Source organism: Rutidosis leptorrhynchoides, unplaced genomic scaffold, assembly GCF_046630445.1.
Source record: "Rutidosis leptorrhynchoides isolate AG116_Rl617_1_P2 unplaced genomic scaffold, CSIRO_AGI_Rlap_v1 contig311, whole genome shotgun sequence".
Lineage (NCBI taxonomy): Eukaryota > Viridiplantae > Streptophyta > Magnoliopsida > Asterales > Asteraceae > Rutidosis > Rutidosis leptorrhynchoides.
This window is the reverse complement of record NW_027266554.1, coordinates 19-72,107: the sequence shown is the minus strand read 5'-3', so window position 1 is coordinate 72,107 and position 72,089 is coordinate 19. Positions and strand designations below refer to the sequence as shown.

The window sequence follows — 72,089 nt, the reverse complement described above, 5'->3', positions numbered from 1 at the left end:
ATCAGAATTTAGAAGGTAAGAGATTCACGGAGAACTTACTAATTGTTCTAAATATATATATATATGTGTGTGTGTGTGTGTGTATAGGTTTTTCATGAATTTTCTTTGTAAAACTATGAGGTTGAATTGGTCATTGGTTTTTGTTAATCGACTGTAATGATTAACATTCCACAGCACACTTTTGTAACAACACCAAATTTAAACTATAGTCAGCATAGGTCATTGAGCTATATTTTTACAAACCTTAGTTAATCTTTCAAACAATATCTCATGCTGTTTTCATTCGTACCGTAGTAATAGTGAATGTCCTACAATCTAAATTTTAATTCAAAACAATTGTCAAATATACCATAAATCTCTCATTTTGAGGTAGTAAATATTTCTTATTTTAACATTTGTCTATATAAATTATTAATAATATTGATATATAAAAAAGAATATTAACAAATAATCATGATACAACAAATACAAAATTGTGAATAATTAACTTAAAGCCATAACAAAGGCAAAATCTATTATAAAATAACATTTAAAATAATATATGAAAAAATTATAGTCTTAGGAGTGAGTATGCTTGGGATATGTCACCAACATACAAGTTAACTAGCTCTTTCAAAAGCTGCGAGTGGCCTTGGGACTCTCAAATAGTTAACAAACTATGGTTCCATTGCTAATGTGAATGAATATGTGGAGCCCATTGATACTGCTCTTCACATGATTCCTTTTACCGTGAATTGCGGATTGTTATAGGCCAAAAATCGAAATAGAAAAAGACTAGTCGTCTTGATCAAGTCAAGACCACAATGTGGAATTATAAACCGTGAAACGCGGAATCTTCTTCCTTAGTAGCATAAGTCGTCACTAGCCAAATATTAAAATAAAAAATAAAAGACCAGTCACCTCAATCACGACCACAAAGTAGAATTATAAACCGTGAAACGCCGAATCTTCTTCCTTGGTAGCACAAGTCGTCACTAGCCAAATATTTAGAAAAAAAAAAGATCAGTCACCTCAATCACGACCTAAACAATCCAAAAATATTGCCAGCGCATCAAGTGGCTTAAAATATGGAAAACGGATGCCTACAAGCTGTCAAAGGTGCCAAAATGATTCGACTCTAATCATTGCTCGTTCAATAAGTACTTTATACAATCTATTATGATCAATACAACAAAATGAAATTATTGAAAGAGAACATATAGATAAGGACGGGCCACACTCACGTGACACGTACTTTATACAGCATGACATCAACTCAATTTTGATGTGGCTTGATATTTCATGCAGGTGTTATCAAACCCATGTTCAAGTCATCTCGATTACTAGCTCAAGCCCCAAATGTAACAGCTCAAATAATGTTTCATCAACTATTGGCTCAACTTGACAAACTAAAGTAATCTTCTTCTTCTTCTTCTTCTTTGGTTCAGATATCTGATTAATATGACAAAATACAACAGTGTCTCTTATTTGATAATAAATTTATTAGCCATTAGATCTACAACGAATTTTCAGAATAATAGCTAGCCAACCCCTCATCTTTAAGGTTTTTCCCTTTAGTTATGGAGGCAGCGACATTCTTTGCAATTTGCTTGTTCACATCATCGTAGGCTTCTGGTGTGATTTCCATATATATTCTACTTTGATGACATTGATTGACTTTGTCAAATTTCTCTCTATAATTTGCTTGGATTATAATTCTTAAGACTTGCCTTTGTATTGCCTTTCCAGCAATTCGAGACCTTATCTTTTTGGATCACCGACCAGCAGCCTGTAAACAATCAAGTAATATCTACGTACATTATATACAAGCTCTTTGCTTGATATCTCTGCTTTTTTTAAATTGTAAAGACATCAAGTGACTTAAAGTGAAAATAGAAAACAGATGATTACCAGCTGTAAAAGTACCAAATTGGTCTGACTTTAATGTTAACTGTTAGCTGAAATAAGTCTTCCCTTTCATGTATTTTCTTTCAAATTTTTGCAGGTTTGTTGGCAAAAAGCCCCTCAAGTTATCCCTTTAAGTAAAAAGAAACTTAATTATAAGGAAAAAAAATGTAAAACTAATCCTAAAACTTGTTTATTTACTAAGACCAATTTCTAGCAGAAAAAATTCATGATTTATTAAATAACATGAAGGGCGTTCACTTTGCAAGTATGTTGCTAAGGATCTTTTGTGTGATAGCTAGCTAGTTTATGAGGAATAATTGTATATCATGCAAATCAAACAGGCTAAGTAAGCACAACTGTTTACCGTAAAGTATAAGTTAATTTTTTACATATCCTTTCTTAAGAAAATGGCAGCATTAACACAAAATTGTCACATTATTCATGTTGAGTAATTGCAAGATGGAATGCCAAGTATAATTTACATATTGTGGAGAAGAAGCGTCATTTGCATTCTTTAAAATTTCTTAGAAAAAATGAGGATTAATGGAATATTTGACGATTATTTTGAATCATAATTTAGAAGGTAAGAGATTCACGGAGTACTTACGAATTGTTCTAAATGTGTGTGTGTGTGTGTGTGTGTGTGTGTGTGTGTAGGTTTTTCATGAATTTTCTTTGTAAAACTGTGAGGTTGAATTGGTCATTAGTTTTACCTAATCGACTATACAAATTAACATTCTGAAGCACACTTTTACAACAACACCAAGTTTAAACTATAGGCAGCATCAGTCTTTGAGTTATATTTTCCAAAACCTTAGTTTATCTTCTAAACAATATATCATACTATTTTCATTCTTACCATGGTAATTGTGAATGTCTTACAATCTAAATTTTAATTCAAAAAATGTCAAATATATCATAAATCTCGCATTTTGAGGTCATAAATATTTCTCATTTTAACGTTTGTCTATGTAACTTATTAATTATATTTATATTTATAAAAAAAATGAATATTAACAAAGAATCATGATACAACAAAATTAATATTTACAAAATTGTGAAAAATAATTAACTTAAAGTAGTAATAAAGGCAAAATCGATTATAAAATAACATTTAAAATAATACATGAAAAAATTATAGTTCTAGAAGTAAGTGTGCTTGGGATATGTCACTGACATACAAGTTAACCAGCTCTTTCAAGAGCTGAGTGGCCTTGGGACTCTCAAATAGATGATGAACTATGGTTCCATTGCTAATGTAAATGTGTGTGGTACCCATTGATGCTGCTCTCCGCGTGATTTCAATTACCATGAATTGTGGATTGCTATAGGCTAAAAATTAAATAGAAAAAGACCAGTCGCCTTGATCAACAGTACGTCGTGGAATTATAAACAATCGGAGTACTAATGCAGGTGGGTTGTTTGCGGGATGCATTTTAAAATTGAAAGTATGTTTCCACTACCAAGTAAACCTTCTTTTTTTTTTTCAGATATCTAATGATTCTACAGCTCAAGTAATGTTTCATCAAGCTATTGGTTCAACTTGACAAACTAAAGTAATCTTTTTTTTTCTTTTTTTTGGTTCAGATATCTAATTAATATGACAAAATACAACAGTGTCTCATATTTGATACTAAATTTATTAGCCATTAGATCTACAATGAATTTTCAGAATAATAGCTAGCCATCCCCCTCGTCTTTAAGGCTTTCCCTTTAATTATGGAGGCAGCGACATTCTTTGCAATTTGCTTGTTCGTATCAACATAGGCTCCTTGTGTGATTTCCATATATATTCTACTTTGTGTGATTTCCATATATATTCTACTTTGACGGAATTGAATGACTTTGTCAAATTTCTCTATATAATTTGCTTGGATTATAATTCTTAAGACTTAACTCAGCATTTGCTTTTCCAGCAATTCAAGACATTATCTTTTTGAATCGCCGACCAGCAGCTTATAAACAATCAAGTAATGTCTACATACATGGTATACAAGCTCCTTGCTTGATATCTCTGCTTTTTTTAAATTGCACACACATTAAGTGGCTTAAAGAGAAAATAGAAAACAGATGATTGCTAGCATTGTAAGAACCAAAATGTAATCATCGCCTGTGTGATAAGTAGTGTATATCGTCTGTCATCATCGAAATGAGACTACAATTTTAAACTCAATTTTAGTTTGTTCTAATCATCGCTTGCGTAATAATTGTCTTAATTCTTTTTTATCACTATTGTCTTAATACTTGTTAGAAACCCATTTTTAAACTTAATTTTAGTATGACAGATTATACATAAGACACTTAAAATTTTAAAACCCGTCGAAATAAGATTATATAATCAAAGCCAACTCCATATCGGTCTATGATGATTTGCAGCAGAATTATTTTCAATTCATTGTATGCAGCAGAATTATTTTCAATTCATTGTAAGTCTAGTAAAATGAGCAAATAATCTATTACTACTATCATGGGGGAGTTATCATTTCAGTGTCTCCAATACTTTTCTCCGCCGCTAATAGACAAAGATTGATCAGATACTAGTCCTAAGCCCACACGTTGTGCAAGTCAGCGAAATCATATAAAAAATATTGAAGTGACATTATAATTAAACTCATTGAACGGAAAAAAAAAATGAAATTTAATTTTCGAAATGATATATAGATAGAAACAGTCTGAAACGTAAAATGGAATAGCAATATCTTATTATGTTCTACTTATTGACATCAAGAATTTGGCTAACTTAGACTCATATATCTAATCAATGTTGGCCACTAGTTAAAATAAGTCTTACCTTTCATGCATCATATTTCAATTTTTCATAGGTTTGTTGATAGAAAGCCCTTCAATCACCCCTTCAAGTGGAAAAGAAAACTCAGTTTATAAGGGAAAAATATCAAATCTCCTATATCTGTCTATTTATAGTGACTATTTGAAAAGGTAGGGACCAATATCTAAAAGAAATGTTATGACTAATTAAGTATCAACTGGGACGTTCTTCATTATTAAGTTAATTAGGATCTTTTGTATAATAAGTAACTGGTTTATGAGGATTTTGTACATATAATCTTGCAAGCCTCATAAATTGATGAAGTTTAGAGCTTTGTCCTGTGTAGGCAGCTCTATCCCAATTCGCACGCAATTTATGTGTTTCGAAGAGGCGACTCCCAATGCCCCAATTATGGGGTTAAGTAAGCATAATTTTTGTTTGTAACAGATAAGTTAGTTTTGCATTATGTATCCTTTCTTAAGAAAATTGCATTTTGAAGAATTAGTGTATTATGCATTATGCACAGTTTGCTTTAAGAAAAGATAGGAATTGACGGAATACTTGATCCTTATTTTAAATCAGAGTTTAGAATGTAAGAGATTCATAGATACTTCCGATTTTATTTTTAAATATATGCACGGGTGTTTTCATGGAATTTTCTTTGTACAAAGGTGATGTTAAAGTGGTCATTCATTTTCTTAATTAATAGTGTAGATTAAAATTCCAAAGCATATTTTTATGGCCACGTCAGTTTCAAAGTATTATCTACATTATATTTCATCCACACTTTATTTTAACTTATAAACAATATCTCATACTTTTTTTTAATTTTATACCAAGTTTCCTCGTAGGGATGTTAAAAGTATGGGCCATCAAATATTTCTATTTTGACATGAATGTTTATGTAGGTTGATAAATGTTAGTATGTCCAAAGATATCAACAAATCATAATCATGACACAACAAACTTAAAATTTTAAAAGTTGTGAAAATAACTAATTTGAAGTGGGAACAAACGCAAAATAGATTAAAAATAACATTTAAAATAATATTAAAAAAATAACCTTAGACCCGTACGAATCTTGCTAGTTTTATAGAAATTCTTCTACACTTACCATCAACTATTTTGTTCAAAATGAATAGAGAAATATGATGGCCCCATGGCCAACAAATAAGTTCACCAGCATTTTCAAGAGTAGTGAAACGCCTAGGAACTCTCACATTGCGAACAATTTGTGTGTGTGTGTGTGTGTGTGTGTGTTTTTTTTTTTTTTTTTTGTCGAACAATTTGTGGTTTAGATAGTGGACTTTTTCTAGTCGGTTTTGATAACATTAGTTTAGGTGGAGACTAGGTGGCTACTTTTTTCTTTTTTTTTTCAATGGAGAATGTAGCAAATCCAATCCTTGGAAGAAGGAAAAATCCTTTCTGATTGTCTAGAGTGCTATGTATCAACCTTAAAGGCAGCTCTTAAGTTAAAGATTGTTCTCATGTAATTCTATAGACATAGATCTTCACGGGTGAAGTGAGTGCATAATTTTGAAGTATAATTTGGCAAAAAGAAAATTTATACCAACAAACAGATTGATAAGCAAGTTAAATTCAGAGCTTTTTCCACACAAAGAATTATGTAGGTATTAATAAAAAAAAAATACAGAAGACAAGAAAGGTAATGTGCAACGTAGGAAGACAACTACATAGATATTTTAGCATTTTGTCCTTTTTGTTCACTTAAGCAAGAAACAATTTAAAATTGAAGATAGTAACCGTTAAAGAACGGTTATCTGTAAATTTGGCTATAGATAGCTAAAGAAACGCAGTTGTAAAGCACTCCTTTTTCGACAATTAACAATCACAAAAAACACGTGTCTTTTGGCTATCTTTTTTACATTGCAAATTTACGTTATATCACACCTTTTTTATCTCCTGTTTATCCTTTATTTTATTGCCTATAGAGAAGAATTAGTCGCTTTCTTTCCGAAACGACACAAAACCAGTCCATATAACAAAAAAAGCTGAAGATTTGTCTCTTCGGTGAAAGATATTCACAAGGGAATACTTTTCCGGCAAACAACAACCGATCATAAGAGATCCAAAAATCAAAGCCAATTCTATGTGGGTTTAAGGTTTGCACTAGACTCATATCCCACGGGATTATGAGCGTAGTAAAATGATCAGATAATCTATTACTAATATCATTAGGAGTTCTTCTACTGGACAAGTGTTGATTAGGTGGTAGTCCTAAGCCCGCTCTTATGCGGGACATGAAACCATATTAAAAATGTAGAAGTAACATCATAATTAACCTAATTAATTGAGAAAAAAGATTGAAGTTCGATTTTCAAAATGGTGCATAGATCCAAACATCTTTAAAACATAAAATGGTTCTATTATTGATATATATATATATATATATATATATATATATATATATATATAACAATTGTTGATAATGTTCTATTTATTGACGCCCAATATTTACTTTAAGAGATCCAACCACAGTCACTAGAAAGAAGGAGGATATGTGTATCGACTATGGAGATCCGTAATGTAACCTTTAACTAAGCACCATCAAATTCTAGGAAAGTTTGCTCTAACAAGGAGGCATTGGAACAAGAAAGCTCTACGTTTCAATGTTTAATAAAGATATAGTATTACTTTTTCCTATTTGTTAGAATGAACCATGTTACATTTTTCTTGAACTTTCTTGCTTTCTATTTTAATTCTTCATTTTTATTATTATTTTAAAGCAATGCTTAATCTGTCAATAAAAATTCAGGTTCCAACAACCCTTCTTATTTTCAAGAATTTCTTTGAATGTATTCCCATACTGTTAAAAGTTAGAAATTAACCATTTGATCAACAAAGTTTTTTAGGATACTTTTGCGTTGCTCTAAAATATAGAGGAGAAATTTTGGAGAAATTTCCTTGGACTCCACACCATGCTACCAAAGTCATCAGATCAATGTTTCTTTATAACTCAGTATCTGTATGATAAACTTCGGTTTGAAATCGTCCCCGTAAACCTAATCAATTTCTAACTTAATGAAGTAAACTAGCCTTCACTCCTAACTTGATGCCTCCTCCAATAAAAAAAATCATGCATCCACGTTAACAGGAAAGCGACGGAATGACTATATAACTAAGCATGTTGACCGACTTTCTTATTTTCTAATTCTCGATTGTCTAAAAGTCGCCATTCTTATCTTGATCGAGGCAGCCGACAGAAGTGATTTGAAAACTTGGCAGCACGCTATTCCAAAAATAAGAATAAAAAATGACCGTTTTTGGTCTTCTCAATCAAGACAAAAATTGTGAACTTTGTTTAATTTATTCGCATTATATAATTTAAATTTCAGTTTCATCAAGTGGCCTGAAAAGGTTTTAAAAAAAAAATTGATTAGTAGCTATTGACATATAAAATGATACCACTTGGACAATCGCTTGTTTAGGAAGTAATTTTTATAGTCCCTCATTATCGACATAACAAAATGTAATCAATAAAGAGAACAAATGGACGAGGACTAGCCACGCCCCCCACAAGCACGTGATAAGTAGCACCCTTAATTTTTTTCACCATATAAATATTTTCATCGATATGTGCATGCGGGTGCTTGTGGGAGTCAACACAAGGTGACGATCAAGATTTCAATCTTATTAAACACCTTCAATAAAAAAAATGTAATAATTAACTCAAAGTATGAGCAAAAGCAAAATAGAATTAAAACTCACATTTAGGATAATATATATGCCACTTGCTAGTTCTATGTAATCTTCATATGCAATTACCGCTGACATAATACAAATAGTCCATAAACTTTGCTCAATATGCAATGTTATCTCTAAAGTTTAAATTTGTTTAACGTGCTCTCCAAACCTTAGCTCAATGCGCCATATGTGTTCTATGAACTTTTGGTAACTATATGAAAATATAGTCTATGGACTTTTATTTATATTCCCAAACGGTGTACGCGAGACCTCTCCTTCAGAACTTGCATACGGTGATTTTCTTCAAGAATTGCCCTTTTTGCAAGATAAAAAGTTGATTTTCTTTTGATTGACAGCTTTGATCTCTCTCCATATAGATATGAAATGGTCCTCCTGTTGAATAATATTTTTATAAAGCCAAAGTCTGGTAATGGCAAGTGACGATAGACACATTGATGCGAAGTATAATTTGGCCCCGAGTGTCAGACGCCATTTGTATCAACAGTGACTTGGAAGTCTTTTTCACACTCTTCCTATGCAGTGAATATTAATGACGGGGATAGTATCATGATATGTTTTCTGAACACCAAGCCTGAACCAAGGGGTCTCATTTCGATTTACTGGAATAAAGGGGCTACAATAATGTTGCTATTTTTCAATCGAGGGCGGTAGAAAGAGCTATGTAATGAGTCTTAAAACCTAGCATTACTGTTGCTTTCTCCATAAAGTCAGATTTTGGTCTTTGACAGCTCGACAATTTGGTGATAGAAACACAGCAACTTTTTGCTTGCACATGGGATCATCAGCGGCAGAGATTCGGTACTAGAGATTCAACAATTCAAAACCTTAACGAGACCCAAACCACGAGAAAGAAAGAGGGGATGGGGATGGGCCATGCAAACACGGTATTCTCACTTTTGTTAAGCACCAGTCAAATCCTTGGGAAGGTGTAAGCTTGCGAGCACGTTGCTCTAAGTACTTACCGACCTAAAATAGAAAAAATAACGTTTAACGTCACAAAAATCTTTAAACTGTGGATCATAAAGAACCACAATCAGTATACATGTGACAAATTTATCCTCTATTAGTTTCTATTAAATTTTAGTATTTTGTTCTTTTTGTTCACTTAAGCAAGAAACAATTTAAAATTGAAGATAGTAACTGTTAAAGAACGGTTATCTGTAAATTTGGCTATAGATAGCTAAAGAAACGCAGTTGTAAAGCACTCCTTTTTCAACAATTAATAATCACAAAAACACGTGTCTTTTAGCTATCTTTTTTACATTGCAAATTTACGTTATATCACACATTTTTTATCTCCTGTTTATCCTTTATTTTATTGCTTGTAGAGTAGAATTAGTCGATTTCTTTCCCAAACGACACAAAACCAGTCCACATAACAAAAAAAGCTGAAGATGTGTCTCTTCGGTGAAAGATATTCACAAGGGAATACTTTCCCGGCAAACAACAACCGATCAAAAAGAGATCCAAAAATCAAAGCCAATTCTATGTGGGTTTAAGGTTTGCACTAGACTCATATCCCAACAGATTATGAGCGTAGTAAAATGATCAAATAATCTATTAATAATATCATTAGGAGTTCTTCTACTGGACAAGTGTTGATTAGGTGGTAGTCCTAAGCCCACTCTTATGCGGGACATTGAAACCATATTAAAAATGTAGAAGTAACATCATAATTAACCTAATTAATTGAGAAAAAAGATTGAAGTTCGATTTTCAAAATGGTGCATAGATCCAAACATCTTTAAAACATAAAATGGTTCTATTATATATATATATATATATATATATATATATATATATTAAATAACAATTGTTGATAATGTTCTATTTATTGACGCCCAATATTTACTTTAAGAGATCCAACCACAATCACTAGAAAGAAGGAGGATATGTGTATCGATTATGGAGATCCGTAATGTAACCTTTAACTAAGCACCATCAAATTCTAGGGAAGTTTGCTCTAACAAGGAGGCATTGGAACAAGAAAGCTCTACGTTTCAATGCTTGATAAAGATATAGTATTACTTTTTCCTATTTGTTAGAATGAACCATGTTACATTTTTCTTGAACTTTCTTGCTTTCTATTTTAATTCTTCATTTTTATTATTATTTTAAAGCAATGCTTAATCTGTCGATAAAATTTCAGGTTCCAACGACCCTTCTTATTTTCAAGAATTTCTTTGAATGTATTCCCATACTGTTTAAAGTTAGAAATTAATCATTTGATCAACAAAGTTTTTTAGGATACTTTTGCGTTGCCCTAAAATATAGAGGAGAAATTTCGGAGAAATTTCCTAGGACTCCGCACCATGCTACCAAGTCATCATATCAATGTTTCTTTATAACTCAGTATATGTATGATAAACTTTGGTTTGAAATCGTCCCCATAAACCTAATCAATTTCTAACTTAATGAAGTAAACTAGCCTTCACTCCTAACTTGATGCCTCCTCCAATAAAAAAATCATGCATCCACGTTAACAGGAAAGCGACAGAATGACTATATATAACTAAGCATGTTGGCCGACTTTTTTATTTTCTAATTCTCGATTGTCTAAAAGTCGCCATTCTTATCTTGATTGAGGCAGCCGGCAGAAGTGGCTTGAAAACTTGGCAGCATGCTATTCCAAAAATAAGAATAAAAAATGACCATTTTTGGTCTTCTCAATCAAGACAAAAATTGTGAACTTTGTTTAATTTATTCGCATTATATAATTTAAATTTCAGTTTAATCAAGTGGCCTGAAAAGGTTTAAAAAAAATTGATTAGTAGCTATTGACATATAAAATGATACCACTTGGACAATCGCTTGTTTAGGAAGTAATTTTTATAGTCCCTCATTATCGACATAACAAAATGTAATCAATAAAGAGAACAAATGGACAAGGACTAGCCACGCCCCCCACAAGCACGTGATAAGTAGCACCCTTAATTCTTTTCACCATATTAATATTTTCATTGATATGTGCATGTGGGTGCTTGTGGGAGTCAACACAAGGTGACGATTAAGATTTCAATCTTATTAAACACCTTCAATAAAAAAAAAATGTAATAATTAACTCGAAGTATGAGCAAAGGCAAAATAGAATTAAAACTCACATTTAGGATAATATATATACCACTTGCTAGTTCTATGTAATATTCATATGCAATTACCGCTGACATAATACAAATATTCCATAAACTTTGTCCAATATGCAATGTTATCTCTAAAGTTTAAATCTGTTTAACATGCTCCCTAAACCTTAGCTCAATGCGTCATATGTATGAACTTTTGGTAATTATATGAAAATATAGTCTATGGACTTTTATTTATATTCCCGAACGGTGTACACAAGAACTCTCCTTCAGAACTTTTTTTCTTTCTTTGGTCGATAAAGCATTTACCATTACTAATTTGTTGCTGAACGGCAACTCCCAACTTCTTTTTTAGGGCTTTTGAAATGTTTGTTGGCCCACAATTTGTAACTTAACTGGAAAAGCACTACCCATGTTAATTTTGATACCTTTCTAGGTTTTTATTAAGTCCCCGGTCAAACAGATCGAAACATCACTAAACATAAAATGGCTGTGTCATTGATTATATATTGAATAGTAATTGTTGATAACATTCTATTAATAACGCCCGAGAATTAGTATAAGAGATCTAACGATCCAGAATCTTAATGAAGATCCAAATCACTAAAAAGAAGAAAGAGATAGATATTGATTATATTGACTATAGAGATCTGAAACGTAACCTTAATTAAGTTAACTAAGCACTTTCAAATCCTTTGGATGCTGAAAATTAGGAAAAGTGTTAAAAAAGTTCTAAACTTTTTGCATTTGTGTCAATTTAGTCCTAAACCTTTTTTTGGTACCAATTAAGTCCTAAGCCTTTTTTTGGTACCAATTAAGTTCTAAACATTTTTACGTTATGCCAATTTAGTCATTTCCAGCCAATTTTGGCTGGATTTTGCTGACTAGACACTAGATGGCTGGCGTGGCCTGATTAGTGCTGACGTGGACAACTTTTAATAATATTTTTGAATTTTTTCTTTTTTCTTTTTATTTTTATTTTTTCTATTTTCTATTTTCTATTTCTTTTTCTTTTCCTTCTCCTCCTCCTTCCTCCAACCGATCGCCATACCTTAGCGACCGGCTAGAGGCGATAGCCGACAAGGTCGAGACCTCGCTGGCCACCTCGTTAGTGGCCGCCAGGGCGACAAGGCTCGCCCTCACCGGATCTAGCGAGGGTTAAGCCTCGCCCATGGCCGACAAGGGCAAGCCTCGCCTGCCCGGCGAGAGGCCACCCTCGAGGCCTAGGTAGTGAGGCTCTCCCTTGCCGGATCTGGCAAGGGTCGAGCCTCGCCCATGGCCAACGAGGGCGAAGTAACCCTTGTCCTTGAGGCGATCGATGAAGCTCACCCACTCGGGCCACGGGTGGTGGTCGTGGTGGAGGAGGAACGGCACCTCTTAGGTTGCGAGGGCAACCTCGCGCCCAGCTGGCAGGGCTCGCCCTCGCCAGCCATGGCCAAGGCTCGACCCTTGCCGAATCCGGCAAGGTTGAGCCTCGCCACCCAATGCGAGGCTACCCTCATGGCCACTAGTGAGGTGGTCAGTGAGGTCGAGAGGTCGACCTCGACCTCGACCTCGCCGACTGTCGCCTCTGGTCGGTCACCGAGGTCCAACGACCAATTGGAGGAAGAATGAGGAGAAGGAAAAATCAAAAGAAAAAATCAAAATAAAAAATATCAAAAATATTAAAATATTATTAAAAATTGTCAACATCAACGTCAATCATGCCACGTTAGCCGACCGACATCCAATCAGCAAAATCTAGCCAAAATTGGGCGGAAATGACTGAATTGACACAACGTAAAAATGTTTAGAACTTAATTGGCACCAAAAAAATGTTTATGACTAAATTGGCACAAATCAAAATATTTGTGACTTTTTTAGCACTTTAAACATTTTTGTGTCTAAAATTATTTTCGTTCTGAACATCTAATTTTAAACACTCGTGAGTTTGAAAATATTTTGAATCATTGATGAAAGACATCAAAATCAGGAAAATCTCAATTCAATAACTTTGAAACTTGACTATCATAAAATATAAAATTCAGAGTATATCAATCCCTTCTACAATTACTAGAATTATAATGGTAACAAAAAAATCATGTCAAATACTATTGTTAAACATGGAAAATTTAGGATGTCATAGCTTACAACCCTAGTATTAGACGCAAGTTCTCCCAAACCCATACCTTATACAACATTCAGGTGTTAATGAAAATTTTCGAATGAGGAGTCGCCATCAACCAATTAAGGTAAGTTAGAAACCAAGTGAAGATGGAAGTATACTTTACTTCCTATGTAACCAGAGAATCTACGGTCAAGTAGCCTGGATTAATTTCAAACTTATTCACTAACATACAAATTATCATACGAGTGTGCAATCATTAAAATAGCAATCAGTAACCAAGGAAAGCGTTAAGAGCAAGGATCTAACATGAAATAAACACCAATCCTAACAAAGCTAAAGGTAAATGACAATCATCATTATGGAAATGTGCAATCAAGGGCATTTGTCTTTAAGGACAATTGAAACCCTAAAGTAAAACCTTAAGGGCTTGTTCAATTTTGAGCATGATTCTAGGTTAAAAAGCTTTCACTTTTTAAAACAAAGTTACTTATTAAAAAAAAAAAAAGCTATTTAAAAATGTTTGAGGAATTTTAATTTTTCTAGATTTTTTTTTTTGGAATTTCTAGGAATTTTAGAGATTTTACTAATTTTCTTATATTTTTATTTTTCCAAATTCTCCACAATTTTAATTTTTTTAATTTTTTAATACTTCTTTAACTTTTTAATAGTTAATAATTCCAAAAAATGGGAAATCGAACTGGGTCCTTGAGCCCAGTCAGAATAAAGGCGGTATTCCGGCTTCGCCGAGATGGGCTAAAGGGTGTAATTGAGTCCATCCTCAAACCCTCTCCAATTCCGACCTTCCTAGACTCCCTAGTTAAGCCCCATGTTTGCTTAACTTAAACCAGGCCCAAATTGAGAAGATCCACGACTAGCCTGCTCTTCTAATAAAGCAAGGCCAAACCCATACTAAAGCCTCCTTCAAAAAGGGATGGATTAAACCCAAGTCCATACCCTAATTTTCTATACTTCTCGCTCACTTTTTCTTCACATTCAACTCATCCACAGAAACATTTCCAAAACGTAAAACTTCCCTTCTTTTGGCTCCTTCCCTCAGCCTCCATAATGATTACTAAAACTTTCTGTATCCATCATTTTCAGTTAGTGGATTGAAAGCTCATTCGATTTTCTCTGCTAACTCATGAACCTCGAGACTCACAATTTAAGATCAACGCACCAAAATCTCAAGCCACAAACACATGGCCTTCACCGTTGACTACCCGTCATCGTATCGATTCATCCTATACATTCCAGCCGTTCGTACACTCCATCTGCTTCATTCTAGCAAGTATCCCAAAGGCAACACCGAAACGTGCAAAACAAGGAGCCAAAAAAAAAAAAAAAGAGGGGGGGCGTACGGTCATGTACTCGAGCCACAGAAAAATGAACTCAAAATGAATGACTCGATGATAAATATTGCGATTTAAAAAAAGAAGAAAGAAATGATCATCAAAGTGTTTTTGATTCAGGGGATGTTCCCCATACAATAACAAAGGTTCATTTGGACATTTTTGCAAACGAATAGCATGCAGCGCATTGAGGAGAAGCAAATGACCATTCTAGGGCTCAGACTCGTGTCTAGACCCGTGCCCACCAGAGAAATCAACTCAGTCGAACACAAAAGACTCAAGAACCGCATCGTGCTGTCCCCGAGCTGAGATCCTCGGGGCAAGAGAGGTTCGGCCCGAAAAGGCACTTACCGGAGATGTGGGTACCTAGAAAACGAGGTCGGGATGACAAGGATAACGACCGATGGTCGTCAAACGGAACTCAAGCATGGTCGAGTGATCGGAGAACTCCTTCTCACCCTCAATCGCTCTCTCTACCAATCCCTCGAGCGTACATTCTCCGGCCAGTCGCTCCTTCAGTGAGCGTCTTCCCCCTCTAATCGCTCTCTTTCTGCTTGCACACTTTCTCTCTCCACCCCAGTGAGCCAACTCACTCTCTCTGGCGCGGCTTTTCTTTCTTGGAGTTCCAGAACCACCACGTTCTCTTCCCCTTTTCCTCGATTCTCTTTCTCGGCCCCCTCTCCCCGTTTTCTCAGCCAAAGAAGAACTTCTCCCTGAGCTCTCTCTCTCTCCCTTTCTTTCCATCCTCGTCCATCTCCCTCTCTCCCAGGACGACGCCAACTACCCTCGCCGATCATCCTAGCCAAGCGTCGTGCGTGCAACATTCTCCTCGCTCGTCCTTCCTCTCGTACCGTCCTCGTATGGTCCTCCTGTCCTTTGTCGTGGGCCTCGCGTCCAAATGCGCAAATAAGGAGATAAAAAGAAGAGTAAGGGGGCCGTGGTTGGCGAAAGGAAACGATGGGCCCGCCTGCTCGGGGGGGGGGGGGGGGGGGGGGAAGAAAAAGAAGGAGAAAATGAAGAAGGGGCCAACCCGGCCCGACTTCGTTTCTTCTTCTCTCTTTTATTCAAAAATATATATATATATATATATATATATATATATATATATATATATATTATTTTTTATCAACCAACTTTATTTTTATTTTTATTTTTATTTTTTAAAAATTAATAATAATCAATACTAGTAATGCAAATAATCCTAATGTCTATATACAATGCAATTTAATGGAAATTATTTTTGCTAGAGATTATAAATTAATCTCTAATTTTCTAAACAATTAAGCCATAAATAAATAAGAAAAATTAGGTATTAACAACTACTTATCTTTGAATGGGAGCTCGAACAAGTATCATATTCACAAGAAAATTGAGGATATCAATCCCGCTGTTGGAAAGTCGTTCAAGAATGAATCACTAGAACATGCTAAACCATCCCAACAAGAATACAATGATTTGATCCAGTAATGGAGTGACTGAACTTTTTGATTCACAATGGGATTGTCAAGTATTCTATGTTAACAACTAGTAGAGTAAACTAGAGACAAGATAAGGCTTGTCATCAACTATTAGTCACTCAATTATTTTTTGCAAGATGGTAAGCTCCCGCCCCCCAATCGAATTAGAACTCGTCTTTCTAACCTTTCTTGTGCAAGAATACATTCCAAGTTTGGTCTCAAATGGAGAATCTGGCTACTTAAAATTGGGAAAAGTGACAAAAAAGTCCTAAACATTTTGCATTTATGTCAATTTAGCTCTAAGCATTTTCACTTAGTATCAATTTAGTCTTAAATCTTTTTACTTGGTGCCAATTTAGTCCTTTCAGATTAATTTTAATTATATTTTGCTTACTGAGCATTAGTTGAGTAACATGGCACAATCGACACTAACATGAATAACTTTTTAATAATATTTTAAGATTTTTTTATTTTGATTTTTCCTTTTTCTTTTTCTTCTCCAGCCTCTTCCTCCAGCCGATTGCCAATCCTTGGCGACCAGCCAAAGGCAACACCTAGAGAGGTCAAGGTCAACCTCATTAGTCACTGGCGAGGCTTGAGCCCTTGCTAGAGGCCACGAGGGCTACTTGCGCTAGGCAACAAGGCTCCCCCTCGCTGGATTTGGTAAGGGTCAAGCCTCACTAGCCACAGTCAAGGCTTGACCTCGGCAAATCAAATGAGATCGACCTTGCCTAGCCTCTGATGGCTAGCTCGAGGCTGCCAGGCCGTGAGGACAACCTCATGTTGAGCTGGTGAGGGCTCGTACCTCACGTAATGGCTAATGAGGCTTGCTGGAGACTGGTGAGGTCGACATTGACCTCCCAAAGGTTGTCTCTAGTCTGCCACCGAGGTCCAACAACTGGGGGGGAAGAAGGAGGAGAAGAAAAGAATAAAATAAAATATAAAAAATCGAAAAAAAAAAAAATATATATATTAAAATATTATTAAAAGTTGTCAACATCAATATCGATCATGCCATGTCAATGGACCAGTGCCCAGTCCAATCAAAATTAGTTGAAAGGACTAAACTAACATCAAATGAAAGCGTTTAGGACTAAATTAACACTGATAAAAAAATTTATGATTAAATTGGCAATCATGTCACTTGGTCTTTAAAGGGCCTCATTCTTATTCCAAAAGGTCATATGGAAGATTTTTATAGTCCTATACAAATCCTTTGGATGCAATTTCAAAGAAATTTATGAAGAATATTGAGAACTTCAGGGATCCTATACGAAGAGAATCAAATTATTTTGAGATTTTTATGGCCATGTACTTGTCAAGAGAAAATGCCTATTGGATTATTCCCACGCATATCATGCCGCCATAGGATGTCTCAACCATATTAGACGAGTACAAGCAGAGCTAACCAGAACCAATGGATTTTTCCCAATACCCATGGAATTTTAGTGAGTCTGATCTTGAAGACACGTGACAACCAAATTTAAGCTCAAATGAAGATCCTAATCTCGACCCATACCATGAACCTATAAATAGAGAGGGAATCTTTCAAAATTCATGTGACTAATTAATAAAATTAAATTGTAAGATTTGTTGTATTATTGAGTTTATAACAAATCTTTCCAAATTTTGTTACTTTGATAACTCTGTGATATTTCTTGCCATTGTGTAATATATTTTGTCAGTTATACTATCTTATGGATTGTCCCTATTAATCTAATCTCATCTTTATAAGGCGATATGCTACTTGAATAGAAGGCAAAGTCGGGAGAGTTGTAAAATTCCCAAAGTTCTGATACATTCTTTCAACTGTTCTTCTAAACTTTTCTCCTCTGGGCACGGTGATATTTGAAGGATAGTATTACAATATTGATCCCATAAGATGAACCGGTTCAACAAGTACGATTTTCGCTTCCCACTTTAAGCGGATCTTACGGATCACAAAATTTTCCCTGAGGCCAGAGAGTCTTAATATGAAGATTAATGGTATTGAGAGACTAACGTGTAGTCTTTAACAGCCGAGAGGAAGGGCTCGTGTGTTAGGAAAGCATACAGCTCTCGAATTTCGATTAGCCCATCCTCTTGATCCTCTCATGACAGAAGGAGGATCAAGTTGGCGTCCATTGGAAACTCTCAAAGGGCCCATCTCTCAGACACCACTGAGCGTAATATCTATAGTCTAAACAGGCCGAGATGGGCTCAATTTGATGTCCTAGTTTCTCATTGCAAATTCTCAACTACACCCATGGGCCTGGGAAGGGAACGAGGACTTACCTCTTCGTCTCGAGCAAGGATTCCATTGACTGTAGCATTTGTCATTTCGCCTAAATTTGCAAATTATTTTCGCTATGGTCTTTGCAAAAAATCGTACAAAATCCAGCAGCAGGCATTCTAAAGTAGGAAAAGTCAGCTAGAATTCATGATTTAGCATGGAACTTGACTGAGTCTTTGACCTTGGAGTTCAAAGCCATTTGAAAAGTTTCAACGTAGTCTTTCTTTCATACTTAAAAGACTGCAGATCTTTTTTTCTCGAGGAAGTGAATTGTGCCGGTTTCTTTTGCTCCTCGAAGCACGTTGCACGGCCTGGACACTGTCCATTGGGCCAGATAAGATATGTTAAGGTTGAAGCTTTTCCGACCCAACGCAGCTTTCAAATTTCGTGACTACTTATTAGATGACCGAAATGCGATCATCTCATCTTAATCTCCACACTGAAAAAAAAAGAGAGTAAAGAGAGGGCATTATATATCATCAAGGATAAATATTCAACATCTCCGTACCTTCTATGGAGCATGTATTCTCATCTTTGAAATTTATTCCATATTTTCTGGCATAAAATCATCTCAATACATTTCGAATCAGTCATTGCACATAATGCGTGCGTGAAAGTTAGTACACAGAAAAGTAAAACCTTAAAGCTAAGGTCTCGACTTTTTACTTAATTCCTAACAAGTACTCCAAACTTCATAATTGAACAATGACCTAAAGTTTTGATGCATTGGGATTATTCCCAGTTAAATAGAGATGTGATGGAACAATTTACTATCGAAGCACAACAATAGAAAATTTTCACGTCTTCATTGGTAAATTGAATCAATTTACTCCTAGTTCAAGAGGATTCTTATGCATCTTAATAGTAAAGTGTAGTTTGGTGATGCAATAATGAGTGTTTGTTTTCTTGAGATAAATCTTTTCGTGGAAAAATAAATGATTTGGATAATATGTTTTTCGTATAAAATTGATTGCTCGTATCACTTGCAAAAATGAAGAATGAAATGTCTGTAAAAAATTTTAGAGATAAATTTTTGCGAAAAAAAGTTATTTATTTATTTTTCACGAAAGAAATAGAATCCAAATATTGTTTGAATTAATATGATTGCTTCACTCACAGAAGAGAAGAGAAGTCTGTCCTCTCTTCAGTTGATCTGGATTCCTAATGTAGATTGAAGAGACTTTTGTTTTCATTACTGACTTGTCGCGACATTCTTTGATATGTTGATTGTACAGCTTGAGATGTCTCAATATTACTTAGCCAGTTTTAGTAGTTCTGATTCCTTCCCACGTGTTGAAGCTTTGAGGCTAACCAAAGTTGCTTGCTTATTTAAAGGATTGCTTGTGGTTTGTGAACGTAGGTTGACTATTTTTGAGAATTTTGGAGGGATTTTATTTGGGAGGATAAAAAAAATGAAAAAATCTATCAGTCCCAAATTTAGGTAGCATGTCGAATAAATTAGTAAGTGAGGTCCTCCACAGAAATTAATAAAAAAAAAGATGATGTCCACGAAAGGAGTCCAAAGCTTGGAAAGTCTAATAAAGCCAAATCAGAGTCAAAACTTGCATGCGTAATACTGTTTTGCTTTACATAAAACCATCAAGGTTATTATAGTTTCGCCCTACTTTTCATGTTCGTGCATTTGCTTTGGGTGTAAAGTATGAGGACCTTTATGATTTTTTTTTAAAAAAGTAGAAGGATCTTACTATTACGAGGTGCAGAGTGTAAAAATTTTCAAAATACAGCGGTTCAAAGTGCAAAGCCTTGCAAATAGAGGATGACAAATAAATTAAAGAGAAAAATTAAGAACGGCTCCCGTAATTAGGTGTGAAACTTGATTTTCATTCATGGGAGATACTAAATTAGTACATGTTATGTAAACTAACTCTCTTCTTATCATTCTAATTTATCGAAACAAAATACTCTTTCTTTCTAAATTTGTTTGGTCATGTCCAAAGAAGAAACGACCCATGCAAATAAAGCAACTCATACGCATGCTTTTCCTACTTTTTCTCTTTCTTTCCTTTTTTTTCCCCTTTTCTTTTTGGGTCATCGGAGCTTCAATCATTCATTAGGATAGATGGGAGAGCAAAGCTAGCAAGATACCCAGCGGATTGTGTGAAAGCAAAGGGATGTTCTCTCTCTCTTTTTCTGAATGTGTGCGCTTCTCGCTCGCTTTGAATCTCGCGGATGCTGTCATAAGTTGGTTTCTTCTGGCTTAGAAAAAGTGGAGGGGGGAATGTTCCCAAGGACTGGTCTTTGCGCTTCCCTCGATCTTGAATATTTTTCGGCATAAAGTTAAATTCAGAAGAGAACAACATTATAAAAAACAAAGGTGCAATGAAATGTGGGAGAGAAAAAAGAGAGAAGGTGCTAAAAGAGACCTCTGCATTAGATTCTCTTAACGAGGGAAAGGACCCCAAGGCAAAGGACAGAAAGCGCAGAGCCGACAAGACCACCCTTACGTCCAAATCACTTGCAATTGCGTGATTCCAAAAGCAAACTCCCCCCATCTTCCCACCTTATTTATTGATTTGTCCCAAGATGAGGAACGAGCCCCCTCTGGTAACCACGTCTCCTCGTTTGCCAGGATGCTTTCTTTTACGCGATGAATTTTCCCGTGAGATAATTTACACGCATCGGAATGACCCGATGGGTATCCCGTGTTATATATATTTATGGTGAGGTACTTGATTGAATTATATCTACCACCTCAAGCTATCCAACTCTATTTAAGGTTGCAAAATTTTCTGCAAAGTTGAGTTAGTGAATCGTTTGCTCTCCTTCGTACAAAGACCAATGGAACATGACAAAATGAAAAAGCTCACAAATGGGTAAAAGAGAAATCTAGAAGTTTGAGATCTCTACCTATAATTTTCTGTTAAGTAGTTTTAATTTGTGGAGCATATTATGTTCATAAGCATATTTTGGAGTTCAGAAATATCACATGGGAGAGTGATCTATAAACTCTTTAGGATTTATCCTAGGTACAATGGTTGAAAAATAAAATTCATGAACGTAATCAATTGCAAAGACGTATAGAGTAATTGTGATAGTTACAATAGTCTCATATGTATGCTTATATGAAATCAATTTTGATACAAATATTACAAAAAAATTACTGGTGTTTGTGTCATTTTTTTTTACCACTATAAATGTACCTACTAATAGTATGAACAACTTAGTAATCAATGGGAGAACATAGGAAGAAAATCATGGGCTCTCTATCAGAGAGGTGGATGACTGAAACCGCAAGGGAAGATTTTTGATTTGGGGCCAAAAAAAAGGGCAAAAGGGAGGGACACTGGGAGGGAGGAGTATGTACCAAGTCAGGAAGAATTATGATGGGAAATGGGAATTGGTGGAGTGGTCACAGATGATTGCCATTAAGTTCTTTTGTTGCAGAAGAGCACATTGCTCTTGAGTAGTTGCAAAACAAAGGCTCTCGAAGTCACTTCACCCTAACTGGAAATAGAAATGATGGTTCATGTCAAATGATGATGATGACGACTAACATGCACATCTGAGCACCAAACCCTAGAAAAAGCAAAGGCTTGAGGGTCCTCCCGCAAGGCTTATGCACAAATCAAAGCCGCACCCATTTTTTTCCTTTTGTTAGCAGAAACTGGAAATGATTGGCCCTCAATCTTAAGGGGAGTAGTTGAGATTTCCCCAATCTGGGAAGAGGCTTTGTTATAGTAAAGATAGGTATAATTGTCGTCTCAAAAGCAAGATCCCCATTTGACTAATGATAAATTGCTTTAAAAAATGCACAAAAAAGGCTCATTCCCTTAGGGTGGAGAATATGGAATGGTCTTTATCACCAAACCATAGAATCATAAACATCTTAGGGCGTGCCCCTTATGTTCCTTTTTAGGGAGGAAACAGTTCTCACGATTCTTGCTCACCCCTCCCCGCATCTCAAAGCATCATCATCATTATCCCACGCAAACAAGATTATAGTACGTACTAGAATACCATGCCAGATTACTTGACAATGAATCATGTATTTTTTTTTTTTATATTCATATAATCTCCTTTCACAAATTTTTAAATTTTTTTGTTAAACCTTTTAACATGACCCTAGAATTATTTCTACTCCTTTCATATACATTCGTCCACCTCCCATCAATCGAATTTCACATGATGAAGGTATTACTCATATATTCACGCGATCTCTCTCGGTTAGTTTAAGTTTTTGAATTGAATTTTTAAATAATACATGCGAAGAACTAAAGAAAAGGGAAACAATAAGAGCTTGCATGTATAAATCTCTAGTATTTACAGGTGTATCTTAGCTGGGATAGAGAGATACATATCATGATTGGTGATGGGATTGAAGTTGTTGTGGGTGTGTGTGTTTTGTCAGGAAAACATAAATCTATGGAAATTAATTGTCGGGGTTTTCTCGGAGTTTGCGATCTCAGCATTAATTTGTGGACCCTTTGCGTCCGGCCACCACCTCTGTCTCGCGCAAGGACACCCCCTCTCTCCCCTCTTTCGCAAAATCGAAATTTGTGCAAATATTTGCTGTGTGTCTTGTGACAACAGAGGAAGTGAGGAACGGCAGGCCACGCAAACAATAATAATATGGATCTTAAAACATGATTGCGATGTGACGGATTACGAAATCGGCACCAATTGCCAACTTGTTTTTCTATCGACATTGATTGTTTCTTTTTTCTTTTTTAAATCTAAACCGGTGCCTCATGGTATCAGACATACCATGAGGCACCGGTTTCAATTGCTGTGTTCTTTTTTTTTTTTTTTCATCAGACATCCTCGAAGACCTTCAGCTTTATATTATTTGTAAGACATGATTCGAATTTCAAAACTTATCCAATGTGTTCTTAGGCAATTCTTCTACGAAATACATTCTTCATTAGTTTCGTGAACTACGGCTACTGTGGTATTGCATTAGTCATGTATTTCGAAAATTTTATAAGAAAAAAGGAATAGTCTGAAAATAAGGATATATAAATAAAAAGGAAATCAAAGAGAGGACAGGAGGATTAGCCCGTGATAACTCACAACCCTAGCCTCAATTCATCGATAGTTGGCACCGCTCTCGCAAACTAACACAATGAATACATAGCCCTTGACTAGCCTCTTGCGTGACCGTCGAAGGACCGCGACACGGGTGGACATGACGTAAGCCCTAACTCATGTGTCGACCGCCACTTCAATAACACTTGTACCGGCCAAAATTGTAGACACATTTATGGTAACAAATTAACTTTTGGTATCTCACGGATAAATTTCAATTTTAATGTTGTAAACAATTCAGGAGCTTTAAGATATATATTTGGCCTTTTATATAAACTGGATTTTTTTTTTTTAGCCTTTACGATTTTCTTTCTAACTCTCTAAGGCTGCTGCTTTGTATGACATTCACGCCTTGATCAAATCAAACAGAAAACAGTGCATAGAATACGTTGTTAAGTTCGAAATGACTTGTCCTATCGCGATGTCTTACCCGGAAAATCTTCCAAAAAACCGAGCTGTTTTATTTTATTTTTCATTTATTTTCTTTGTATTATCTAGAGTACATTTTCGTGAATTTTCATTACATTCGGAAAACTTGTGGATGGATAATTAATGCATATATACCGTAATGTTATTTTCCGACTTCAATGGACAAAATGAAAGTTCCTTTATCAGTACATGGCTTGGTCCGATGGATCATACCTCACTCATTTGTACTTCCACATTTCTTGTGATGCGAAGTGTAAACTTAAACATCAGGCATAATCAATACAGTTACATTAGCAACTGATTCAAACAAATTTCGTGACTTCCAATGTAACAACCGTTCTACCATTGTAATAAATACTTCGTCAGAATCAACTAGAGCTACTTAGTACAAGGAACAATGATAAAAAGAAAGAAAGGAGAGAAAATAAATATCTATCTATATATATATATATATATGTATGTATGTATGTATGTGTGTGTGTGTGAAAGAGAGAGAAACTTCAAAAGGGTACTAGGGAAAAAGCAGAAAAAGGGGAAATCGAGTATTCTCAAGACAAGAGAATTACTAGAAGAAGAGACAACATAGATAGCAACAAAACCCTAAAGATGGGGATAAAGTGTTGTAAACGTGGTGGTGAGAGTGGAATAAAGTGGGGGAAGTCGATAATAGCGAATAAAGCAATCTCTCGACGATGAAATTCCATAAAAGAGGCCTCTCTCTCCTGTAAAAACCCTCCTCTCCTCTCCTTTGATTTCTTGTTTCTTTCCCCCCACTCTTCCAATAGAATATGAGATCTGAAAAAAGAATCCCACCGTATTACAAATGTCAAATCCGCCATTTGATATTTTATATATATTTATGTGTGTGTGTGTGTGAGAGAGAGAGAGAGATTCGGATAGTAGATAATCATGGCTTTTTGTTTAAAGCGACAAAAACACTCTCATGCTATCAATACTCAATTTAGTAATAAACAACGTTACTTACCATAACCTTGTTTCTCTCTCCTCGCCCTCTTTCTCTTAGGCTCCGTTCGCTTTACAAATAATTAATGATTTAAAAAATATTTTTTAAAAAAATAACTGCTTGTATTGCTTCAAATTATTAGTGAATGGAAATTTTTTTCAATATCGACAATAATTTATATATAATTATTTTTGTAAAAATTGAAAATAATTTTCATTTTCGTAAGTTATATAAGTAATCATTTTTAAGAAAAATCTTTTTTAAATTATTTATTTTTTATGAAACAAACAGAATCTTTGAGTTGTCACTTTTTTTAAGATTTTATTTTCTTCTCTTACTATTCTCTCAGTCCTATCGTTTTGCTTTCCATTAAATAATAAGAATTTTTTTTTATCTTCATCCAAATATTAAGTTAAGATATTTTCTTTATTTGTGTCACTATGTGAACTAGTTATAAAATCGTGCATTTGGCATAATATAAATAATAGCACACATAATCACTTAAAAAATTGATGGTGGCGCTAAAGTGTGTTTCATTCAAATAATATTCAGGTAAAAAGGATGAAGGCCCAAATTTGTGTATAATGCGATGTGTATATAAATCATAATTTCATAAGACTTTTGCTTAGATATACATCACAATTTGATCCCGAATCATATAGTAACTCAAGCACATAGTCATTATTACATTTTTATAATTGAGCTATGACTTTTCACATGAACTTGATTATATACGAATTTCATTAATTTCTTGTTGAGATTGAGTATGTATATGTTAGAAATTACAAAACATAGATTAAATTATGACTATGGTTAATATATTGAACTCTCTAATTCCATATTTAGATCCAATGGACTAATTGCTCAAAAAAGATGATAAATTGACATAAGCGAATCAGCCTTAATTTTTATGTACATCCAATATTGTAGTCAAATAAGATATTGGAGAAGCAAAAGTCATTTATACCATAAATTTTTTCAATTTAAAGAGTAAAAGAAAAGAGAGGAAAAGAAAGTCATCTCTCACTGATGAATATTAGAAAAAGCAGCCGATGATCAAATTATCGTAAGCTACGTGATATATTGTCGTCCAAAATAATTCCACCCGAGTATAAGATAATTAACAAATTTTCATTGCCGAATCAAAATAGTATGTTGATATGGTGTCATTATTTCTAGATAACAAATGGAATGTGCTGTGTCAGCCACAATTTAGACTTCTCCCTATTTTATTTATTTCTTTATTTATTTATTTTGGTCGGTTCTTCTCCCTATTCTGGAAATGCATAAATTGTCCAATAAATGCATACTCCTGCCATGTTGGTACATGCCACAGGTATACCCTAATAAGCATTTTGAGAAAGAGATATAGCAGTGTATAACGTGAAAAGAATTTGTGTGAACAGTTAATAAATTGGACTATAAATAAGATGGATGGTTCATGCCCCATGGCTGTAGCCATACCAAAGACAAACCCATCATTACATACCATACATATATAATATATAATATATAATATCCATCATTCAGAAATTACAATGGTGATGGAAAGAAGCTGTCATTTATATTGAAATGCATCATTCACATGAAGAGCATGCAGCTGCACACTCGCTCACTTGTTTTATGACACCAGAATTGAATGCGAGAAAAGAAATCTTGTGTGTTCGTGTTGTGTAATTTGTTCGAGTCGAGGCCCTCTCTCTCTCTCTCTCTCTCTGACACACTGGTGCAACCTGGCGTAAAACTTGGATGCCTGATAGTGCAAGCAAAGCAAACAGTGCACACCACCTCCTTTTCTTACTCTCTTTCTTTCTTTCATTCATTTCTCCCCTTTATTTTTATTTATTTTTATTTTTTTTGGATTTTATCATCTTGTTAACTCATTTCCATTCCCTCTTTGTCTGCAAAAGATTTTTGCTTTTCTTTCCCCCATGCCCTCTCTCCCTCTCCTCTCGCTTTTTTTACACTCTCTCACCTCTCCGCCCCTCTATAAGCTCCCCATAAGCGTGCTTCACTAGCAAAGCAAAACCCGCCCTAGCTATTTACCACTCTCTCTCTCTCTCTCTCTTTCTCTCTGTCACTCTTCACTCTCTGTCTCTCTTTCTTCCCCCCTCTCTCTCTCCGTGCTAAACTGGGTCATCCTCAGCCTAGGAAGCTGTTTGTGCTCAGAAGTCACAAATGATGCTCATGTGAGTTTTTTTAGTCATCATAATGGTTTGGTTTCATGCCATTCTGTGCTTCCCCTTTGTCTGCTACCTTAATAATGTATTCAGGGCACTACTACTAGCTAGTCTTCTTCTTCTTCCCTGCTGTAATCATTCTTGTTTTTCTCAAAAGACTTTAGATGGTGAAGCGTGAGCTCTGATCCCGACTTCTCTGCTTGGTTTCGGGAAGCGGAAAAGAAGAAATTTGCGAGGGGAGAGAGAGAGAGAGAGAGAGGGCTTGGTTGTGTCCTCCTTGTTTAGCACTAATTAATCCGACTTGTCAGCTTCTTCTTTCTTCTTCTTCTTCTTCTTCTTCCCACGCGCACGCCCTTCCCATGTTGACCTTCTGAAGTTTGCAGTGATGAACTAGGGTTTTGTTTTGTTTAGCCCTTTTAAAGTGCAAGATTTTCTAGAAGTCTCGCTAGAAAGCAAAACCCTTTTCGGCTTAATCATTGTTAAACCTCCTTTCCTTGTCTTTCTTCTCCTGTTGCTTGCTTGCCCCTTTTTGTCTCCAGACAAACAAACCGAGACCCCATTAAATAAAAAGACATAATTATAGCAAAGACACACGCTAGAGAGAGAATCAATGGAGCTTCCAAGTCAAGATACGGACATCCCAATCCCCATAAACAGCAGCTTTGGCGGGGGTCATGGAGGCCACTTGATTCATCAACCACAACAACATGACCCTTCTTCTGCCAATCGCATCACACAACAACCACATCAACCTCCCTCGCATCCCCTCCAATGGCCCTCCTCCACAACCAACCCCCCACCACCCTCCTCTGGAGGAGCCTCAGCCTCAGCACCAGCACGTGATGCCCTACAAGAAGGTGGTGGTCAAGTACAAAGAGTGCCTCAAGAACCATGCAGCCGCCATGGGAGGGACTGCCATGGACGGGTGCGGCGAGTTCATGCCCAGCGGAGAGGAAGGCACCATCGAAGCCCTCACCTGCTCAGCCTGTAACTGCCACAGGAACTTCCACAGGAAAGAAGTTGAAGGTGGTGGTGATGATCACGAACATCAATGGTACAACCAGACCCCACCACACAATCTGATGAACAAGTCTGGGAGGAAATTTATCCTGGGCCACCAGATCCACCCCAAGAATGTCAATGTGCTGGGTGGCCACGAGCCGCCTCATCATCATCATCATGGGTTAGTCTACCCTACAGCTGCAGGCACTCTCATCTCCTCAAGAGCACCTCCACAGCTCCACCACCAGATGATCATCCCTTACAGCATTGGCGCCCACTCCCACTCAGGCCCCTCGGAGTCCGATGACCAGGAGGACGGTGGTGGCAGCGGCGGAGGAGGCGGGGCAGGGGCAATTCGGGCACCGCACCACCAGGCGGTGAAGAAGAGGTTCAGGACGAAGTTCACCCAGGAGCAGAAGGAGAAGATGTTCAGCTTCGCAGAGAAGGTGGGTTGGAAGATCCAGAAGCAGGAAGAGTCGGTGGTTCAGCAGTTCTGTCAAGAGATTGGAGTGAAGAGGAGAGTGCTCAAGGTGTGGATGCACAACAACAAGCACAACCTTGCCAAGAAGAACCCCTCCAATAATAACACACCCAGTTCATTAAATTAAATTAGTCAGAACGTTGAACTCGTTATGGATTTGCATATACATGAGTGGGTTTATTATAATGATCAGTTTGGTGTTACCTTTATGTTTTGATGTGAGCCGGATTTCTTTGTGTCAACTTAGAGTCAGAAATGATCGCCATAACTGTCCTTTTTTTTAAGAGAGAGTTTGTCTTAATGAATTCCCCAGGATCTGATAGTTATATATCTGTAGGTTATTGATTATGCTATCATTATTCTGCCTTCATTACAAGATGCGGATTTAGACAGGCGAATGTCTCATGGAGGAGTTATTGTCATTGTGTGATTTCTAAGTGCTTTCCCTTCGTATGTATAAGCTGTACTGAGTTTTGTACTCCATTCATGCTGATAAAGAGTCATTCTTGTTAAAGCTTTAGCTAAACGTGCGAGAAGATGATGTTGGTGATGATGATTTACCAGCTGGACATTGATGCTTTACAATCTTTTAGCCTCCCGAAACATCGCACGTCCTTAGAAACAAATGATCCGGTAAAGTCTGCTATAATATCCCAAAAATACATCAAAACACAACTGTTTAAACTTCTAGAGTGTGCTCTTTCAAATCCGGTAATCATATAATGATGAACTTTGTCAAGTTCATACGGGCATCAGATAGTTCTTGTCGAATATCAATAATTAGTTTTCTTTTTCTTCTGTCAAGGAAGAGAGAAAAATAGGTTTCTACCTCACATTTTCATGAAACCCTTAGCCGAAATCACTACATTTCAACATCGTAACAGAACTTCAATATCTCATCATGGATCGACCGTCAAAATGAAGTCTGATTAAGTCTAAGCTCATTTGTGTATCTAATTTGACCAAATTCACTAAAAAATTTAAGTCAACCCGTTATGGTTGACTCGATATATTAATTGTTTTATACTACATTAATGAGTAATTGTATGGCTCTTTCACCAAATTAATACCCTACATGTGCCTCAACATGCAAATCTCACTCATACGTGGGAGTTTTCCGTATTAGACTGCTTCACCCTAATCAATAGTATCATTCTACACCAGCATATTTTAAATTAAATATTCGCCGGGTTGCTATTAGCTGCAACATCCATTAATGCCAATTGCCACATCTGTAATAACCACACTGAGCTACAGCGGAGCCGGCGGTGCTATGGCACAAAGTACGCCTTCACTCATTATCTCTCTTTGGTGCAGACTGAACTGTGATGGTAATCCTCCCCTGACAACCACGGAATTTAAGAGATCCTTTTCTCGAGATGATCAACAAATACTAAAACATATTGATGTCATTGATCAATCATCGACTCTATTGCTGCCTATTCGGATGTGTAGAGAAGTCTAGTATCTCATTCTAAGGTTAGATCTCTAAGAGGTAGTTAAGGCCCGAGTACATTAACATGTTGAATTGGAGCCAGGTTACCAAAAAAAATTAAATAATAATTTATAAGTTAAGTAGTTTTGCACTTGAGCTCTCTCTTCAAAATCTCTGTAGGATAAGATATGAGACTTCTACTACCGCTTCTTGGGATGCAGAAAGAAAGTTGAAGACCTCATCCTGAGGAGATCTCTAATAGGGACCAAATTCCGAGTCTATCAGCAAATCTACTAGAGTTAACCTTTCACACAAATCAATGAGTTATACGTTAACTAGGTATGTCTTAACTACTCGAACTAAGGCTCCCTCTTTGATGTCTCTGAGCTGACTCTCGGCTCTATTTGAGCACTAGCCAATTTCTTAATACAAGGTAGTTGTTTCTCCACTTTTACTTGCCCAAACTTCTCTTGACATTGAGGAAAAGATTTGGCATATTCCATTCGGTGCAATTCACAAGCAGACACCTCCTTTCTTCACATGATTCTTCCTTCAAGTTTTATTTTTCACCGCACACTGTTCTTTGTATTTCGCAAATAGACACGTCTTTCTACTTAAATCTCCCTCCTACTTCCGCCAATTACTATTGTATCACTTCAATTTTCATTCCATCTATATACCTATTAGGGAAGTCAGCGACATTGATGCTGCTGATATTCAACCAATCTCTAAAAAGTTTAAAAGCTTCTTCTTATGGTATAATCATCACGTTTTCATGAGAACTTCTCTTGGCCGGTTATATATCAGTGAGTTTGGTTTCAATTTGGAAGCTAATGATTGGATTAAAAAAAGCGTAGGCCTCAGGCAATTTGGCTAAGAAAAACTCCGTAGTGGAACTGTTGGAAGGAAGATTTGGTCCTAAACTAGTCGAAAGGTAGGTATCCAATGAGGCTGTCGTGACCAAATGTCTTTCGAGCCTCGTATTAGCTAGTAGTCTTCCGAATGTGCGACTGATTAGTTCTTGGAAAACTCTTTATGAGCCCTACATGCTCGTGAGCTTTCATGCAAAACAGCAGGCTTTGCAGAGGAACCTAGTGACGAGCGTTTGAAGGGATGGGCGGGACATTCGACAAAAATAGCTCGAACCGTTCATTCGTAGTGATTCATTGATCCGTCGGTACGATTCTTGATGCCTTCCAGAAGCAGTTTGGAGACATGGGAATTTTGGAGACATGAGAATAATCATAACTTGCATCTTCAAGATCAAGCGGTCGAAGTAAAAAATTTGCAATACCATCCAACTGTCAAATTGGACAGAACGACTCTCATTGAAAAACTTATGATCCGGCTGACTCTATTAAAAAATTTGACCTAACTCAAAAAGAGTAGAGGAGGCTGCACATCTATCTTGCTGATCCCCCTGCAAGCAATCAAATTAGTAAGTCTATAATCGTTTCTAACGGACTCTTTATGCTCAGATGCCGGGGTTTGCGCGTGGATAGGTTCTAATGCATATTACAATGCAGGTTAATTTGGTATTTCATGCGAGTTCTTCCTTCGCGCGAAAAGAATAATCGAATGGAGGACCTTTCTTGTTTGAAATTTGCGAGAACGATGGCAGGTGACTTTTCGGTTGAGAACAGAATTGCACTTTCTTTGAGGCGAAAAACATCTCTCTGGCTGAAAGCAAGACGTGAGGATGGAAAAGCTTCGGGATGGACCCGGTGGGACTCGAAGCAAAACGAAACATTGCCTTTGTCTCCCTCTCTTTTTTTCGATAGTGGCAAACGTTGACGCCCACGTAAAAGTGGGTTTGCCTAGAGGTTGACGAAATGTCAATCTCAGCGTGGCCTATGCGTGGGGTTTTAAAGAAACAATTTGGCTTTGGTCCAGACCAGACCCCCATTTCCATCGGCACGAGTCATTGATAATTATCCAAGAAAGTCTTAATCTATTTTATAGATATGCCAACTAAATTCTAAACCTTTTAATTTAACCAATTGAATCTTAAACCTTTTGATCATTTGCCAATTAGTCATTCCGATCAATTTTGACTGAAAATCGCTTAATTTGGATACTAACCTACTTGCATTGCACGACCGACGCTAACCTGAATGATTTTTCAATTATTCTAAATTTGCATGGTCTTGGGTTTTGATCAAGTCAACTCGATTGGGAATCGATGCTAATTATATGTCATGAATGGGGGATGCATGCTCTTACTTCGAAAATTATTCACATCAACACTGGCCGTATCACCTCACATGTCTGCATTAGCCACTTTGAGCCAAAATTAATCGAAAATACTATAGTAATAAATTATCAAAAGGTAATTGAAAAGTTTAGAATGGAATTGACATTTAGACGATAATTTTTTTTTTTTTGGGGTAATTTTCCTACGTATATTGGCCAATACGAAAAAGTCACGGTCATTGTTGATTCGATCAAAGGAGAGTCTCGAATGTCTCCACACATCATGCGTGAACTCCAACACGGAATTAATAGGGGTGCTACTTGGTCCATCCACACGAACACTCTAAAAACACAAGGACGACCGACACAATTTAATAGGGCCCCCCTTGTTCGCTCATGCATCCGCTGCTCGTGACCCCGGTCATTGACTTTTAAACTAGTATTGCATCGGAATTATTCCGTCTTCCTTCTGGTGGATCGATGAATCCGGGGTTAAGCTGAATTAGCCGACTTCACGACGTGTTTAGTTCGATCTAATTTCCCTAGAGGCACTTCACCCTATGGATTCACTGCTCCTTTCAGCTGTAACGAATCCACATTAGTATTTACTTCCTCGCTCATGTTTAACACAGATGCATCTTAACAAACGCTAAGCTAGACAAGCATTGTAATAGACGCTCATATGGACAAGACAGGTCAGTTAAAATTTGGGTCCGTGTCTCTGCCGCTCGATTCTGGGCAGTGGCAAGCCAGTCGACGTTCAAGATCTTCTAACCTGAGACAGCTCTAGTCCTGATTTTAGGTAGGACTAATATAGTTCATTCAGTGTGCCCTTAAGGGTACAGAATTCAATGCCCTGATTTGTTATTTAGTTTACAGTTCGAAAGAGGCCGAAAAACAATCTTTGTAATGCTTCAGACCTCGATATATGCAGCGAAATTATAAAGTAAAGTATCAGATATACTCGGTATATAAATCCACATATACGATACGCCAACCGAAACTTATAAATATGACAAGAAAACCAAAAGATTATGATACAATTTTGGGAGCGGGAAGAGAAACATTGGAATGTCACTGAAAGACCAAAAGAAAAAAACAAAAGAAGCAAGCCAGTGACACATTCAAAATTTTTCTTGAGAGAGAGAGAGAGAGAGAGAACCTGCCCTGTGATGTCACCCCAAATACAAGGAAAAGGTACCATGGTACAGCTACTTTTGGGACATCAATAATTCCATCTTGCCAGTTCGCTTGCACATGATTGAGCAGAGACTCCCTTAAGTGACATGTTTTAGTCTGGATTTTGACCGCTAGATAGGAGCCATCAATAATTGCCATGGCAGACAGAGCCCCTTGGGGTAACAGCTTGTTTGTATCCTCGATATACATGATTGCTGTTATTTGACAGTGGGATCTGTGTAGGAGATGCTCAAGATCTGGAATAGATCTTCAATGCCTTCCACAGGTGGGAAGAGGATAAAAGTCAACCAAGTATTTGAATCTTATCCTGTCGATTTTTTCAACACAACCGAGCTCGACCGGGATTAAGAAGTGATTCAGACATCACCCACCCCTGGAACAAGAACATTTTCAATTTGTTAGATCCTATGAATAGTTTAAGCTCTAGGCAAGAATCGTAAGGCGAGTTTTGGTTGTCCCAATGAAGCTGGAAGAGCTATATGATGATAATGTCATTCTCAGTTTTGACTGAGTGCTTGCCACACCAATGCTAGCACCAGGACAGAGCCGGGAGTGATACCGAGGCATGCATATACACATCAGAGGGAACAGGAAGCAGTTAAACTCTGTCTTTTTAAATAACATGAGGTGCAGATTCACTTGCCTGTTCTGCTGCTTTACTCTTAAAATGCCCATAAGAGGCCAACACCATCTCACAAGACTTGGCAATGCGATCCTCGAGGTTGGCAGCTGCTACAGCAAGGGATGAGTAACTTGGTTCTTGTGGAGTCTCAGAAGATGACCAGCCTTTGTTTGATGAGTGTAGAAAATGCAGAAGCACATGAGCCTGAAGCAGAGATATGTACATAGTAAGACCCTCACGTGAAAAGACAGGCAAATTTACTCAGTGAAATGGAGTAAAGAAATGCAGGAAGCAACAGTGTCTCACATGGTAGGCTGCTTTAAGAACGTCGTCTGGCTTTGCCTTTTCCTTCAGCAATGCAAACACTTTACCCTTGGATGGATTGTAAGTGACAATATATTTTTCTTGCTGTCATCAATCAAGATCAAATCCTTGCTTATTACAAAGGCAATACAGGACAAAAGGGAGTATGCAAACACACAAAACCCCACATGCACACAAAGTAAGGTTGAGAGAGAGAGAGAGAGAGAAAAGGGGGAGAGATATACCTCAAACAAAGGTGCTATGGCCAGATATGCACCTGCATCCTGAAAGGCATCCTTGAATCTTGGTCCTGTCAAATGAAAGAGCTCAGCTCAGACGTTTGAAGAAATAGGGTAAGTTCTTTCTTTCAATCTTCAAAATATGTACCAAGAACAATCGGTCTCTCCTTCAACCATGGAAAGGTAAATATACTTTCTTTCATGTTCCCTTCTCGCAAAGATGGGACTTGACCTGCATATTGAGCAACATATAATTAACTGTAAGACACGTATGCACCGTCCACATCATGACAGCTTACCATGGGGATGACCAGATCGTTATCAGAAGAATGACTATAATGTCATCCATGCCACAAAGAAACACATTCTCACCTGTCTTGAGGAATGAATCCACAGCCACACTGAATCTTGCACGGTTCAATGTATGCAGAACCACAGACTTCACCTGCAAAAAACACAACAAGACATGGATCAAGAAATCAAACATTGCACAAGAAAGCATTTTCCTTCAATATCTCAGCACCCTGTGAATGTGAAAAGGTGCTTTTGTGTGCATGAGAGAGAGTTTTGCAAACAAACCTCCTGATAGGAGCTGAAGATATATCCGCATGACAAAAGAGCAAATGTTCTAACCAACGAGGGATTCCTTTTGGAGATCATAATGCTCATGCCAGTTCCCAACTATAAAATGATACAAGACACGCATCAGTGATTATCATTTATAAAATCCAAAATCCTCAATTCTTGAGTCTACAATGCAGACAGCAGTAAACAGTCAAAGTAAAATGTACCATTCTACCTGCCCACCCTCTTCTTTTTCCTTAGTTTTTTCACAAGCATAGCAATGACTGGAGTGGGAGATTCAGAGTCGAAAAGAAATGAAAAGCAAAAGATAAGGAGGGAAGAAGGAAAACTGAACTCACATTACCACTCACACAAGTAATAACAACCTTTCTGTCATGAATTAAGCATGCACCACTTGCATATCAACCTTAAACCTTAATATGCATTATTAGAATTTAAAAAAAAAAAAAAAAAAAAAAGGAAATTTGACTGTCCAAGGACATATCCTCCATTAGAATCTTACAGAAACTTCATGGAGCTTAAGATGAATGGAAAGAACATGATTTCTAAGCATTTGCAGTAAGTTTCCATACCCATATCAGTCCCAAAAAGTCAAGAATGGTACATTTTCATTGATTTGTTGATGCGAACTAATAAAAGCTAATATATATTACATTAAAGAAACAGAACGCTCCAAGGAAATAGAGGCCATAAATGAATTTTCAGGGTAGAAATAGCCAATGAAGCATATTTGCAAAAGTAAGGGCAATGAACTAAAGATAGAAAACAAACGCTCCCCCAAGTAGATTTAACTCTTCTTCTATGAAATAGTAGATTAACTACTAGCAACTCAAGAAGCTCTCTTTTAGATACTAACAGTATGCACATAATTTAAGCATCTTTAATACTTAAAGGGAAAGGAAAAGGATGCAGTGCTGATGCTATCTTGCCAGTTTCTGTTACATAATGAGGTACAGTGATCAATATGCTCATAATGGGTATTTTAAACAAGTCGTCATACTGCCAGAGAAAAATTGATTTAAAATGCTCCAACTTAATTTCATTGTCAAAACTAACGTTAAAGAAAGTAATCGATCTCAGCTAGACAGTCAAAAGCAAGTTCACAGTGCACGCTATTTTCGCTGTGGGACCAATCTAAAAACTGGGGATCTTGTTAAAACCAATGCATCGGATCCTTATGTAGTGTACATGTTAATCAAAGGAACAAATACATCTGTCTCAAATCTTTTAGTATGTACCAAGTCCGCAAGATTGCCAACACATTCTCCCTTGGCAGTAACATCTCCAATATTTTCTCCTCTAGCAAAAGCTTTGTAAATTGGTGTCCGGGTAGATGTTGATGTTACGGCAGCAACATTCTGCATATTAAGTGCTAAGAAGTGAAGGGACTGAAAAGAAATTAAATCGTGTCAAATATCGATGAAGTATATCCAACCTTGACTACGTTGGCAGCACATGCTAAAGGAAGAAAAAGATGAGGCACAGCTGAAGTTGCCAACTCCAATCCAGCACCTAATTCCATTAGAAGATCCCCCGAAATGCGCAACTAAAATTTTCCAGCAATGCAAGAAGAAAATCAATATTTCCAGTACAAAAGCCAGCACCTACTTATAGGCATAAAAAAAATGCATGTTACCTGCTTTAGATCATAATCAAACTTCTTTCCTTGCCTTGCAAAAAGCATCTTCCCAACACGTCCAGCACCGTCCTACAGTTTTGGTGCAACTTTAACCAGTTATGAGGAAAAGTAAATTGACAATCAAACTCCAAGATAAAGAAAGTCCCATTCATGTTTCTTTCCCTGAATTTAAAATAGTGCAACTCATTGGCACTGCAAGTCTCCAACGCCAATGCCTACTTTTTGCAACTAAGCTAACTAATCCGTACAAAATCTAAAACAGTAACGAGAATCAAACACCCTCAGTCAAACTTGTGTCGCTTCATACAGAGAGGCATATAATTATTAATGGTCCAACTTCTAAGCAGAGAGCTGCATTGCCTAGTTCATCCAATCACCATAATATGTCACCTTTATATAACTACTCGACAGAACCATCAGCTTCGCACTCTTCCATCCAAACAATCCTATTCACGCGTGTTGTGCTAGTATTTGCAGCACCAGAAGGGGGTTCTCGTATCACGCGCAACTCTTTAAAATTTTTTTTAATAAAATACTGGAAATAGCAACACTCCCAAGGAAAGAAAAGGGGAAAAATAGCCAAAATTACAATGGTACCATATCCATAGAATATCATGAACAGAGATTCAAGCTCTGGCTTAATTACTCTAATGCCAAAGATTAACCACCCCTACCCCCTCCAACAGAAAAAGGGACAAAATAGAGATTGAAAGGAGGAAAAGAACCTAAGGTAAACTGGAAACGTTATGTAATAAAGAAAATCAAGCAACTGAACAAGTATTGATGTAACATTGAAGCAGTTTGCAGAACAGCCAAATTTACTTGGTATAGATATTAAGAACCTAGGGGAATGCTAAAGAAATCCTTTATCAGCAGCACTATCACGACTAACTGAAGGCATGAGGCACCTTTATCACAGGGACTATCAGGAGTAATCAAAGGCGCATGCTACCATGGGTGCAATAGCCAATTACAAATTCCATGGAAGATCTTGTAGGGCTTCCGCTTTAATGTTATTGACTAAATGATCACAGACTTATTCGGAAATATGCTAAACAGTCCTACCTTGAGAATCCAGTTAATAGCAACTGCACCAGAAGTAGCCGTGTTTTTTGAAATTCCGACAGAATTCAAAAGGGTCCGTGTAGTGAAAACTCCCATTGCTCCACCGAAGAAGTGCTGCAACAGACATAACTATGTTTGAGAGCCAGGGAGGATTAAAGTATGCGGCATTTTGGAGCAATTTAATATGACCTGATCCAGGTGTACAGTACTACGAAGGAGGCTTCTTATTCTGCTAGAATGGGAGATTTGTAAGATCGTAGCAGTACCTTTAAAGCTCTCCATGTCATGTAAGGCACGTATGAGGGGGTGACACTATCAGGAAAACCATCAGGCACGACATAGGATCTTACAAATGACATGAACTCCTGAATCGAAGCAAGCATGATAGTGAGGTTGCAGAAAAACTCGGCACATTTATTTTTTGAGCGGTAGGCAATTTATTGTTCATCATTGGCATGAACATTTATTAGCCAGAGAAAAGCAGAACACGACAAGTAAAACATCAAAGCAGGGGATGACCCGATTACAGCTTGTCCAATCAACCTGCATCAAGCAAGCAGCACAAAGAAACTTAGACGAGCTACCAAAGAACCAACCGGAAAACCAAAATATTTCAGCATATAACTGATCTTGTGAAAAGAGCCAAGATCACGACAGTCTCCCTATGCTTCTTACACATTCATGCTTGAATTTGCATTCCACATTTATCTCATCCCAGACATGAGACAAGCCCCACAAATATACCCTATGACGGCACGTGTACAACTCGTAATCAGGTAGACACACAGGTAAGCATTACGCGAGAAGTCGATCATCCACATGACAATTCCAAGCCTCCAAAGAAGAGAATCTGGATATCGGCATCCAAGACAAATCGTGGGCAAACCGAATCAAAATCGAAACGAACAAACTAGCAAAACACTCACTTCCTTTCACATAAGGAAGCAAACTTTCCAACTCCAATCGAAAAGCAACGGAGCAATCTCACTCCAAAAACTGAATATTTATCATCATCATCACCATAGCACAAGTCCCGAGCTTCCCCGCAAGATGCATGACACACATTGGCGCCTCCAAAAGTGCCCAATTCAACCGTACGCACCGACAGCAACACACGCACAAACACACATGCAACAATGCATCCTAATCAGATCGACGAACGCACTGAACCGAACAATTTCTAACGAGGAAAGGCGGAACTGACGTCAGCAGGGGATTGAGGGGACTGCAGGCCGACAGCGCGGAACGACCCCTTCCTGAACCTCCCGGGGGCCGACCCCTCGTCCTCGGCCACGTACTGCCACCTCCGCCCGTCGATCTCCTCGCAGCAGATCAGCCGCAAGCTGGACCCCACGAATTGCTCCCCCGCGAGCCCGACCCCGACGGCGGCCGCCAATTCCCGGCTCGCCTCCGCCGCAACCGGCGGAGGCGGGGCGGGGGCGGGGGCGGGGGCGGAGGCGAGGTTGGCGCTGATGCGGAGGGTCTCGCGGACGAGAAGCCGGGCCTCCTGGGAGGAGGCGGAGGTGAGGGTCTGGGAAGCGGAGCTGGAGGGCGGCCTCTTGATCTTCATGGGCGCCATGTAAAAACTCTAGAGAGAGAAGCTCTGGAATTATAAACTGAATTATAAGAGACAGGAATGTGCGGAGGCTGGGCCAATGAGATGCAAAGAAAGAATAAATACAGAAAGAGAGAAGAGGGAGAGGAGCTTCGATGTTAACGAAGAAAAGGAATGGCGATGGAGGCGAGACGGTTGGGAGGTGACCTACGCGCGGACAATACCGAAAGGTACCCAAACGGAGCTACCGAGGGAAGGACGACGCTCTTTTCACGCCTCCTCCTCCTCCTTCCTCCTTTTTGCATTGCCCGACAAAAACACAGGGGACGGCATCCTCGTGTCGTTCGTCTGATACCCGGTTGAAGTCGGAAACCGAATCGATCCGGACGTGATCGAATAACCTTAATCGCTTCACCGACCTTTGCTCTCTTTTTTTATTTATTTTGACACCGTGCTGCTTTTCCGCGTGTCTTTTATTATTATTGTTGTTGTTGTTATGAAGATTTCGCTTTTCTCGCGCGGGATAAAAAGTGGATGATTCCAAAAATTTTGGAGTTGGGAGTTGCGGGATCGGTTCCCAAATCTGAGTCGAGTCTGAAAGATGACTTGTGTTTCATTATGAAATTTCTACTTTGTATTGAATTTGAAGGGTTTCTGGAAGAATAGGGAATTGGGCGGTTCTGCTCCATGGGGTCTTGGATCCCAATTCTTAGCCAAGAACGGACTGATCTGAGAATTAATTGCCCATATCATGTTTTATTAATAAATACTCTTTCACCCAAAATAGAAAGAGTGGAAGGTTATGGAGAATTAAGAATTAACCGGTTCAATTCCTAATTTTAGAATTATAAAATCGGGGGTCACATGGTCGATTCCCGATTTCAAAATTCCGAAACCGAAAGTCACATGGTCGGTTCCCCATCTAATCGTGGATGGAACTATTAGATTTTTTTGGTCGGTAAAACTATTAGGTTGTTTTCCTAGAGAGAGAATGAAAGAAAGAGGGGAGAGCAACAGGCACCGCCGCACAAGTTGTTCGGAGGGGCCACCTCACCAGCGAGGAGCAAAAGCTAAGTGCATCTTCTCTCTCCTGCCTTCCTTTCCTTCCCTCTTGTAGCTTGACTTGATGTAGCTTGTCTTTTTTGGGTCTTGAGACTGGGAGGGGAGGTGATAGAGTGACGCGCGGGTGCACCGGGGGCGGCGGCACCTGGGGACGGGGCGATGGGGGGGCCCGGACACGTGGCGGGGAGCATGGGCATCTCTCCCCACTTGCGATCTCGGATTTTCCCTTCCTTCCTTCCTTCCTTCCATCTGACGGCAGTGCAGTGCGGACGGGAACGAGGTTGTCGTGGTGGGATGGGGGCTGGCGCACGTGAACTGAGAAATCGGTCTCATCATCATCATCCTTGTCAGCTTGAGGGGTGGGGGAAAACACAGAGTTTTTCCTCCATACTCTTTTTTTTTTTTTTTTTGTCTTTTATTTATGAAGTCAAAACATATATGATTGATGGAATTATCATATCAATTGCGAATTATTCTGCTTCACACTTCACTTCGGATTCTATAATTATTGAGAGGATTGCAATCTCATGAATTTAATCGTGCTTATCCATATTATGATGTTTCCATCTTTCACTTTATAACAATTCTCTTTTTATTAGCATTTTGCTAGGTGACCTAGTGTTAGGTAACCCAAATCCCCAATGCGTAAACCATCCCGAGCTATTGGACCTTTGAAAGTTTGGATTTACTTGGTACTCATATATCATAAAATTCCACAATAGTAATTTCATTATGATGTATTATCATTTATGAACCTAAGTATATTTTTAAACTGTTTCATCTAAACTTTGGAATGTAAAATTCAAAAGCATAAATATATACCCAAAAATTATGGAATTCTCTTAAATGAAGAGAGTAGATTCGATGGTAGCTTCTTCAAAGTTGTTTGAAGAACTGGTAGACTAGTGTAGTAGCCGTCTCCAATAAAGGTGAGAGAGGGAGGTGAAAACCCTCGACCCATACTTCACATAATATCTTTCCACTAACTTGTCGACTTAATACCCTGGGTTGAAAGATAGTGTGCGAAGACGGCTACTATAGTAATTTGATTATGTTGTGCTATTATTTAAGCTAATGTCACCTATCTACGTGATTAGTTGCTTTTTTTGCGAGTGAAAGTCCAAGAATAGTAAAATGGTGAGTGTAAAGGGAATACTTTTAAATGGCCGTGGTCCATTGTTATCTCATACGGAAAGTCTTCTTAGCTATTAGTATCTTAGTGTGGTTATAGTAATAGTCTCAACAACTTTAGGCTTTTGCTTTGAGAGCTATGCATAGTAAGCAAGAATCAATCGAAATATATGAAACCTAGCTTTCTTCTCTATAGTAAAGAGCTCTTCTCTACCCTGTCGGGGTGGTCTCTAAAACCCTAAACCCCCCTTCTTGGCTATGGCCATCTCGCGTCCAACCCTCTAGGGTTTTCTCTAGATTCTTGTGGTTCTTTTTCTTCCAGCGACAATTTTTGGATTAGGTGGGCCCTCATTCTCTACTTTCTTAGACTAGTTCTCTCAGATGAAAGAAGATGAAGCCGAAGCCCTGCAAATTGCATCTCTCTGTCGGTGCTTGGGAAACTTATTGCCTGTAAAGAAAGCTGCAATTACAGATGATATGGTCTCTGAGGAAAAAATAAAAGTAAGTAAACTCACTCTCTTTGGGAAGCTTCATAATAACCCAAATTTTAATTTCCAAGCCTTCCAAACTGCAATGAGGAAGGCCTGACGCACTGAAAGAGTGACCTTCGAGATCCTGGAATCCGGCATTCTAGCCATCACTTTCCAACAAGAAACTGACCTTCTCAAAGTGGTTGATTTTGGCCCTTGGTGTTTCTCGAATCACCTACTTATCCTCAAACGATGGTTCCCTTCAACCCCTCCAGAGTGCTACAACTTCAACCTGTGTGAATTCTAGGTACAAATTTATGGCTTACCCTTTAAGCTGAGGTCGAATGAGATATTCTCTTGCATAGCCAGCACTATTGGAGTTGTTACTGATGTGAGATTAGAGCATAAAAGCACTTCAAACAAGAACAATGGAAGAGTGAAAGTAGTCCTAGATGTCTCCAAGCTCCTGATACCAGGTACTTTCTCAAACTATAAAGGGAAAGATATCTGGGTGGATTTTAAGTATGAAAGATTACCTAATTATTATTATGCTTGTGGAAAAATCGGGCATTATGCAAAATTATGTCAGAAGATACCTTTTGATGAAGACAAATTGGAGGAATATTGACTGGAACATTGGGTAAAGGCTGAGGCAAAGGAGTACAGTCCTTTTTGGAGAATTTTCAGTGGAAAAATAGAAGTAGAGGACATGGAAGAAGAGGCTATCCTAGAGACACCCGTTAACACCACCCAGTTTGAACTAGGAGAGGATAGTTGTAGGGTGATTGATTCACAACCAGACAACGAGTATAAAAGAAAAGGCAAGGAGACATGTACTAGGGAGGTAAGCGTGTTACAAGAATGTACCATAGTACCTTTGCCACTCTCTAAAACCTCATCGGTGTTAGCTCCTGTAAGATCCCATTCAACTTCCTTGGCGCTGCAACCTATGGCAGAAATTAAGAAGTAAAAAAAGAAGGGAGTTAGGCCTTGCATGGTAAAAAGTGTTTCTGTTTCCTAGAACAAAATTTTTTGTTCCTCGGAACAAAAAAGGAATAGAAACGCGTTTGTTTGCGTTTTTGTTCCAAAATTATTTTTTTGTTTCTAGAAACACATCTGGAACGGAAACAAGAAACAAAAAAAAATGTTGTTTCTTGTTTTTGGAACAAAATTTAGGAACACTTTTTCTCTCTCTTCAATTTATTCTCTCTTTTTTCTTCTTCTTTCTTCTTCTTTTTTCTTTCTTTTTTCTTTGGCCAGTCGCTGGCCTCGGCCATGGCTGACGATCGGTCGTCGAGGGCTAGCGACCTCGCCGGAGCGTCGCCGGCCCCCGGTGAGGTGGAGTGTCGCCAGCCCCTAGCAAGGCTTGGCCTCACCTTGGTTGGGCGAGCTCGAGCTCGCCTAGATCCGACGAGGCCAAGCTCGCGTCGGGCTGGGTGAGCTCGATCTCGCCCAGATCCACGAGGCCGAACTCGTCTAGCGGCCGGTGAGGCTCGGCCTCGCCGGGCCACCGCTAGGTCGGCGTCGCCTGGCGGTGGCCTAACGACACCAAGCCTTGCCGATCGCTAGGTGAGTTCGGCCTCACCGAATCTGGGCGAGGCCGCCGACCCTCGTCGGCCAGTCGCTGGCCATGGCCAAGGCCGGCAACCGGCCAAAAGAAGAACAAAGAAAAAAAAGGAAAAAGAAAAAAGAAAAAAGGAAAAATAAATAAGAAAGAAAATAGAAAAAATTAAATAAAATATTAAAAAATTAAAAGAAATAAAAAAAATTTTATACAAATTTACCAAATGTGTTTCTATTCTTTTTATATTTTTGGAACAGATTTACCAAACACGTTTTTTTGTTTAAAAATTATTTCCTAAAACATAAATACTTTTTTCTATTTCTGTTACCAGAAACAATTTTTAAACATAAATATTACCAAACGCACCCTTAATATCCATATCAGCAAGAAACAAAAGAGGTATAGTCAGGACATAAGTAAAGAAATGCTAGATGAAACTCATTTGTTGGAGGCTCCAATTAAGCTATTGGAAGATGCAAACAAATGGGCTTTAGTGGCTAACCCTAATAAGCCACCGGGACACATATGAAGCTCTTGTGTTGGAAGTGTCGGGGGTTGGGCACATCACAGATAGTTCAAGCTATTAGAGCCTTAGTTGCTTAAGAAAGGCATGTATCCTCTTTCTTATGGAGATAGAAAACCAAGAACATATTCTTATAAGAATGAAAAAGAGGTTACAATTTAATAATAACTTTGTAGTTAACCTAGTGGGTATCTTGGGGGGCTTGGCAATTTTCTGGAATGAGGAAATTTCTGTTAACGTGGAGTCCTACTCCAAGCACTTCATTGATATTATATGCAAGTTAGAGAGTAACAACCAATTTATGAACTACCTTTGTGCATGCTCCTTCTAAGCTCCAGGAATGTATTTTGCTATGGGATGAGCTACGAAGAATTAGCCTTGTAAATGCCCTTCCACGGGCTTATATGGGCGACTTCAATGAAATTCTATATTATTGGGAGAAAGTTGAACGAAGAATGGCTGAATTTCATCGACTCAACACTTTCAGGGAGTTTTTGAATTCATGTGAGTTGATGGATATAGAAAGTAAAGGCCGTGCTTTTACGTAGACTAATAATAGAGAAGGATCTAATTTTGTTAAAGAAAGACTAGACATGGTACTTTGTACTAAGGAATGGAGATCTATCTTCCCAAACGCTGAAGCCTTTACCCTTCCTATTGTGGGTTCTAATCATTGCCCAATATTGTTGGTATTAGACCCAAAACTAGTTAAAAGGAGTAGAAGCTTCAGGTTTGAGGCTTTTTGGGTAGAGGATGAAGAGTTTTGTTTGACTGTGTAGTAGGCAAGGAAAGCAGTTGAAAGGAAGAATGTGAACTTATTGCATAAACCAGTTGAAGTTAAAAAAGCCTTACGCAAGTGGAGTAAGAAATTTTTCGATGCCCACAAGGAGATCTTGTTATTAAAAAATTAACTACAGCAGTTAATGAATTCCCCGACCTTATCATATAACAAAGAGAGAGAGAGAGAGAGAGAGAGAGAGAGAGAGAGAGAGAGAGAGAGAGAACATTGAAAAAGGAGATCAAAAAAAGATGAAGACATGAAGAGATGTTTTGGGGGCGAAGATCTAGAATCAAATGGCTAAAATGTGGTGATAAGAATACTAAATTTTTTCATGCAATAACAATTCAAAGGAGACAAAGAAATCGAATATCCATGTTGAAAAGCCCAGTTGATGAATGGGTATGTGATGAAAAGCAATTGAAAATTCTGACCATTAGCCATTTCCGTGAGCTTTACACTTCAATAGGATATCGGCACTTTGAGCCAATAATTGACCAGTGCCCCACCTCAATGGAAGAGGATATGAACAATGTCTTGCTTGTGGAGGTAACAATTCAGGAGATTTATGCAGCCACCTACCAATTAGGAGCCATAAAAGCACCTGGTCCTGACAAGTTGAATAGGATGTTCTATCACTCAAAACGGGACATTATGCAACCGGCAATCTTTAAGTAAGTGAGGCATTTTTTTGAAACTGGGGAGCTTGATCCAGAATTAAACAAAACACATATTACTCTTATTCCAAAAGTCTCAAATCTTGAGAAGTTGGAGCAGTTTCGTCCAATCAGTTTGTGTAACTTCTCGTACAAGATTATATCAAAGGTTCTTGCGAATAGATTGAAACCCTGGCTAGGAGATCTAATATTACCATAAGAAAGTGCTTTTGTTAGCGGAAGACTTATCCAAGATAATATTCTAGTTGTCCAGGAGGTGCTACACCAACTTAGAATTCGAAACAGAAAAAATAAGTTTTAGGCTATACTTAAACTAGATATGCAAAAGGCATATGATAGATTTGAGTGTGATTTTCTAGAATCTTGTATGTTAAGGATGGGTTTTCATTCAAGTGGGTGAAATGGATTATGCAATGTGTAACTACTATCTCCTTCAGTGTGAAATTCAATGGAGAACCACTGCCCTACTTCCAACCCTCGCGAGGCCTCAGACAAGGTGACCCGCTCTCTCCATATTTATGCATTATAGTAACAAATATGCTCTCGGTGCTATTGAAACAGGCGTTGGAGCATGAGGCTATCAAGGGCATTCAGATGAGTAGGTCCTGCCCTATTCTAACTCATCTGTTGTTTGCAGATGACTTGATTTTCTTCTTGGATGGGACCATAAAAGAGTGTCAAAATGTTGCCGATATATTAAATAGATATTGCTACGCATTAGGCCAAGCCATCAACTTAAATAAATCCGAGATGTTCTTCAGTAAAAATTGCCCCCATAGACTTCGCCAGAATATGCTAGCTGAGTTGCGGGTCCTAGAAATAAATAAAAAAACCTAGTAAGTATCTAGGAATTCCTTCCGATTTGGGTGAAACGAAAAAACGAATGTTTGCCTGGATACAAGCTAGAGTGAACATGAAGTTAGAAGGTTGGAAGGAAAAGCTAATATCAAGGGCAGGGAAAGAAATCCTCATTAAAGCAGTTGTCCAAACTATCCCGCAATACGCCATATCAGTTTTTAAAATTCCAGTATCTATTTGTCGGAGCATTGAAAAGAAAATTGCAAATTTTTGGTGGAAAAATTATGATCAGAAGGCTGGATTACATTGGAAAAAGTGGGAAGTTCTCAAAACTAGAAAGGACAATGGAGGTTTGGGTTTTCATGATTTAATTGCCTTTAACAAGCAATACTAGGAAAACAAGCATGGCGTTTGATGCAAAACCCCTCATCATTATGGTGCTAGATTCTGAAAGGCATTTACTTTCCTCATTCCAAATTCCGGGTAGCAAGAAAGGGCCGTCGGCCTTCATGGAGTTGGCAAAGCATCCTTAGGGGCTGAGATGAAATTATTCCCGCAGTTATTCCCGCAATTAGGTGGGCTGTAAGGAATGGAAAAAAGATTAACATTAAAGAAGACAAATGGCTCCCTAGAGGAGTTATATGAGGGCCAGCGAATCCTGAAGAACCGAAGAATGTTTCTGAACTAATTCTAATAGATATCCCAACTTGGAATGAATAGCTTATCACCAACCTATTTGATGAGGAAACGGCCAACAAAATACTCACAATTCCATTAGGTCAGCAAGTGAAAGAGGATAAAATGGTTTGGACCATCACCCGAACAGGGGAGTATACTATTAGAAGCGGATACAACAAAATTAGAGAGTTCGACAAACAGAGTACCTCTGCCACACCCTCATCCTCACATCAATCCCCACGCTCTCTTTGGAACCAAAATCTGGAGAGTTAATACAAGCCCACAGATTCAATTTTTCTTATGGAGTTTATGTCAAAACACTCTGCTGACAAAGGAAAATGTACTCAAGCGGGGTATAGTGGAGGAGAGTACCTGTGATCTATGCAAGCAGCACCCTAAAACTGTGGAGCACATCTTCTTGCTCTGCCCTTGGACTTAGCAAGTGTGGATGGACCCTGCAATACAGATCAAAATCTCGCCTTATGGCCTTGGACGAATTGAAGAATGGCTACTCAACTTTAACCATATTTCTATTAGCTTCGACTTGCTAGTTGCTATCCTCTGGTTAATTTGGAGGGAAAGAAACAATTTTGTCTTCTGCAAACAGAAGCCAACCCCGAAGCACATCATCAACTCAGCCATGGTGGAAAATAGGTGCTATACAAACTTGGCAAAGTCAAAAAAGAAGACAACAACAACTTAGAACAACTCACCTCAGACTCGGATTGGTTCGAGCATTGAAACCCTCCAAATCAACATTGATGGGTCCTTCTCAGTCGGCTCAACAATTGGCGCCATTAGCTGTGTTTGTAGAAACAAGTATGGAGAATTGGTGGATGGATTTGTAAGACCGGTAAGAATACACTGGGCTGAGCAAGCTGATCTTTGGCCATGGTAAAACTGCTACACTCACGAACGAAGGAGAACCTCTTGCTACAGTCAAATAGTAAAAAACTTTTAAAGACACTAAAAGGAGAAGTATAGAGCACGTGGGTTCTGGAATCACTTATTATTGAGGCTAGAAATTTAATTATGGGCTTTTCTAACTTAAGTTTGTCCTATGCAGTAGAGAGTTGAATTTAGTTACGGATTGGTTAGCAAAAACACATAGAAATTGGTCTTTACCTTTTAATTGGTTGTCCAACCCACCGGAAGCCCTTTGGGCCTTACTTTGTTTTGATTCAAGTCTTGTAAACTCAAACTCTTTGAGTTGAGTTAGTTATGAAAGTTTTTTTTTTTTTAGACCAAAAAAAAAAAGAAAATCTAAATGTTCTGTTGCAGCGCATGAGAGTTATGTCAACACCCAAAAGGGGCCAGCAGGACTGATTGCCCCTACACGCCCTTTTTACCAATGAAAGAGTCGTACAAGAGGATGAACTTTCAAGTAAATTCTAAATGGCTAAATCAGCTTTAAAAAAATTGAGATTTCATCATTCTACTCCCTTTCAACAATGCTTAAACTGTTACAAAATTACTAAAACATATTAATCGAATTGCTAAATCAAAACTTTTTTTTTTTTGGGTAACAAGAAAAAGAGATTCACCGGGGCAATTTATACGCGACAAGCATGAAAACACAGTTGCCAGATAAGGATCTGTAAGAATATATTCATATAGATAAGCATTAGCTTCAAGTGGGCCTTCTCATCACCTCAATTTTGACGTGTCCAAGTTCAGAGCTTTTGTTTTTCTTTATCTTTTAAATAATTCTTTTTTCATGTTTCTCCTGACACGCGCACACACACATATATAATGCATATATATTTGAATAAGTATGTTGAAAGTTATGAAATTTGCTATGAAAGTTCAATTGAATCGCAAAATTTATATACAATCAAGTTGTAAAATTTATCAAATTAATGCAATCGAATTATTCTGCTAACTCTATTTAATTAGGCTAACGAAAAATTCTGATGTGATTTATACTAATTGCGTACTTCAAACTTTTTTTGTATCACTAAAAATCTACAAGTACCCCAAAATTTTTCAGTTCTACTTAGGAATATTTGTCATATTGGTATAAGTTCACACAAAAAAATCTTATGGTATTTGTGTATAGTGGGCCAGTTTGGAGATTTAAACGACACAAAAAAAGTTTAGTATATTAATATTATGGTAGGCATAGTCTAGGATTTTTGTAGTATTAACTAATTTTAGAAAATCCTTACAAGAAAAAAACTAATTTTAGAAAATAGTTTCTTTCTCCTATGCAGCATGAAAATATAATGCCAGCACAATGTCATTTTTTGCAATGTTGTTGTCACATGGGAGAGAAAAATATGTTTTATAAAATGGCCTTTCATTAATCAAGTTAAATGGAGTTAACAAAAAGACCTGATTCTATAGAGTTGACGACTTTTTACAATTTGATTACACTTTTCATAAATTGTAAGATTTGATCGTACTTTTCATGAAAAGTTTTACTTCATTGTACTTTTTCCTATTTATTTATTAGGAAATCCTTTGGAATGCATTGAATATGTCCTAAAAAAATATAATAATATTCGCTTGAAGCCGTTTTATTATTACCTCAACGTAATTGCATTATTAGGACTACTCGATCTCCAAAATTTCAAACTCTAGCACAAAAGAAATTAAACCAAAAACGAAAAAGCGAGAGAAAAGAGAAAAAGACAGTCTCTCAGGCTCTCCCCGTTCGGCGCCGGAGAGAGCGGTCGGGGAGATCGCCGGCCGACTCCAGTCTCGAACTACTCGGCAGTCGGCACCGACCTCCATCGATTCACCTCTCCAGAGCACGACATTCTGCTCGACCCATTAACCATTTTGACAGCAAGAAACGCTCCCGGCGAAAACCCAGTTGCTCGATCTCTCCGTCGCGGGAAGATCCCGACCTCCCTCGTCTTCCCGGCTGCGCGGTTGGCTCCCGAATCACAGCCCCATGGAAACTGCCGACAAAGCCGAAGAACCCATCTACACCGTATGCTCTGAGATCCTCGTGCGGTTCCTTGATGTCGCGGTTCTTTTGGGGGTGATTCGGGGTAGGTCGAGAATGCATGTCGCGTGGCGTTTTCTGTGCCTGTCGAGCTCAAAGTGACTCATTCCATCGGGAAGATTGGTTTTTGATGCTGGGTCTTGTGTCATCGCGACAAAATGACTCGACCCAATGAGGGATGATTCCTGTTTTATTGGAACTTGGAAGTACGGGCGTTGTCGCCCACATGCTCGATGAAATGTCTATGCGAAAATTCGGTTCTGATTTTCCTGTTAGTTGCACGGGAATCTTCCGCAGCGGTGGTCTGTACTGATCATCGACTGTTGAAACATGTAATTCGTTCTTCATGACTTTGGAGAAAACTCTTGTTTATCAGCCGTCGGAGGTGGGCATTTTATATGCCCATTGAGACAATGAGTTGCATTGGAGCGAGCGAGACGCAAAGGGTGCGGACTGCAATGTGTCGAAATAACTTAATGAGGACAAGCTTTGTGTGTTTGTGTATTAACATCATATGCTCAAGTTATTTGATTGATAACGCTAGATTGCCATGTCTGTGCTGGCTAATGTTCTCTTCTTGATGGGCAGCGTTCTCAGAAGGTGGCTGGAACAGTCAACTGGGGTACTGCGACTGTTGTTGGAGTGTTTGCTGGCATGTTATATGGAGGTGGCAAGGAGGCAGCTGCTTCTGTTGTAAGTTTTCCTTAGCAAGAGATGTCCTTCTCGAGTCAATCTAGCACTGTCTTTAACAGTTCCATCTGTCTGGCCTTACTGATTACGTGGTAATAGTGATATACCTGTTATGCTGTGCGAAATCATATTTTCTTCAGTGGTTGAGATTATTATTCTTGAAAGGCATTTGGTGGGTCATGTTTTCCTCTTTGTTTTAGAGCTATGATGAGGTGATGAACGAAACAGTAATGAAGTGAAGCCATAAAATCACCATTAATTCAGCAAGAAATATGTGTTGTTTGATAATTCCTAAGTGCTGTATCAAAAGTTCATTCGAGAACCATCAGTACCCCTTAGGTAAAAGAACAGGGAAATAAAGGGACTTTGTTGTGGGCTTTTTATCCAATTGCACATACATTCCTTCATTTTTTGGCTGATAAGAAAGATGACCACATTTAAGTTTCAATTGTGTCCTTATCTAGTCACCAAATGATGCAGAGTGTATTCTTTTACTGGAATTTTAGTGCTCCAACCTGTGTTTGTACTTCCTGTTTAACATGCTTTTTCATACTTCGTGGCCAACCATTTTGAATTTAGGTAACCGAGACCCTTCTACAGATAATTCATGAAGTATGGCATGCGGTTCAGCGTAATTCTATCACACAGTGATGGTGGTAAAAGACTTTGCTATGTTTTGCAGAGCAAGGATGCTGAAGTCATGTTAAAACTTGGGAGCACACCCGACAAGCGTGAGCAGTATCGACTAATGAGGGATGCAATGGAGAAAAGGTTCATTCGAGTTACACGTGGCTCCATCATTGGTGGAGTGCGCCTCGGGGCGTTTACTGCTGCATTTTATGGGTTGCAAAATCTGCTAGCTGAGAAACGAGGAGTTCATGATGTTTTTAACATAGCTGGAGCTGGTTCGGCCACTGCTGCGACCTTTGGTTTGATCTGTAAGACATTACTTCCCATCTTCAAGATAGTGTCTATTAGCTGTTATGCAATGGCCTACTAAATCAATGTATCGCAATTTTTGGACTTATGCTGTTAAATAACTGATCCTACATGGAAACAGAGTTACTTTTCTGAACGCTACTTTGTGTTAGTACCAGGATCACTAAAGTGGCGTGCAAGGAATGTTGCTCTTGGTGCCGCTCTTGGGGCTGCAGTTTGCTTTCCACTTGGTAAGTATGAGAATGGGCCCGTGTCAGAAAAACTTCATTAAAAGCTTGATTGTATCTGAGATTCTTTATAGTCAGCACGATGTCCTGGTCAAGTTCAAATTAGTGAGTTAAGAAACAAGATATCCAAGGGGGTTTGCAGGATAGAATATCTTAGCAGAATGATCTGAAAATGTTGCTGATTTGTTAATCAGTCTGTAGGTCTTACAGCTCTGCTGCTTTTCACGAGGCACAAACTGAAACTTGACCTGAAAATGTGAAATAAGACTGGACTTCTTTTTCTTTTCCTGACTCGACACCTTATTTGAGGTATGGTGTTCTTATGTGCAGGTTGGCTCCATTTGAAGCTGGTGGAGAAAGCAAATGAAGGGAGTTTGGCTGCTTCCCGTGATATGGATCAAAGGGAAGGGGCAAGGAGTGGTGTTGGGGCTGCAATTGATAGGCTTGAAGGGAACTTGAGCAAATAAATGAACTAACCATGGCCTCTGAGTTTGCCAATAGCCTCTTTCCAAGCCTTGTTCGTGGTCACCGGGTCAGAAGATGGCCAAGCCCGAAAAGGAGAAGTGAATAATAAAGAGAGACAGGTAGTTAGACAGAAAAGGAATTAATGCTTGTTTTCGTGTTGTGCAGAAAGATCCCTTTAAGGTATTATAGTAGTTTTCTGAGCTTGGTTTGTCTCTCCATACATCATTATCCAATTTTGTTTGTCCTAGTCCAGTTTATCTCTAACCATGTGTGGGGGCACGAAAACACCCTGTTTCAATACTTATTCATATTTTGCAAAACTACCATTTTTGATTGTCCTAATCACTAGCTAAATATGAATGTGTAAACAAGACAATTTTTCAACTACTTTGGTTGTAGACTAATAAATCAACTAGCTTACAAGAGATGCTACTCTTTGAGTGACATTATACTCATTAGATTGTCAATATTTCCGGGATTCCTTTTATCCCTGGCGACATCGTTATCAATATCTTATGATCCTTGATTTGCATCTTACGATAGGATTTGGTCAATGGTTAAATAGTACATATGTATTTTGCAAATATAATGAACTTTTGCGCTGTAAGCGTCTCTATCGATTCACCATGGAATGTATTGATTCGTTGTCAATATTATCAATTATATAAATTATCATACTTTACACGTTAAATGGAGTAGGTTATATCCTATATGATGATGTAGTAGTATATTCTTGGATAGCTTCTCAACAATAAAGGTGATAATTTGTAAATTACAAACCGGCTATAGATGATAAGGCACAAGACCTTTCTATGTTCCTATAAACATGGTACTTCTGAGAAAATAATGTGCTCCAAACTTTTATGTTACGCTTAACGTTTATTTGAAATTATCTTCGCTTGTGTGCGCCCTCGTCCACTGCTTCCATATCGTCCTCAAAGCCTCTCCTTCACCACGATCACTGCTGCCGCTGCCTAACCTTCCTTCCCGCTAAACCCAACATCTCCATTTCCCACGGCGATTAAAGACTTTATGTGGGGGACAATACCAAGTAGGACGACATTAATTAGAGGGAAGATGTGAACTATCCTCTAAGCTTGAAGCAAATGTCGCTCCTCTTCTCCATCACCCGGCGAGAGAGAGGGTTTCATGGATAACAAATGTCAAACTCTACAAGAGACACTGAGAGCAGTGATCTTCGTCCGTTTTCTGTACATACATGTCGAACTGATGAAGTTGGCCTGGCCACAACACGCTGCAAAAGAGCAATATTCAGCTAATCTTTTATCACTTGTACTCTGAATCCTAGAGCGAACATGGGCTAGAACACGACCGAAGAGGGCCATCCTGGGAACACCGAAATGGGCCGAGCAGAAACTGGACGCCGGTGACCCTGGGATAGCTCTACGAATAGAGGATCGCTGGGGACCGGATTGGGAAGGCATAGATGGACCACAAGTGGACTGGACGCTCACCGTTCAGGCCTTAGGCGGTGCAAACGGTGAATGTCCAAACAGTGGCCGTCCAGCCCACTTTTGAGCCTTTTTTAAGTCCCTGTAACGTGGCCCGCCAATCTTAAAACGTTTTTACAACCCAGCCTTGAGGTATTTTGTCTATTTACTGTTATGCAATGGCCTACTCAATCAATATATCACAATTTTGGACTGATACTATTAAACGACTGATCCTAAATGGAAAAGAGTTACTTTGTGTTAGTACCAGGATCACTAAAGTGGCGTGCAAGGAATGTCGCTCTTGGTGCAGCTCTTGGAGCCGCGGTTTGCTTTCCTCTTGGTAAGTATGAGATTGGGCCCGTGTCAGAAAAACTCAAAACTTAGATAAAAGCTTGATTGTATTCTGAGTTTCTTTAGAGTCCGCATGATGTCCTGATCAAGTTCAAATTAGTGAGTTAATAAACATAATATCAAGTTCAAATGGGTGAGTTAATAAAAAAAATATCCAAGGGGGTTGCCATGATAGAATATCTTTGCAGAATGATCTCAGAATTTTGCTGATCTGTTAAACTGAAACATTACATGAAAATTTGACATAAGACCAGATTCTTTTTTCTTTTTTTTTTCCTGACTTGATATCTTATATGGGGTACCGTGTTCTTCTTTGCAGGTTGGCTCCATTTGAAGCTAGTGGAGAAAGCAAATGAAGGGAGTTTGGCTGCTTCACGTGATATGGATCAAAGGGGAGAGGCAAGGAGCGGTGTCGGCGCTTAGAATTTGAGCAAATAAGCAAACTAACCACCGCCCCTGAGTTTGCCAATAGCCTCTTTCCGAGTCTTGTTGTTTGTGGTCAACCGTTCGGAAGATGGCCAAGCGCGAAAAAGAGAAGTGAATAATAAAGAGAGACAGGTAGGTGGACAGAAGGAATTAATGCTTGTTTTCGGGTTGTGCAGAAAGATCCCTTTGAGGTACGATAGTCGTTTTCTAAGCTGTGTTCATTTCTCCATATATCATTATCCAAATTTGTGTGTCTGAGATCTCTAACCATGTGTAGGAGCATGAAACACCCTGTTTCGGGACTTACTCAAATTTTGCCAAGACTACCGATCTTGATTATCTCAAAACAATTGCAAGTGCGTCTTATACATTCTGGTGTTACAATTACAGTCTGAAAAGAATAGAAACTAATCTTCAAGGGGCGACAAGTGCACCCCTTGAGCCGAGATACATCCCTTATATTCTATGTACAATGATGCCCGCGCCATGCCCTTCTCACGCCCTTCTCACGCCCTTCTCATTTAGAGGCATAGCATCCTTGCCAATTCCGACAAATATGGCCAACAATCTCAATTTCCCCAATTGGAACAGGAACATTATTCAAGGTTAAGAATTTAACTATTCCGGTCCCATGACTCATACTTGGACTGGCCATGGAAGATCTCTCTCGCCAGGTTTACACCAGCTTTACAAATTCAAAAAAGAACTGCTTTAACACTTGTTAGCCTTTTTTGGAATTAAAAAAGATTTACATTGAAACATTTTGACAGCGATAAAAAAAAACGTACTAATAATAAGGACGTATAAAATGACACAAAATGAAGAGACAACACTATAAAAAAGAGATGCCCATCGAAATCAAAACAGTGAGGATATTAGAAGAGAATTAAGATAATCCTTAATTCCATGTAAATTGTAATGAATCAGTTCACAACATCATCTCTCTTTACATTTAGAAAAGAGATTTCCTCCCTAATCATCGAGGAGGATTGCATGGAAAACAAACATCAAATTTGTTCTTTTTTTTTTGGTACCCAAGGAACCTCAGTGCGTGCGCCACTTCGCGACAAAGTAAACCCTAGAAGAGCAGTAGAGTCACCACCACCCTTGTTACCCTGGGTAAGTCGTGGGTTCCTTTCTCGCAAGATAGACAACGCAGCAATTCGAATTCAAGACCTCTTCCAAAAAGAACCTGCGCCATCAAATTTGTTGGTCGCTTCATTAAGCCTAAAAGGACCATTGGCCAAGATCTTCCAAATACACTTGTCGCAAAAATATTGGTCCCTAGTTCGCACACATATATTGAACCACTTAAATTGATGGCCATGTAAAGACGCAAAAGAATAAAGTCCTCCCAAAAAAATAGGGTTTGAATGACAATCCCCAGCTCTATGTTGTTAAATAATGGATTTCAAGATTGTCGTCCTTTGATTTGCAATGAATCCTTAGAGTAGTTCTGGCCGGCAAATTGTTTTGAATCTCAACATGTACCTTGCCCCAAACATTTCCAATATCAACATGGGCTTAGCTGATGAATTCATCATGGTGGCATGTCATTGCTCCAATATTAACATCATTAAGCTATTTAAGGATGAAGAACGGAGCATATCGGATCTCGCCACCAATTTGTCACAACCATATTTACCTTTTTTATTTGTTCTTTTTTAACTTTGAGATGGGAATTGTGATATTACTTTTATTTTTTCCTTTATTAAATGTTTTTTTCCCCTTTGATTGAAGTTTTCCTTTTTTACGTCTTTTTTTCCCTCTTCTTTTATAGTCTTGGATAAAGTCTCGTATTACCTATTATGTTTCCATTTACCTTCTATTTTCTTTCCTTTTCACTCTGGTATAAGAACTGCCTTTTCTTCTTTTTTACGTTCAGATAAGAATTGCCACATAAAATCAATTACGAATAAAGTATAATATCTTATGTATAGCTTAAATGAAGGAGATAAACGAATACAGCTTTGTCATAGCTATTTTCTAGAAGGGAAACAATTACACTTTGCAGATGCCACTCATTCATTGATTTTTTTCTTTTAATCATAAAAATTTAGGAAGTGCTAAACGTATTGGAGAACAGACACTATCATGATGTATCAAAATTTTAAGGGACTTTTTTTTTTTGGAAAAATGAGTTTGATAAACACTAATTCGCCGGTTTAATTGCCAAACGGCAACCATTGCACAATCTTGTTTCGATTCGTTTAAAATTGACTAGACTATCCTTCATAATTTAAATAATATGGTAATTTAAAACATCTCCGGAATTATTGGCAACTTCTATTCCAAATCTTCTGCAACTAGAGAAACCAATTGCCATGTGGCTAGATAACACAAAGAGGGAAAGAGAAGAGGCATAAGGAAGTTGTCTTTATCCCCTAAGCATTTGCTAATGCTACTTAACCTTTTTATGTCATTTTGGAATTATGGATCAAGTAACCTTTTGTAAAGGGTCATTTTGCATGTGCATTTGGCTCACAGAAATCGGGTGCATACGAGAAATTAGAAAGAACCGTTCACCAAGAGGATTGTAAATTATTTATGATAGACCATTGGTTCTTGAATCCCTTTTATGGTACTAAGGTAGTTTAAGCGAAGTAATCATAGTTGTTAAATCAAGATACGTATGGTGAACGAAACTTTTAAACTCATGAATCATGAAGATAATTGGAATCATACTTACCAAAAAAAAAAAAAGATAATTGGAATCATTGCACAATCTCGTTTTGATTTTGTCAAAATATTAATTATGTAGTGGCTCTTAATTATTTGATTTGCCATCAATTTTAGTGCTTATGCTAATCGTGGAGTATAGTGCCATTATTGAAAATGGACTAATTAGTGTAATATGGCCTTTTTTTTTTTTTTTGGCTGCGAGGTAAGATTTGCAATTTCTGATGCAATCGGAATGACGATTATCTAATGTTCTAAGACATAGCAGTGATGATTCTATTTTCGTAAGGCTATGCAAAGGTCTTTATCGTGCGTGCGAAATGCCACATACGTCAGTCATTTTCATTGATGAATTCCAACCATAAATAGGGAGTTTTGACCGTGCATTGTTTGTAGAAGCGAGGTTAAGAAACCTTATTTGATGTCGAGGTTAAGAAAGTGATTATTCCTCTCGCATGTCCCGCACTTGAACTGGCAATTGCAAATCTCTCGTTTGCCGAAATGCTTTCAGTATCACTCGAAGACCGATGACCCAAAATATGGTCAACTTTAAAAATGTCTCCCGTCTATTTAGTTTTCTCGTATTTTTGCCATACTTTCAAAATGAACTTATTTTACGTACTAATGAATTGAAGCGTGTTGATTTGTGATATGGCACCCGCATTGCAGGTATGGAACCGACATTGCTTGATACTTGTTTACCATTTTCTATTGAAAAAAGGCTTACATTGAATTTTTTTGGAATCGATAATAAACAATAAAAAAATTAAGTATAAATAGAATGACACGATATGACAAGACAACGCTATCAAGAAAGAGATGCTAATAGGAATTGAAAGGATGAGGATAAGTGTATAGATATGTTAGATTGGCGGAATTCGTCGAATCCATGGGCCATGATAAAACAAGCTCATTATGCTCCCAATGCATCCAAACAATTTTGACTATGGACTAATTCTTTCATGAACTCTTGCCTTATAGAGTAGTCTTTTTCTTCGCCAAGTCTACCATGAGCAACCCTTTTCAACAGCAGGTTGAAGGCTCTGCTTGATGAGAAATCGCCACTAAAGTCAGCCATTAGGTAAGACTATGTCAAGTTATCATAGGTTTTGTAGGTCGTGGGGTTCCCATGGGAGTGAGTGAATGGTCCTGGATCACGGCATGTGATTAACCTAACTTCATCAACCCCTATTATTCCACCAATTATGTCAAAAAAGAAAAAGTTCATCAATATTGCACAATTACCTATGATTTCAGGGGTCCGAAAGTCTTAAACTTTTCGATGGGGAATGCAATCCAGTTTTAACAGGTCAATGATAATCAATATAATCTTGAACATTCACAAGAAAATGCAATCAAAACTCTGTGTCAATCTTGGCCAAGTTTTTCTTAAATAGCAGTCCAGTAATTTCTGATGTTTCAACATGTTACGACAACTTGGTAGCATGGCTGGTGCTTGAATCAAATGAGGTGTGTATTAATTTTTATCCTCATTGGATATCCCATTCTTCTCCAATTGATGCCACGCCCCACCATTCCTCTACCCATAAGCCTTCAATTATTAATGATTGGACTGCCAAGTATTAAAAACCTAGCAGCACAATTGGCCGGGAGAATTAATTGCATTTTCTCTCGCAAAAATTTAGAGTTCAAGGATTTAATTATGTTCCGTGCAGAAGGCTAAGGATTTCCAAAGTAAATTTCCTGTGATTATGATATGTACCAGTACTACAACTTATTTTTGGAGGTGCTAGGGACTCGAGCACGGGCACCGGAGCCTCGGCCCATTCTCTACGGAAGGGTACGACAAACACTTTGATCAAACGCGTGTCTAGAAACGTTGGATTGCTAGTGTGATGTCGGCCTTGGGTGGGACGCAGCTAAAAAAAAAAAAAAAAAGACAAAGCAATAAAAAGGGAAAAATGTTGACTTAGTCAACAAGCAGAGCGACGGGCGCTCGGCAATTAAGAGGGACAGAGACGCACGGGAAACAGACAAGGAAAAGGGGCCAAAAAGATGGAAGAAAAAGGAAAGCAGAAGAAAGGAAGGGAAAGAGAGCGGAAAAGAGTCTTGTGCGTCCACGCCGGGACCTCGCCCAGTTGATTCAACCTTCCCTCGCGATGCTCCCTTCACGAGATCGTTGGCGTGTGCAGTCGTCGTGAGCATTCCCAATTCCCTTGATTAGTGGGTAGTATAAGAACACTATGACAGAGACTTTTGGGAATGGAACTTTTGAAATCATGCCGTTCAAGTGAAAGAACGGCTGTACAAGATTCAGGATGTGAGTGATAACTAGTACTGTGAAATGTGCAAATTCATATTCCCACAGCAGTGCATGATCATATTGGACATCTAAATGAGGTACTTCATGGTACGTGATTGATATCACAATGGCAATATTTCTCCCAACAAAACATTCGGCTCGCAATTAGCAACTTCCGAACGAGACTAATTTCATCTCATTTGTAAATTTTGCACGAGCTGTAGCATAATCGAAGCCATATCTTCTATAGGGTCATATAAAAAGAAGTCATAAGCTTAGAATACAATATCAATTCAATATCATTCAAGTCATAAACTTAGAACAAGACGATGCCGACAGCTTGGCAGCATATCATCCTCGCCGGTGAGACTCATTTCTTGATCGTGAAACTGGTGTTGGGCAGCCATTGCATTGAATGACACGCCACCAAAAGCGGGATCACCACCGCCGCCCAAATCTTCATCCCGAGTTCTACCTTGTTGGCGAAATACTCGGGCTCCCTGGCCCTTACCAACGAGACATAAGTGAATGCAAGGGAGAGAAGGGCTACCTGGATTAACACCCTTGTCGTAAAAAGGAAGAATGCACGCCTCGAAGGGAGGCCCGTCAGCAGCAAGGACACGGCGCAAACGGAAGGGAGGAAAATCCACGTGATAACCGGGAAGTCAGAAAGCACGGTAAACTGTGGATCGAGGCCAAGCTTCAATGAGAATGCGCTCAACACCGCTCCTGCGATCATCAGTGAGCTCTGTTCTTCACTGACCAAGCATCTTTTAATGGCTTCCATTTCCGAGAGAGAGAGAGAGAGAGAGAGAAAGCAAGCGAGATAGGGAGGAGGAGGAGGAGGAGGGGGAGGGGGAGAGGAAAAAGGAGAGGAATGACAAGTCATACGCGATCCTATAACCGTGTAACGATATCAAGGTCGAATGTTGGCCATAAATTTCATGAACGGCAAAACAAATACGGAAAACACGGCAAAACAAATTTATCAACCCTCCTCTTTGGATTCCTAATTTGGGTTTTAAGCAAATGCATCTAGATGAGCGACGAGACTGGGATCGGCCGTACCTATTTTTAATGACGACCGGGCATCTCTTCCTTTCTTTATCATTTGGGTACATCACCGTTTTTCTTCTTTCTACCATTTTCATAGAAGCTGATCGCACGCCCCGAACGCCGGATCACAAGGAACGAATCCGGATGCACCGGATCCATCAAAAGATTTCCCCTTTCTTAAATGCCTCGTCCTGCATTCCCCTCCCTCTTGTATACTACACTTTTACCACTCCCTCGCACTGTCACTTCACTGTCTCTCGTTTCTGTCAGAAGGAGAATCGAAGGAGAAGAGAAGAGGAGAGAAGAGAAGGAGAGAGATTCGTACCGACCGGGACGGCGATGGGAGCTGCGGACAGTCCTAAGAAGCACTCCCACTACCACCCTCCAAGGACTGCAAGGACTGCTCCGACCTGGAAGGCCGGGAGAAGCACCGCTGGATGCACGACAACGGCATCCTCGACTACGGGATCGACCAGGTCCTGGCCACCAGGCCAACCGGGCACCATTCGGATTGGCCTAGACATCGGGGGAGGGAGCGGGACGTTCGCGGCCAGGATGAGGGAGCGCAACGTGACCGTCGTGACCACCACGATGAACCTGGACGGCCCCGTTCAGCAGCTTCATCGCGTCCCGAGGGCTCATCTCGATTCACATGAGCGCGTCCCAGAGGCTTCACTTCTTCGAGAACACGCTGGACATCGTGCACTCGATGCACGTGCTGAGCAACTGGATCCCGGACACGATGCTGGAGTTCGCGCTGTACGATATTCACCGGGTGCTGAGGCCGGGCGGGCTGTTCTGCTCGACCGCTTCTTCTGCGAAGGGCCGCAGCTGAAGGGGACGTACGTGCGGATGATGGAGCGGATCGGGTTCAAGAAGCTGAGGTGGAACGCCAGGAGGAAGGTCGACCGGGGGCCGGAGAAGCCGCAGAAGAACCAGTGGTACTTCTCCGCCCTCTTGGAGAAGCCCATGACATGACTTTCATGCTTTTACACAGTCCTCATAGATCGACTTGCTTCCTTCGTTGCATCGCTTCTTTGAGCTTAGATGTCACCACAACATTACTTCTTGTTGCATCATCTGGGGCAGGCAAGGCGTACGACACGGGTTCGACCGTACGCTCCGAGGAGTTTTACTCTGCTGAAGTTTTGCCAATTCATGATCAGCGAAGGATTGAAGCGCCCTTCGTTTCCGTCCAAAAGCTCATGACCATTGTTGTCTGGATTTGTTTCAAAGACTTCTTGCTCATATATTGACCAGGTGAGATATTTTTAAGTTACCATGGAAAACAAGCTGTCCAACACATTAGTAAACAGGACAAGAAAATAAAATTGGACACCGGACTTATGTCGTTTGATCAATCTGACCTAGATTGTAGGAGAGAAGCATGAGAATCCACTATAATCAAGCAGTATTGACTGGATTGCCATTCCACTTAGGGCCCGTTTGGTTCAGCTTTTGGGGAATGCATTTGTAGTAATGCAAATACCTTTGGGTGAAGGGGGTTTTCCAAAATGCAAATATCGTTTGGTAAAATTTGTATTGAAAAACAACTTTGGCCAAAATACCGTTTGGTAAAATTTGCATTTGTAATTAACTTTTATTAAATTAAAAAAGCAAAAATACACTTTTTTTTAAAGTCCGGCCACCGGACCACCGGATCCGGTGGTCCAGATGGTCGGATCTGGCCTCCGGAGGTCGTTGGGGTCGGGCGACCCCAGGCGACGGCCGCTTGAGGTCACGCGACCCAGGCGTCGCCTGAGGTCCGGCGACGATCGCCGGGGTCAGGCGACCCTCAAGCGGCGATCGCCGACGTGTCGCCAGCATGCACAACCCCCTTGGCCGGCGGTCGCCAGCGTGCACAATCCCCTTGGCCAGCGGTCGTCGGCCTCCGTGCGGTGGTTTTCCTCGCGGATGAACAGTAACTGCAAAGTGAATAGTAACCGGAACTTGCATTCCGGATATGCAAGTTTCCAAAGGACCTCTGGACCTACTTTGGCCTAAGGGCCCTTAGGGTCATTTGGAGATGCAATTGCATCTTGCCAAAGTCGCTCAAAAACTCGAACCAAACACACTTGCATTTGGCCAAGGGACTTTAGAGTCCAAATGCTCATCTCCAAAGCTGAACCAAACAGGGCCTTAGTATATCTCAACATCAATCACATCAAAAAATATTTTAAGGTATTTAGCCTCGCATATAATTTTGGAGGAAACTTTCTTACAATCTTGCTGAAGAATGCATTAAATGGTCAGTACAAGTATACCTTGGCGAATAAATCCAGAATTTCTCTTGGATACCATTCCCGATGGTATTTTCCACTTGATGTAATCCACTCCTTTTTTTACACAATCAGGGCGCGAAGGCCCACTCTGCAACATTTACCATCTGACGAGACACGAGAGGAATATTTATAATATAAAACAAGCAAAGCCCTTGGTCAAAGTCAGACCCCAATTTGCTAGTTTTAAGTCCTCTTCCTTCCCGCGCTCAAAAAGTCCAACATCACCTTGGGCTCCAACGTGCACAAGGATCCTTACTTAAATAGCTCAACAAATATCCATCTTGACTTGATGTTTAAGCTAAATCACAATCACATCATTAGGGCTTGATATCATTGTTGCCGCTGACTTCTTACAACCCCTCAAGAGCTCTTGCCATGGTCATGGACCTTATCGAATGCAAACTCCACTTGCACCTTTACTCACCCTACAAGAATTTTTGGACACAATTACCTCTATCACAAATAAAGCACTACATCCATATTTATGAGAAAATCAAACATCCGTCTTATAAGCCCATTGGATTTACAAACCTCCATCCTGTTACAAGTAGACCCGTCAAACGAGTGGGTTGGGTCAGCTCAAATAAACCCATTTTCATGCAATATAGATTTAGTGATTTATACTCGACTCGACTCATATTCAACCATACCCGACTTGCCCTATATATTTAATCCAATCTACAAAAAATATTATCCAAATTGAGATAAAAGTGTGAAGTGAAGTGAACAAGTGAGAGATCGACTAAGGGGAATAAGAAATAAAAATAAAGTCATGGAAGTGGATTGGATTTAAATAAATTATAAACCTATTTATAACCCATTTAAGACTCATATTATATTTACACCCATTTATGATCAAATTTGCTTAATATAACTAACTCATTTAACTCCCTTACACGTCAAGAAATGGGTCGATGACCCATTTTGACAGGCCTAACTATAAGCACCGAGAAGTACCCACCAACGCCATCTTGAGCTGAACCGCCTAGATTGACAGAAAAACGTAGAGTCCGAAGGCTTTTGAGCCCCAATGTTAGGCAAGGGCCCAGGAGGCAGGAGAGATCACCGAGTGTAATTTCATGGAGGCCCAAGGCCAGCTGTGTTCCTCAAAAGTCCAAACGCAAAATATACGCCCACTCCAAAGTATTTGGACCGATTCTTAGAAGGGGATTGAAGAAAACCACTCATACTAATGACATGTTCCATTCAAAGAACAAAAACAACTTAGAATCTTTCTCCCTTAATTCAGAAGCCGCACCTCCTTCTACGTCACAGTATCTTGCAGGCAAACACACACACACAAGTCCACGACATGGACAACAAAATCAAGAATTTCATGCGATATTAGTATTTTTTTTTTTTATGTCAAGAAGGAAAACTATTATGTGACTTGTCAATAGAGGGGGCTAAATCAGGATCCACATGACCGATCGATGGTGCCGGATGATCAACAATCGATGATCGAGCAAATTTTCGATGGAGTAGATGAGGAAGGGTTTCATAGGAAGGGGCCTGTTTAAAGTAGCCACATACATTGTAGGCATCCATAGTCTTTTGCGCCCGGAGAGGATTCTCGTTTGCTTTGGTTTGACTTTGCCACTCTCTCGTCTTCATAGAGGCTATCCTTGCTTGACTTGTAAGCTTCTAATTTCAAGTATTTCTCCACAATAAAGTGATCACAACATAGCGTAACAAATGCAAAAGTCCCACCTTTGATTTCTGATGTATGGGATGTTTTCGCGGTTTCAACCGCTTTCATGCTTCACGCAAAGAGAGAAGAAGTGGAAACCATGATTATTTAATGCACTAATCTCAAAGGTTGTTTCAAATTTATAGGTGAAAGCAGTCAAAACCTGTCTTCCGAATTTCTCCTACTTCCTCCACAGCAAAGATGACTATAATATGTATAAGATTTTCATTGCTCGCTTTCTTAAGGTGATTTGATTCAACCACAAAGGTTCAAGAGTTCTCTAAACCCGAGGTTCATAGCGTATTAAATCATAGAATATGTTTCGGGCTTTAGCCTTGTGTGAGCACGAATGGTACCATGGAATTTTAGTAACCGGAAGCATCCTAGCTGAAGAACAATAGACGACTTTGACATAATAATCGTTTGATGTAAAATAAGAAAACATTTTTTTTTTTAGATGACGAATTCGGTTATGTAAATAAGCAAAATAATTAGTAGGTGGGACCAATTTTGACAATAAATTTTTAACTTCTCGATGTAAATATTTCTATCTAGGATCACTATTGCTTCTAACAGATTCTACGAACCGATATTTTTAACTTGCATGGTCCATATATGTAATATTAGTCATCCTCTTCCAAAAGAAATATTTAACTTCAACTTGCTAAGATTTCAAACCCGAATTAAAGACTCAAATTTGGTGAACACAATTGATTTGTGGTTGAGTTTGTTCAAATGCCAGAAGATCCTTGCACAATTGGGTTTCTTTGACTCCATTATCTTGTCAGAAATTTATTTGAGGGCACGCCTCCAAAGGTGATCAAGGAAGAACACATAAAAATGAATTTCTATGGATTGGTAATTGGATCTTTTGTAAAAATGCAAACCCACTACCCACATTAACAATTTGGTTATTGAATGTAAATATAAGAGGAGAGCAGTAACATATATAGAAAATCATATGAGGGCTTGGATTGGAATTTTGAGGCTCAACCAATCTCAATGATCAAGTATGGTCTTCATTTGACAACTTGATCTATCTTTTTATCGAAAATATTATGACAAATCTTCTCTAAGTGTTGCCCTAAAACTTGCCACATAAGATTACAGATTGCTAAAATGGGTCTCTCATTATTAAAAAAAAAAAGGTCTTAGTGCTTTTCCCATAAAAGTAGCCGCTACCTAGACATGCCTTGCATTATCCCATGCCATTAGTGCTTATTTAGCCATATCATAAGGCTATTACTATTACTATTACATGGGCTTTTGTAATGGACATTTAAGAGTCCCCAGCATCAATCATTGACCCATCAAAAACTCATATATATATTTTAAATCGATAATTACGTTAAATGTTTTCCTCTACCATCTCGAAGTACACGTTCTATTTTGGCAGTTCGATTAGTATGTTTGGATGATTTTGTCATAATTATCTAAGCATTATTGGGGGAGTAAGACCAAGGAAATCTCAATTTTTTTTTCTTCAAGTTAATTTAAGTGATTCCGAGATATAATACAAAAACTCGAAAGTGCATTTTCTTTTCTCGTTGAAAATATCGTCAATTTTACATTACAATATAGAACGATGATGAAGATGCATGCTAGCATAGTTTCGACTTTCAACAGGCTTTATAGCTCTTCTAACTCTTACTATTCTCTATCAATGGTTTTGCAGGATTATTGTTGTCTGTCCTAAGGGTGTGCAACCAAACCGGTTTTACTTGGGAATCGGACCGAATCGTTTAAAAAATAGGTCTTTGGAACTGGTTTGGGAACAGATTCCAAATTTTTTGAATTGGTTATAACCGGTCTGGAAATAGGTTCCGAGTGAATAACTACCAAGGAACTAGACTAAACCACCCTCTTTTGAAATCGGTTTCAGAACTGGTTTTATAAGCTAAAAAACCAAAATCTTAATTTCATTCTCCCCTAAATTCTAATCTCAGCACTCTTTCATCCTCTGTCCATCCTCAAAAATCCCCACCAGTCTTTCTTCTTACCTTAAACTTTTATGGATGAATGGGAAATAGAGTTTTAAAATTTATGTTTAATGTCATGTGTTTAAACTTTTTATCATTTATAATTGTATGTGACTGCACACATGTCTAATGGATTGTTGTTTTTGGTGGATTAGGATTTCTGTTGTTTATTTTTTACTTTGAATTGTTTCATTACTATGGCCTCATATGATTTTGCTATAAAAAATGAACTAAAAAAGAAATAAAGAGATAAAATAGGTTCTTCAGTAGACTCTAAAACCGGGCCCAAAAACTAGGCAAGTTCCATAATTGGTTCCAAGTGAATATGGTAGGCTCTAAAATCTAAAAGTTGGGAATCGATTAAAACATGGTAGGTTTCAGTTTCAACATCGGAACCTTATCGCTCTTGAACCAATCACCTCTAGTTTGTCCTATTTTGTGATTGTGAACTTGATCAATGCATTGGGCTAACTCCTTTGTATTCATGTGTTTGAACCTTCACGAGTCTTGGCTACGAAAGAGTTTGGTACAAATGCCCAAATACCGGAAAAGTCGGCTTCTCATGTATTCTTTAATTGCTTCTCCAGAGAAGACGCATGTGGAGTTGCACTTTGCAGGGTGAAAAGCCAAAGGTTGGCGGTAATAGAACACTCGGATTCCTGTGGATTATTGGAGAAGAAGCTACCACTGCGTGGAGACTGAGTGCAAATCGGATTGGAAATTTTAAGAATTGGTTGGCATTCTTTGTAACGACGTACGTACTAGAGAGGTCAACATCTATTTGCACTTCTCGAGACAGGCTCTTTTGTTGTTGTTGTTGTTGTTGTTGTTGTTTTTTTAAATTTATGGCTAAGTTCCAAGTAAGACTGCCTACCGTTCATGTCCTGATTGGTTGAAAATGTCGGCTCTTTGAAGTATATATATATATATATTAGGGGAAACTGCACTTCGAGCGTTGAAGTTGAAAAGTTCAGTGGGTTGAAGATAAATGTCCATGCTTATTCACTTGTTACTTATTAGACTACCGATACCTACTATAGGGAACTTAGAAATGTACATACGGTGTAGTCATCAATGGTCATCGCTGGGTCATTCGATTATGTTCGTTTTGATTGGAATGGAAATGCAGGATGTACTAAAAGTTTCCATTAATACATAGTACGAGGAAGGAATTGTGACAAGATGACCGAGAATGGGACACCAGAAGCCATAAGTGGCAAAAGTGAAATCTACCCTAAGCTTCATAAAAGGCCATGTTCTTGTCCAGTATCGAACCACACCAGAAGGAACTAAGAGGAGTTCCTCATCCTACACAAGCGCCCCCACCCCCACCCCCACCACCCAGATTGATTATGGTAGTTCTGGAAATCTCTAGGGTTTTCTTTAATTTTATGCCATATCTTTTGCAACTAGAGAAGGCAGCTGCCATTTAGCTAGATACCATGAAGCGAAGGCAATTTGCCAGTAAATTTTGGTTTAATATTAATCGGCCAACTTAGCTAGTAACAGATGTTTCCCGTTAAACGACATCATACTAATTACGATTGTTTATATCTCCAGACTTCTTTATACCCCTGCCGACATTGTCATCAATATTCATTTGTTTCTCGACTCCCATTCAAAATTTAAACAATTGTATCTATCTGGCAAATTTGAAAGAAAATTTTGTGGTAAAGGTATCTATTGATTCGCAATTAGATTCTACAAATTTGACATTTGTTTATAAATTTCTAAATTATACATCTTACCCGTCGGTTGGAGTAGGTTTATTCTTTTTCATGGTGTATTAGTATACATATTTTTATACAGCTTTTCAACGATATCGATGATAATTTGTAAATTATTTACAGGCTGTAGATGATATGGCACGTGACCTTTCCATGTACGTAAAAGAAACTTTATGTTATGCTTATCATGTACTTGAAAATTAAGTTATATTTCACTTCGAAATTGCCTTGAAAACCTCTCATTCACAACCGCTACCGCCATCGCCGCCAGCACCACAGAACCTTCTCACTTAGTTTCACCACAATCGACATCTCCTTGTCTTGTGGCAATCAGAGACATTACATGCAGCGCGATGATTGCATGGTTAAAAATTATTGAAATCTCGTGAGAGGGTCAATGCAACGATATTCATCCCTGTTATGTAATGTGTCAAACCGATGAATTTGACCTGGCCATGACATGCCACAAAAGAATAAGGTCATGCAGAGGAAATATGCAAATTACTATATGGAATTAAAAGGGTGATGCAAATTGGTGACCAGATTAAAATTATGCAATGATGCTGATCTAAACTAACACGTGAACCTAATATTTAACAAGAAATAACATGATAATGCAATCAAACCAAGATCGCATCAAATATCCGTATCAAAATAAACTAAACAATGCAAGTCGAGACACCAATTGCAGTATATTCATGAGAAGACATTAAACCAAAGTCGAATGGAACGGAAGCATTTTCGATAAATTCTTTTACCTCACTTTCTCTCATTAGATATCTTTTCCTTTAATTTTTACTTTTTATTTTATCTTAAAAAAATTCAATTTCAATTATTTTATTTTTTTATCCTTTTCTTTCATTTTCTTTTCCTTCTTCTTTTGTTGTTTGTTGACCATGGGCGAGCTCTAGCCTCGTTGGCTGCCTTGTCATGCCCATGGCTGCCTTGCCATGCCCATAGTTGCCAGAGGTTGGCAAAGTTTTAACGACCTCAGGTGAGAGGTGAGGCTTGAGCCTCACCCAGCTCGCTGGCTCACTAGCCTATAACGATGCTCAAGCAAAAAATTATTGAAAACGGTGTATGGAAGAAAATATGTTTCTTATTATTTTTAAGAAACACTACATTTTCCGTGTAACGAATGAAATTTTAGTAGACTGAATCAAAGCCCAAATTGGCTAAACCCAACTCAAGCTTAGTCTCACTCAAAACCAAAGCCAAGCCCAAATTCCTAGACTTCAAGCTTAGTCCTCTTGTTCTTTCTTCCTTCTCGTTTCTTCGTGGTTTTCCTCCACGCTGAGTTCACCACCGTTCCCAAACCCACTTCATATCGGACCCAAGAACCATAACACTGAAACCACCGACGGGTATTTACCCCGCCCATGATTGAGGTTTCTCGTTTCTAGGCTTCGGCCACGAAGAAAGGAGGGAGGGAGAGCTAGCGACATAAACGGAAAAGAATCGTAAATACCAATAGAAGGACACAAAATGAGGCTGCACTGTAAAGAAAGGGATACCAATCGAAATCCAAACAATTAGGATATTAGAAGAGAAACGCACGTGTGTGTATTTATTTAAGACATAACGAAGATTGTTCTTATTGCAATTGAAACATGATCTTCCTCCATCGTAGAATCACATAAGAGGTTTCCTCCCTAATTGCATAGAAGCTTTCCATGGATAACAAAAATCGATCCCTCTAGTCTCGTTCAGCTTGCAAGGACCATTGGGAAAGACCGTCCAAATACACTCAGGCCCCGTTTGGTTGGGCTTTCCCAAGGGGCTTTCGGCCCCGAAAGCCCCTTGGGGAAAATACTTGGCGTTTGGTTGAGCTTTTGAATGCCCATTTGCAAAATGCGGGCATTTTACATGCTGAAAGCCGAAAGCCGGGGAGGACCAACTTTGAGCATTGGGCATTCCGGGGATGAGATTTTACTGTTCACCGGGTCACTGTTCATCGTCTCCTTCGCCGTTCGTCTTTCTTTTTGCGGTGGGCGGCGCTTAGCCGCGAGCGGCCAGATCCGGCCCCCCGGCGGCCAGATCTGGCCGCCAGAAAGCCTCGCCTGAGGTCGAGCGACCTCAGGCGGCGTCGCCTGGTCGCGCGAGGCCAGGCGACGCCGGTCGCCTGGCTTGCGAGAGACCAAGCGACGCCGGCTGAGGTCGTGCGGACCTCAGCCGGCGTCGCCTGGTCGCGCGAGCCAGGCGACCAGGCGAGGCCAGATCTGGCCTCCGCGACCTCCGGCGGCGAGATCTGGCGGTCCGGCGACGGCCAGATCTGGCCGTCCGGCGGTGGCCGGCGGTTGGCCGGCGGTGGCCGTCCGCCGGAATTTGATTTCAGACTTAAAAAAATTAAAAATAACAAAAGCATTTTGGAAATGTGAATTTTGCCAAACGGTGTTTATACTAAGTTGCATTTCAAAGCTATAATTTACCAAACGGTCTAACATTCCCGAAAGTCCCTTTACCTCAAAGTATTTGCATTCCCCTAATGGCATTCCCCCAAAGCCGAACCAAACGGGGCCTCAGTGCACTTGTCCCTATTTTCATCATATATATCAAATCAATGAAATTCATTGGGCCATGCAAAGCTACAAAAGAACAACGTCGTCTTAAAGAAATTGGGTCTAAATTTGAATCCCCAGGCACGGGTGCTCGTTATGGTATGGTCTCCGAGATCGTCATTTTTGGATTTGCAATGAACTGTTAGTGTAGTTGCAGCAGACAAATTGCTGTTGATTTCAACATATGTCTTGCCGAAAATATCTGCTGCACAACCAGTTACAAGTAAAGAACAAATAAATAAGCACTTAGCCGATGAGTTCCTCATTGTGGAGTACATGGCTCCAATATCACACATCATTCTAGTATTTAAAGATGGAGAGTGGGCTTGCCACCTGGCAACAATCATATTACCTTTTATGTTTGTTCCTTTTACTCTTGGATAATAATTGCCATATTCCTTTTATTTCTTTTCCCTTATGTTAAATTTGTTCCTTTTTTCTTTTTATCGAAGTTCCCTTTTTTGTAGATGCCATGCATTCACCCATCTTTGGTATGAGAACTACTATATTGCCCTTTTAATTTTCACTTCATTTATAGTTTGGGATAAGAATTCCCACATCCTTTTATGTTTCCTTATTCACCTTTTATATTTTTTTTCCTCCTTACTTTGCGATAAAAACTACCATATTACCTTTTATATTCTTTCTTTTTTTACTCTAAATAATAATTGCCACATTACCTTTTATTCTTTTTACTTCTTACTTTGGGATAATAATTGCCACATGGGATCAGCTACAAATCAATTTTAATATCTTCTGTACAGCTTAATTGAAGGAAAGAGAACAATTTTATTTGAGAAATGATTGTGTGACAGTTTTAATGCATTGTTAGAACAATAATTTATTCTTTGACCCCAAAAACCAAATCACAAAAATTATAAATTATTGTGGAGCCTAGTTCTTCAAGAATTTGTGATTCACAATAGACTGTTATTCTCATAGTATCTCAAAGTAATGCTAACAAAGCCCGTTCTAATAAATAAATAAATAAAAAGTTAGACAATACTAGCATGATGTATCAAAACTTTAAGGGACTTAAAAAAAAAAAAAAGAACTAAGATTGTTAAGCAATAATTGGCTAGTTTA

The 72,089-nt window shown here is 38.6% G+C and overlaps 2 protein-coding genes and 2 pseudogenes across 2 annotated transcripts; 3 read left to right on the top strand and 1 right to left on the bottom strand.

Moving 5' to 3' along the window:
- Positions 1 to 27,874: 27,874 nt before the first annotated feature.
- LOC139882824 (zinc-finger homeodomain protein 2-like) lies at positions 27,875 to 28,874 on the top strand (annotated as a pseudogene).
- A 5,020-nt stretch (positions 28,875 to 33,894) lies between these two features.
- Positions 33,895 to 39,607, bottom strand: LOC139882825 (protein root UVB sensitive 6). The gene is made up of 13 exons (XM_071867089.1): positions 39,233 to 39,607; positions 38,295 to 38,393; positions 38,029 to 38,142; positions 36,961 to 37,032; positions 36,760 to 36,870; positions 36,563 to 36,682; positions 35,319 to 35,420; positions 35,112 to 35,184; positions 34,888 to 34,971; positions 34,746 to 34,810; positions 34,504 to 34,605; positions 34,219 to 34,401; positions 33,895 to 33,948 (listed from the first exon to the last, which is right to left on the bottom strand). The coding sequence occupies exons 1-13, from the start codon at positions 39,605 to 39,607 to the stop codon at positions 33,895 to 33,897; spliced, it is 1,554 nt and encodes a 517-aa protein (XP_071723190.1).
- A 10,788-nt stretch (positions 39,608 to 50,395) lies between these two features.
- Positions 50,396 to 52,540, top strand: LOC139882823 (uncharacterized). Its single transcript, XM_071867088.1, has 5 exons — positions 50,396 to 50,488; positions 50,806 to 50,910; positions 51,590 to 51,845; positions 51,999 to 52,076; positions 52,404 to 52,540. Exons 1-5 carry the CDS (start codon positions 50,396 to 50,398, stop codon positions 52,538 to 52,540), a joined length of 669 nt encoding a protein of 222 aa, XP_071723189.1.
- An 8,408-nt stretch (positions 52,541 to 60,948) lies between these two features.
- On the top strand, positions 60,949 to 61,745 carry LOC139882822 (probable methyltransferase At1g29790; annotated as a pseudogene).
- The last annotated feature ends 10,344 nt before the right edge of the window (positions 61,746 to 72,089 follow it).

Coding starts and splice junctions, on each gene's coding strand:
- LOC139882823 (XM_071867088.1), top strand. CDS start 50,396: ATGATTCCTGTTTTATTGGAACTTGGAAGTACGGGCGTTGTCGCCCAC. Junction 51,846..51,998: donor TGCGACCTTTGGTTTGATCT/GTAAGACATTAC, acceptor ACTTTGTGTTAG/TACCAGGATCACTAAAGTGG. Junction 52,077..52,403: donor TGCAGTTTGCTTTCCACTTG/GTAAGTATGAGA, acceptor TCTTATGTGCAG/GTTGGCTCCATTTGAAGCTG.
- LOC139882825 (XM_071867089.1), bottom strand. CDS start 39,607: ATGGCGCCCATGAAGATCAAGAGGCCGCCCTCCAGCTCCGCTTCCCAG. Junction 38,394..39,232: donor CCCCTCAATCCCCTGCTGAC/GTCAGTTCCGCC, acceptor GCTTCGATTCAG/GAGTTCATGTCATTTGTAAG. Junction 33,949..34,218: donor AGAGTAAAGCAGCAGAACAG/GCAAGTGAATCT, acceptor TTCTTGTTCCAG/GGGTGGGTGATGTCTGAATC.